Raw genomic sequence first — 56,097 nt, forward strand, 5'->3', positions numbered from 1 at the left:
GGGGCGAGGAGGATGGGGTGGTCCGGGGGGCAGCACCCCGGCTCCAGCAGCCACGTGCTTTGCCGTCCCAGTGGCTGTCCCGGCTGGAATGCTGTCTGTGGGCTCCTGGGGTGCAATGCTGACCAGGGATGACAGGGCCTGAGGGTCTCTGGGACCCGGCAGCCCCTTCACAGCCCCCCACATCCAACTCTGTGTCCTCAGGGGCCCCCAGGAGGCCGAGGACAGCAGCAGCTGCCCAGATGTGTGCAGAGGGGGTGGCGGTCAGCGGCTGCTCCCTCCATCACGGGCCGAGTGGGGCCCTGGGCTCTGCCCTAAGCCAGCTCCTCTCCCTGCGGGCGGGCGGGTGGGTAGGCCCCACACATTACTGGGGGGCGTGGCTCCCCCCGTCTTCCTCCTGGGGCCTGCTCTCCCTACCTGGAGCAGCTGGGACCACAACACCCCCTGGACAAAGGCCCACTGAGCCCCTGTCTGTGCCGGGCCAGCCCCTTGCTTCCCTTGAGCCCTGCAGTCTCCTCCAGGCCAGACTCTAAACCAGGAGGGTGTGGGCGGGAAGCCAGGGCTGGGGGCTCACCACCCACACGGGACGGCAGGTGAGGGCCCTGGGCCTCCAAAGGCAGGTTGACGAGGACAGTCCTCATGGGAGAACTCCTGTTCCTCCTTCAGGACCCACTCGACCTTCCGCCTTCTCTGAACAGGCCTTCCTGACTCCCCAGGTGCAGGCCTTGTGGGATCCGACCTCCTGTGCCCTGGGGCCTGGACCGTGAGAACTGGACTTCCAGCTCGGCCTGCCTGGCTCCCCCGGAGCATCCCCATTAGGTCACTTCTCCAAGGAGGGGAGGGGTGGCTGCCCCTGGGGGAGGCCTCAAGTCACAGCTTCCCCTGCCAAGACACCTGAAATGACCCACCCCCGCCTGGCCTGGCTGAACTGGGTCAAAGCTTTCAGTTGCTCTGAGGAAGGAGACGGGGGAGGGGGAGGGTCCTGGCCCAGGACCCTGAGCAGCCCCGCCCTGCGTGGCCCTGGGCATCTGTCCAGCCCTCGCAGATGAAGGTGGAGGAATGTGCTCTGGGGAGCCCTCGTGGGGAGAGACGCAGGGCCCCAGGGCCCCAGGCTGCCCTCTGCCCGGCCCCGCTGGCTGGCTGGCCTGTTGGAAGGTCAGGGCCCACCCCTCCCCAGAACTGAGAAGGAAACCAGGAGGTGTTAGGAGGCCACGAGGAAGCAGGTGAGCTCATCACCAGGGCAACGCCTCGCCTGGCCCCACCCTCCACACCTGCAGGAGAAGGCCCGTGGCCTGGCTGCCCTTCCCGCCTGCCTGGACTCTGCTCCACGCCCTCCCCTACGGCACCCCTCTCTCCAGAGTCCAGGAGACTGCAGGGCCCGGGGCCGTACTCCCAGAGCAGATGAGCAGGGACCGGTCCTTGCGGTCCTGTTGAGTGTCCCCTCCCTGCAGCCAGTCCTCAAGGCCCCTTGGCCCGGCGGCTCTGTGGGGGGCGGCCGTGGGGGAGGAGCTTGGGGGATCAGGGGGATCCCGGCTGGACTGTGGGGGCCGCTGGTCCTCCCCCACGCTGTCCACCGTCACTGGGGCCACGCTGTCACCTGCCCTGCACATCTTTGCTCTCGGTTCCTCCCTGCCATGCGCCCCACCCCCTCACAGATTCCAAATCTCCAGTCCCCCGTCTGTGTGCCGGGACTCAGCCAAATCTTCCGAGTCTTTGGCCGCATGGCCCCCTGGGAGACAGCACAGCAGATCCAGGCCGAAGTCCCAGCTTGGCCATGCAACGGGCGCCAGACCCCACACCACATCTGTGGCTGGTGCCATCCCCCACGGGCCGGGTGTATGTGAGCATCGGCACTGCCTGCCCCAAGGGCACCCCAACCAGGAGGCACCAAGGGCCTGGCCAGGCATGCCCAGAGCGCCACCCACCGCTCGGCAGACGCAGCCCGGCCACCTACCCGCCCAGCCAGGCAGCGCACATGGGACGCCTTGGCCCAGTCCCCTTTCCTGGTCTGCGAAGTGAGTGCAGCCACTCCTAATGAGAGGGACACAGGCCCAGAGAGGGGAGCTTGGCTGCCCGAGGTCACCCCCAGGCCTGGAGCCCGAATGGGCTTCCACCCCGACCTCCCCCATACTCAAGGATCTCCTTCCCAAACACGGGCCATGACCCGGTCAGCCTCCCGCGACTAGGCCTCTGAGCCCGCCGTGGGAGCCCCCGTGAGCCTGGCTCTGAGGGCTGAATGAGAGGCTTTGTCACGGTGCCCCCTGCCCCCCAGCTCCACCCCATGTCCGGAGCTTTGGGCTCTTGGAGACTGGGCCTCATTCCCTCCCTCACCTTCTCAGCACACCCCAGGCCGGGCAGACCCTGGCTAGGATGATGACTCCGACCACACAGCCAGACCCCCGCCTCCCACACTGGCATGGAGTGACAAGCAGCGAGCACACGCAGAGCCCTGTGGGGAGAAGGCACCTGACCATGGGAGCAGGAAGCCTTCCTGGAGGAGGCACAGGAGCTGAGAGCTGAGGATGGAGTGGGAGCAGCAAAGCGGGTACTGAGAGGGAAGAGCAGCTCGTGCAAAGGCCCTGTGGCAGAGGAATTGTGGAGAGCCTGGGCTTCAGAGGTGACCCTGCTGGGGCGCTGAGCTGGGGGTGAAAAGTGAGGATCTGGAAGGTTCTGGCTTGGCCTCCCCCGTCTTGGCAGCCAAACCCCACTGTAGTCTGCAGGGGCAAAGGCCCCATGTTCAGGCCTGGGAGGCAGCGGCCGCCTGGGGTCTGGTGCGGGGTGGAGTAGGACCCTGGGCCAAGTCCTGCTGGCTCCTGCTCACACTGTGTCGGGCGGGTGCAGGTCAGGCACCCCCGCTATCTGTCCTCTGAGACCCGGTGAGATATGGGACGCTGGAGGGGTGCTCCCGCAGCCCCTCTGTGCGCTCACCAGCCTCCACACAACCCACGCTCATCTGCGCTCCTCACCCACACCCCAGCCCGCATCTGCTGGGCCTCTGGGGGCCCTTCCCCTTGCACAGGCCACGAGATCCTGGGCTGGGGCCTCCACCTCCCCACGCGAGGAGTAGCATGGTCAGTGCTCAGGGGCCCCCAGCCCAACTCTGCTGAGCACCAGCAAGTGGGTGGAGCCTCTGCTTCCCCATGCCTCAGTTTCCCCGTATGTAACCAAGGGCTGGCACACAGCCCCGCCAGCTGCTGTTCACAGGAAGTGACTGTATCAGGAGCGCCTCCCAGTGGTGAGATGAGCAAGCGCAGCCCGCGCACCCACCTTGACCTCCTCGCGGAATGCGGCGCCCTGCTGGCCCGGCCCCTGAGGGTCACGCTGGCTGCCACCGCGTCCAATGCCCTCACTGTTGTAGCTACCGGCTGGCAAGCGTGGGCTTTGTGGGTGCTGCCCGCTCACCCTACGTGGGGCCGTCCGCCCAGTCCAGCCGCCTCCTGCCCACACCCATGCCAGGACGGCGCAGCCTGTCACCCCCAGGGGAAGGCCGTGTCTCGGATGCAGGAACCCCCTTCCCACTATGCACCTGCCCGCCTCCGCCCCTTCAACCTGCCATGTTGGTGAAGATGGTGCTGACGCTGCTGTCCTGCCTCGAGGGAGGCCAGGCTCCATCTGGCCTCGGCCCTGGGGTGGAACCGGGCAGGAAGAGGGCCAAGGGGTCCCCCGAGCCTACCTCTGCCTCTGCACACCGGGGCCCCACACACCCTGCTGTCCGGGGGTGAAACGCTCCGCCCATCCTCCCTGACCCTGCGCTCCCACCCCTGACACAGGAATGCACCACCCACCTGCCGGTGGCTCTGGGGCCCTGGGGGAAGCAGGGGCATTCCAGGACACCAGAACACGCGAGTGTCCCAATGGCTGTCACTCGAGCCCAGGAGGGTGGTGCGTGGCATTGTGAAAATGACATGATGCAAAGAGGGCTTCCTGGATGCGGCAGCTCCTGGCAGCCAGGCCTGGGGCCCCACAGGGCAGGGTGGAGGGGTGCCGTGCACTGGCGCCCAGGGTGCAGCAGGATGGCCCTGGAGCCCACCTTTCTCTGACGCTCAGGACTGCAGTGAGGTCGGGGCTGGGACACTAACCCCAGGAGGAGGCATCACACAATCCACATGCGTCCAAACTAGGCACCAGGAGCCACGCAGCGGGGTCTGAGAAACAAGCCCCAGGGGCTGGGGGTCCTCAGACTCCATGGAGGGGCAGCCCATGAGGGACACACAGAATTTGGACACCAAGCGGCCGTCGCATGGCAGTGGCATGGAGGCCGATGTGCCAGGAGCTCAGGGGACCAGGGAGGCTGGGCGGTGGGAGCAGGAAGGCCCTGGGGGAAGGGAGGGACGGAGCATCAGCCTGCTCCAGCCCCACGGTCAGGTGCGGCCGCGGCCGGGGCAGGGGGACCAGCTCACACCACCAGGTCCTCGGGGCAAGAGGCAGGACAGGGAGCACAGGGCGGCACCTGTTGGCATGGAGGCTCTCTTGCCCTTGTTGAGGACTGGTCCAGCCTCGCAGCAGCCTGCCACCCACACCCGCGAGGCTCTGGGAAGGGCCAGGGTCTGCTTCTAGCCACAGCGCTCCTGGTGGCCCCAGCTGAGGAGGGGACCCTGCTGGGGGTACACCGGACCCAGGGGCCAGCACCCGAATCCTGAGATCACCCGCGGCAGGAGACCAGGGTGTCTGCAGAGTGCTGGGCCAACGGGGACAGTGAGAGGAAAAACGGGAGACAGCTGCGGGTCGGAAAGACCCTCTGGCTGCTGTGACTGTGTGTCGGGGGTACGGCCATGCCCCAAAGGTGAAGACAGAGGCCTGGAGAACCCAGTGCAGTGGAGGACCCCGGCCCTCACTAGAAGCTGACTTCCTGGGCACCCCCACACCAGCACCTGCAGCCTCGCTGGGGGACACTCACTGCCCCCAAGCTCCTTCAGGCATGCTCCCCTTGCCGGGCCCTCACCCCACAGCGAGCAGTCCAAGGCGGGCCCAGGGGCACTGGCTTCCTGGAGTGACACCCACAGCTGAGGGTCTCAGGGCCCTCTGGTCCCTTTTGGGGTGGCAGAGGGACTGGCCTGCCCGAGCCCTGAAGGGCCGCTGCTCCACAGGCTGACCCCCCGGCCACAGGTCCTGCTCCCTTGTGCAGCCTGAGGCCTCGTGGCTCCTACTCAACAGAGGCTGAGCCCATGAGGAGAGAACTTGGGGGCAGGGACGGCCCAGGGACTGTGGCCTCTCTCCCCATTCTGCCAGAGAGGGAGGGATGGGAGGAGGGGCGGAGACTGTGCGCAGGCAGGGCCCCCCTCCAGACGGACAGGCCCATGTCACCTCCACAGGCCTACTCGGGAGGAGGCTGGCCCATGGGCGAGAGGCAGGCGCGCCAGGCCCGGCAGCCGGGGCTCCCGACGCCCACGTCTTGCTCAACTCCCGGCGTCTGGGGGCGAACCACACCACAGCCGGCACTCAGGGAGTTCACAACGTTTCATTTCAAACTCTGACCCGCAGACATCAGGATCTCCTCCCCGCTGGGCTGTGTCCCCTGTCACTTTGCAGGCAGGGTGACGGCCACCCCCATCGCCTTCTGGCTGGGAGCCATGGCCGTGGGCTCTGTGCTGCCCCCACCCGTGCACAGCGCCCCCTCCAGAAGAGACAGCCAGTGGAGCAGAGGCCTCCAGGGCTTGGCCTGGGGGACTCCCGCTGACGAGCTGAGGCCAGGACCGTGCAGCAGGCGGGCTGTGGCACGGGCTCACATCACCGCCTCCATATGCAGGATCCTCAGGGCCTCGGAGATCTGGGCGCTGGTGTCCACCTGGCCGTACATGCCCACCAGGAAGGCCCTGTGCAGCAGCACGGCCGCATGCTCTGCAGGAGAGACGAGGACCCGTGCCAGGCTGCACCGGCCGGACACCCCGGCTGCGGCACCCAGGCCCCGGGGTTCCCAAGAGCTGGGTCATCGGGCGCCTCAGAAGACGAGCCTCTGGGCTTTGCTTGAGAGGAGAGCCTTCCTCGGCCCTTCCCTTCTCAGCCTGGGGACCGAGGGCTCCAGAGGCACCAGGCGCCGTGGGCGGGTGGGAGACGGACAGGACGGGACCCACCTTGGCAGAGGAGGGTGTACTCCGGCAGGTTCCTGAGCGCCGTCTGCACCACTTCAAAGTCCCGGCTGCCCAGGCAGTACATGAACGTGGGCAGGAAGTCGGCTGCGATGCTGGAAAGGCCATGTGCTCGGGTGGGCACCTCCTCCCCGTGCCCCAGACCCTGCCCCAGGGCGCTAGGTGGGCAGCGTGCCGCCCTCAGCCCGGGGCGTCAGGACACAGGCCGGGGAGCCGGGCTCACCTGGGGCTGTTCTGGATGGAGCGCAGGGCCAGGCTGAAGGCCAGGTTGCGGCTGGATTCCTCAGGTGAGCTCATCAGCCGCTGCAGGTTGGTCTGCGGGGGTGGGGGTGGGTTACACGGCGACCCTCCTGTGGAGGGCTCAAGCTGTCAGCTCTCGGTCTCATGGAGGCTGTGATGGCCGATGGCAATGGGAAAGAAGGCCACCAGGGGACCCCATTCCCCAAGCCCCTACTCCCCATCGCTGGACGGCTCTGGGACCTCAGAGCCCGTAGGAGGGAAGCACTCACTCGCTGTCAGCAAGTTCCGGCCCAGGCAGAGGGTGGCCCTGCCTGGGTTCCGTGCAGAACTGTGAGCAAATGGGGCTGCACTGGTTCAGACATGCGGTGTTCCCACCCCTGAAGCCCGGCTGCTAAGGGCTCTGCAGGGTTCATGGAGGAACGAGGCTGGGCGGGTGGCTTCCCTGCCACGGGATGGCATGGGCTTCTCCATCCCGGCCTCTGAAACACCGTCCCGGTCCCTCTAAACACGTGGCACGAGCTTCAGGCGCCCAGCAGCAGAAGGCCAACAGGCCGGGCAGTAGGGTCGGCGCCCCCGGCCCCCAGCCCACTCACCGAGAAAAAGCCCAGGATCTCAGGTCTCCGCCGGGACATCTCGTCTATATCGCTCAGAACCTCCAGCAGATCTAGAAGGGGCAGGGGCCCGTGAGGGCAGAGCACAGCTGCTGGGCTTGGGGCTGAACCGCAGCCCCCAAGGACCCACAGGCAGAAGGGCCGACTGCTGGGCTGTGCTGCCCCTCACACCCGCTGGGGAGGGGCAGAGACCGAGAGCGTCGCAGGGACCCCTGGGTGGGCCCCTGGTCTAGACCTCTGCACGGCTCTGGCAGGGGAACCCCAACCCTCGGGGTGCGGTGGCCCATCAGAGCCCTGGCCCAGTGCCTCCTGGAGCTTTCTGCACCAGCTCAGCACTTGGGAAGGCCAGGGCGCCCAGCACCTCAGGACGGAGCGCCTGGGAGCTGCGTGGCTTCCCCTCCCGCTGGCCAGCGACCCCCGACCATGGGCGCCGGTGGACGAGGCAGCTTTCAGAGGAGCATGCCCCCAGTCCCTGCTCCAAGAGACAGGGGGTCAGCTCAGGGGTCTGTGTTTGTCCCACACTCCCCAGATGCTGTCTTGGTCACCCTAGAGCCAAGCTGAGGACACATGGCCCAGCCCCTTGCACCAGGTGCTGCCCAGACCCGAGGCGTTGGCCTCTGGTGAGGGGCTGACCCCCGGGCACTCCCAGCAGCACGGAGCATGCCCAGCAGCCCAACTCCACCCGGCCCTGGACCCTCGGCCCTCCTGCAGACCACCAGCCACCCACCAGCCCACTGCCAGGCCTCTCTCCAAGTATCCCCTCAACTCCAGGGGCCCCCGACCTTCTGCTTCGTCGGGAGCCTGCTCCCCAGCATGACCAACCAGCGTGACGCCCTCCCTGCCGACCCCGAGCCCCCCGACAAGGAGGAAGCCCAGCTCCTCCCACGGCCCGGCAAGGGCCTATGGCCTTCGGGATGTCCCGTGGTGAAAGCCTGGACAGCCAGGGCCCCCACAGAAGCCAGGGTGCCACGGCGGCAGAATGGAGCCCGGCCCCCACGGCGGGGCCAACCTGGCCCGGGAGAGCTGGTTGCCGACTCACCCTCGACCGTCCGGCCCCGGGAAAGCCGCTTCACGTAGGGCGCCATCTCGGCCGCCGTCAGAGGGGTGAAGAGGGACGCGCTGACCAGCGGCAGGGAGCCCGCCGAGCTCTCGTCTGCAAGACAGGAGGCTAGTGCTGTCGGCGGGAGACTGAGACGGCCCAGCCCGGAGCTCCCATCCAGATGGACTGCGGGAGGTCGGCCTGGAGAGCGCGCCACAGCGGGGCTCCAGAGGCTGTGCGTGCAGGCAAGGCAGTCTTTGCCCAACAGCCCCTGGAATCAGGACTCCTGACGAAAGAGGGCCTGGGCCTGGCGTGGTGCCTGTATATAGCAGGCACTCAGTAAACACAGTGAGACCACACGCTGGCTGGGAGCCGCTCGGGGACCTCAGCGCTCGCCCCTCAAGCCCGTCAACTGCTCTGTTCCCTTCCTGTGCACACCTGCCGCACAGTGCAAGCGCGGATTTTCTCTGCAGCCTAAGCACAGCCTCAAGGCAGGAGCCGTGGCCCTGCGCTGCAGCCCCGGCACACAGCAGGTGCACAACAAAGGTGCCCATGTGCCCGACACGGTGCCGAGCGTTCCCACAGACCACCACGAGCCACAGAGGCACAAACGATTTGGCAAAACCAGGGCAGCAAAAAAGTGTCACGAGGGGCCAGGAACTGACCCAGGCTCTGGCCGCTCAGCTTGCTAATTTGCCAACTGTTGACTGGACTTGTCAGAGCAGTCGACAGCCCTGCCTGGGGGCACAGGTCACCATCGGGGTGGTGAGGACCACAGGGCAGAGACGGGGAACCAGACGGAGAATACAGAGGGACTCAGCCAGCTTCCCACAGAGAGGAGGGGGTGCTGTGCGGCCATGCTGGCCATGGCACCGTCAGGGTGTCATGTGTGTGCCATGGCCCTGGGCCCATGATTCCCCAGGGATACCAGGATGGTCCCGAGGTCTGCCAAACCTGCAGCCCTGCCCAGCAGAACCCCGCGGCCGCACTCACCGTCGCCCTCCTCGTCCAGGCCTCGGTCGGCTCTGCCACCCCCGCTGGGAAGGCTCAGCCCCGCAAGGAGGGACTTGAGCATCACCAGGTCGCTGCTGTCGAAGGACAGGTCGCTGGGGAGGAGCACAGGCTCACCGTGAGGACATCATGGCAGATGGAAGAGCGGGGCAGACAGACTAGGGCGAGGTGGGGGACCCCAGGGTGCTCAGGAGGCAGGGAGCCACAACAGGCAGTGTAGAACGTCGCAGCACAGACCCAGCACCTGCGGCCCTCGCTGCGCCCGGCCGAGCGCTGCAGGCAGCATTGATTCCCAGCTGCCACCCCACCTCGGGAGCTCTCAGGCCTGAGCACCGATGGGGCCTTCGCGGGAACCCTCCCTGCAGCCCGCTGGCTGGAGCCTCGCTGGAGAGGCGGCACACGCACTGTGCGGGCCGGCACACGCGCACACTCACTGGAGCGCGTCGGAGTGCTTCTGCAGGAAGGAGACGGCCGCCGGGGCGTTGTGGGTGATGTACTGGTGGGTGAACTGCACGAACTTGCTGATGAAGGGGGCCAGGTGGCGGGAGGACTTCCTGTAGTTCTGCGAGGCGGAAGCCGAGAATGCAGCGTTCAGAGCCGGGCTGTGCTGAAACAGACACCCTGCACCCCACCTGCCCACGCTGCTTCCCCGGAGGCCTCACAGCAGACCTGGGGACACCACAGTGCCACCACCCTCTGCTGGCTGCTGGGCGGTAGGGTATGTTAAGGGGCCCAAAGGGTCAAAAGTGGCCTTGTCCTTGTGAGCTCCCAGCACAGACAGGCAGATGCCCAGCTGGAGCTCGCGACAAGAGGGATCACAGGCTCAGCAGGCGCACGACGACTACGGAGGAGGCCGCACCGGAGCCCGACCAGTCTCGGCTGGGCTCTGAAGATGGCAGGGTCTCCCAGGCAACATCACGAGCCAGGCCTTCCAGGAGTCGAGCTGGGCCCCTGGGCGGGCAGCAGAAACGGCCCAGCCTGTCCTTGAGGCAGGCCTAGGGCTCTGCCTTCCTGTGGGGCTCCCAGGAGCCCTGAAGAGCCCCCATCCCGGGTCTGCCCTCACCCGATGGCCTCAGGCGGAGAAGGGGACGGACCCACAGTGCTGATTACAAAGATGGGCCTGGCCAGGGCCGTGGGAGCGGGAGGGGGACAAGCTGAACGGGGAGACATGCGTCCCGGGGTCCCGGCTGCTGCGCCCAGAAGAGGCCCAGCACCCAGGCTGCGGCGTCTGGAGGGCAAGGCCAGCAGGACAGGACGGCCTCAGCTGTCCCCCACAGGGCCGGGCGCAGCGCACGCACCAGGAGCAGGCGGACGAAGGAGAGCAGGCAGTCCCACAGCGCCCCCTGGTGCTCGCTCCGGAACACCTGCGGCTGCAGCAGCTCCAGCAGGCCCAGCACGTGCAGGAAGAAGGCCAGGTGGCTCTGCTGGCGGAACTCCTGGAAGTTGAGGTGCGTGCGGCCGTGGAGCAGCGCGGCCACCATGGGCAGGTGCCTGCGGACGCGGAAGAGCATGCTGCTGTCTCCCCCACGCACACGCCCACGCCCACCCAGGCCCCAGGAGAAACGCTCTGCTGTGACACGGCCCACCCCGGGCTTCGCACACACACAGCGGAGCTCACTCAAGTGCCTGTGCCCATCGGAGGGGCGGGTGCACCCGTCACCAGCCCCAGGGGACACGGAGGCTGCCTGAGGGCTGCGGAAGTGGCCTCAACCACCCACCCTGGGTCTGGGCCTGAGGGGGTGCGATTCCCTGACCCACCCTCTCCAGGGGTCAGCCAGCTCCTCCCAGCAGAGGCTCAGCTCAGTCAGGAAGAAGCCAAAGGCCGTCAATGCCCACAAGGGCTGCCACTTTCTTGGCCGGGCTCTGGCTCCCGCGCCTCGGCTTTTAGCCGCAGGACCTGCTCTTGAAGGAGCATCCGGGGCGGAGGCAGGAGCAGAATGCCCAGCAGTGGGCCTGCCCAGCGGCGAGGAGGAAGGGCGCTCTGCCCCTGAGCCTCTCCCCAGGGTGCCGCCCGGCTGCAGGGGGGGCGGCCACGCAGTACCTGAGCAGCAGGAGGGGGTGGGCCACCGCCAGCTTCCGACAGGCCATGTTGGCGTCAGCCACTCGGTTCTCGGAGGACCGGGAGTCGCTGGTGTCCGCGAGGAGGGTGATAAAGCGGTGAATGAGACCGTCCAGCTGAGAGGAAAGGGTGGTCAGAGGCGGGGGGCCGCCCCAGCTTCACGCCCCACCTGCCCGCTCCACACTGAGCCTGCCACCCACCACTGAAGGGGCCATGACAGGGCCCAGAGGGGCAGTGTGCAGGTCTCTGGGGCCAAGGTCCCCGTCCCCCAAGGACCTGGCATGGCCACAGAGCGACCCAGAGAAATCTGTTCCCCCAGTGCTTTCTGGGCACTTCTGCAGGTCAAACAGGCCACAGGCCAAGTGTCCAGGCCACCCCAAACACGCATATTCAAAGTCAACGTGTCCCAGAGGTAGAAAAAAGCTGTCAATGCCAAACGTGGCACTGATGTGCTGAGCAGGGAAAAAAGCCAAGATCATACAGAGAGTATGACTTCAATTGTGCAAGACAATAAAAACCACACAAAAAAGGAAAGAAACATGTTAGAAAAAGCCAACTTCCCTCCACTGTACCAGGGAGCAGGGAAGGCGGCAGATCCTACTCAGGGCCAGGCCGAGAGAAGGTGGGGCAGAAGGCACGCCAGGTCACGCCCGCGACTCATATCCACCCAGAGCAGTGAAGGCGGGGCCACAGGACCTGCGCACGTGGGCTCGCCGCAAGTCGTCTGTCCACGCCCCATGCTGCAAACAACCCCAGTGCGCACCAGCAGGTGGACGACGAGCGAGCTGGTCTGGCTGCGCAGTGGAACACCACGCAGCCAGAAGAGGAACGTGCCCTCCACGTGCGCTGCAGCACATGCAAATCTCGAAACAACTGCACAGAGTGAAGGATGCCCAACACAGTGCATACCATGCAGGTCCACTGATGGAAAACCCCGGAAAGCGCAAACTGATCCGTGGAGACCCAGCAGCCCGTGGCCGCCTGGGATGGGGCAGCAGGGGGACTACCAGGGGCACGGGGCACTTCTAGGGGGCAGAGACGCCATGTCAGGCGTGCGGTGAATTCAGTGTACACAAACGTCAGAACTGATCGCGCTGCGCACCACACAGCTTGCTGTGCCAACAGTCCCTTAAGAAGGGAAACACTGGGGCACGTACGGGACACCCTCTCTGCTCCACGCCCAGAGGGATTTCTCCACGGAGGGAAGATGACTTCCAGACGCTCCAAGAGGTGGGACAGGTGAGGGTGGTGGTGACGAGGAGGACGGAGCGGGCAGCCCAGACGCACCATCGCCCTCCCCAGTTTCCTTCTCGTGTTTAAATTGAGAAGATGCATTTCTCCATTCCTCAGATGTGCTTTCTACCTCACGAGCAAAGGACAGCAGCAGTCCTGCACTCCCTCACTGACGCTGCCCGGGCCAGCAGCCCCTCACCTTGCAGACGCTGCTGCCGGTGGCGCCCGCGCTGTGCAGCAGGACCTCGTGCACAGGGACCCGGAGCTCCGGCCGCTGCAGGTAGAGCTGCACGAGGAGGTCACGGCAGCGCTGGCCCAGCACGCTAGAGGAGAGAGCCAAGAACTGTCTGCGCCAGCTGGCAGAGACGTTGCTCCCCACCTGCCACGGGCCGTGCACTGGCATGGGTGGGGCACCCCTCCAGCCAATGGGAGCCGAGCCCTGACCTGGGCTGACTCCCTTGGTGCTGGCGTGTGAGGGCTGGCCTCCAGGCACGTCAGCAAGAGGACCAGTGGGGCTCCTGCACCCGTGTATCAGCCCCTCACCTGTCGCCCCACTGCTGGATGCAGCCTGTCAGATGCGCCGTCACCTTCCTGACGCTCTCGTCGTCCCCATGACAACAGCTGAGCAGCAGAGGCAGCCGGGCCTGGAGGAGGCTGCAGGCGGCAGCGTCCCCGTCCTGGCTCCGGGCCTCCGCCTCGGCCAGGATCAGTTCCACCAGCCCGGTGAGCTCTGGAGCCTGGACCCGCAGCACCAGCTCCTCCCGCCGCTTCTGGAACAGGCACTCGCCAGTTAGGCCCGGGATGGGGTCGAGCACATGTCTCCCGACCCCGCAGGGCAAGGTGCGCCCCCAAGACGTGCCTGAGGGGTGCGCTGGTCCCTTCCCTGCCAGATCCGAGGAACGTGGATGCAGGCCCAGAGGAAGTCCAGAGAGGCAGACGGGTCGAACCTGGAAGAAGCAAGGGGCTCTGGCTGAGCACGAGAGGCTCGCCTCAGTGTCCAGGCACAGAAGAAACAGCAAAGGCATGCAGATGGAAACAAAACGGGGAGAAGCGCCTAGTGAGGAAGGCTCAGGCCAAGCCCGCCCCTCCCGGGCGCCCTCTGGGCCAGGGCCCAGGTCAGCAGTTAGAGGATGTGGGCCCCCATCCCATCGGCCTGCCCACCCTCTGGGCTTCCTGGCCACAAGGAGGGGCAGCTGGTGTCCCTGCAGCACAGGGTGGGCGACAGCGTTCACATGATCCAAGGAGGAGAGATCGTCCCGTCCCTGACTGTGTGCCCTAGTGGTCACCCAGGGCAGGAACTCGTGGGCCAGGCAGGCTCTGGACCCCTAGGGAGGCCAGGCCACTGCAGGGCCCCTTCCTGGGGCACCAAGAGCCCCCTGTGGGTTGCCCAGTAAGCCCCAGGCACCCGAGGAATGAGGGGAAGGTACCCTCCATGCCACCATCTGATCTCGGCTCCCTGGGGCAGCACTGCAGGGGCGCAGCTGCCAGAAGAGAGCCACACGGCCGCCACACTGCCCGCGGCAAGGCCGCAGGAGCCAGACCTGCCAGGGAGGCGGCGGGCGCTCACCTCTGCTCCCGGTGCTTGCCCAGCAGGATGCGGATGCACTGGTGCAGCGTGGACCAGCTGGACTGATGCGTGAGCAGGGCCAGGAGGTACGGTCGGAAAGACGGCACCTGGGGGCCGGGATGACCTTTGCCCTGGGGTGGAAGGAAACCTGGTATGGCCCCCTGGACTGACTGGCTCTGCTAAACAGTCAGCGGACAACGCCCTGCTCGAGCCGCCAGAAAGCAGAGAGACAGGGCCGTTTCAAGGAAGACCCAGGACCCCTGTGTCCCAGACCAAGGCCCAGCTGGCCGACTGCAAATTAAATGTGCACGGAGCTGAACCCACTGCTCAGTCAGGAACACACACGAGACAAAACGGTCACCCCGGGGCAGAACCACCTCCTGCTCAGAGCCCTGGGGAGGAGTCTTCTCCGTAGGCAGCCAGCGGCTGCGGGAGCGCTGAGGTTTACGGAGGCAGTGGAGCACTGGCTGCTCTCTCGGAAACGCAGAGACACGAGTGCACGGCAGAAACGCGGGCAGGGGTAGCCCCTCCCCAGCAACACGGTCAGTGTTTTCTAGCATTCTCCAGGGACAGACGAGCCAGGGAGCCCCAAGGAGCAGGGCGCCCCAGGCCCTCCCTGCAGGGCGCCAACACGGCCGCCTCGTCAGGGGCACTGGGCTCGGCTCTCCCCCCTGCACACTGCGCCTCCGGGCCCCTCTGCGAGGACCTGGGCTCAGGAAGCGCCGACCCCAGTCCTACCCGCCTGCCCCAGGAACCAGACCTGGCCGGTCACAGTGACTGGCTTAGGGGGGATGTGGGATCACCCCTCCTGGCTGACCACAGTCAGGCCCGGGATTCTGCTTGAACAACAGAAAGAACCAGTCGTCCCCTGGTGGTGCTGGCAGACACGTGGTCTCGGAATGCCCGGGGCTGCTGGAGCCACTGTGAGCATCACGTCAGAGCCCAGCACCAGCCACGCCCCAGGCCGGGCCGCCACCAGGCCTCAGCCGACCACAGCCCACCTTGCTCCGGGAGAACAGGAGCCTCTGCTGCAGGTCCGGGCAGCTGCTGATCACTTCGGGGTCCAGCATCTCCAGCCAGTCGACGAGGAGCCCCGAGCAGGGTCCCAGCCGCACGGCCTCCAGGCTGAAGGGAAGGCGGGGTGGGCTCAGAGACGGCGAGCCAGGGCGGCTCAGCGGGCCGGCCCTGCCCGGCTGCTCACCTGCCCCCGTCGGCATCCTGCTTCCCCGGGGCTGGGGGCTCTTCCTTGTCCTGTAGCAGCAGGGAGCTCACCACCACAATGGGCCTCGAGGCCGCGAACACAGAGGTGGCAGAGAAGAGGGCGGCCAACAGTTCCTCCAGGTGAGGAGACCTCACCTCGATCAGACCCCGGAGGACTGCGGGAAGGACAGCAAGGGTGTTCCGTGTCACCCCAGCTCGGGAGGGAGACGGGCGAGCCCTCGGACTGCCCGACTCAGGGACCCACACGGCCCCACACCCCGTGGCCAACAATGCCCGGGTGTGACCAGTCAGGGGCCAGCCAACAGTGAGCGGTGGCTCTGGGACCCCACCCATGTGAAGGGAGGCCGCGGGGGAAGCCAGTCCACACTGGCTGGGGGCTCAGCAAGTGCACGAAATCCCAACAGCAAGCCCTGAGGAGGGCTCGGGGAGCCGCAGAGCAGGGCCCACTTGGCTGGGGTAGGGGCTGCCCTGGGGACAGCATCTTGTTCCCCACATGCACCTAGGAGAGGGACCCCTGTGCAGGCAGCCACACTAGGGGCCTTCACAGTGCCGGGACGCCGAGATACCTTTGCTGACAAGCTCAGGCTCCACACCACACTTCTCCCCAGACTTGAGGGTGGTGACGAGGGCCCGGACAGTTGAGTTGACCACCTCCAAGTCCCCGCGGAAGGTCAGGGCCTCCGCCAGGTGCAGGAAGCCACTCCGCACTGCAGGGGAGGGGCCGTGTGACCCGCTGGCCTGGTTCTGGCCTCGAGCCCTCCCTCGCTCCCATCAGCCCACCCTGTCCAGGGCGTCCTGAACTGCCTCCTCGCGGGAGACACCACTCGGTTCCCACGCGCACTCTCCTCCCACGCGCACTCTCCTCCCTGAGGAAGTTCTCCCAAGCCCTATCCACTCAACCGCTCAGCCACAGCCTCATGGATGCCAACCCAGGGCCTGCAGACCTCCGAGGGCCAAGAGGCCCCTCTGTGCTAACAAGGCCATCATGGTCCCTGAGGATGGCAGAAAGCCCAGACCACACCCGTGGGCGCTGGCTCCCCTCTCCGGTCCCTCACCGTCGGTGATCCTGCGTCGTGCCGAGTACTGGGCAGCAAACAGCTTGAGCTGGGACTGCAGGGGCCCCCCCTCCACTGCGGGGCTGTCCAGCCACTGCAGGATCTGCATGAGCACTTTGAGGAAGAGCGACGAGAAGCCAGTGTCCTGGGGCACGGAGCGCTGCGGGGACAATCGGCAGCACGTGACTATGCTTGCTCAGTGGGGGCCACACCACTGACCCACGGTCACAACTGATACTCTCAATAGTGCTCCCCTGGGGGTGCCAGGACCTCACAGAGATCCTGTCAAACCCCACAGCGGGCGAGGGGTCCAACCATTTGCAACTCATCTTCACGTCTTCAAGGGAAAAAGATCACAGGAACACAAGCACATAACACACAGAAACAAAAAATAGACACATTCACACATACACCTATGCAGATAAGACAGATACGGCAAAATTACTGAACGTAGGAGGTAGACACACGGTGAAAAGCACACCACTGTCACCTTCTCTGAGCGCTGGGAAATTCCCCTAAGAAAAGGCGGGGGCTCTACCCCCAGCTCCGTAGGGAGGAGTTTTGGGAACCAAGAACCAAGGACAACAGGACAGTGTCAAACGCCAGTCGGCTAGGGCCGGGGGAGGCCCAGCGCAGAAGCCCCAGGCCTCAGGCGGGACTAGGGTGAGGACCCAGGCCTCCGCCGCACAGGGCAGAGCCCCACGTTCCAGAGCACACAGAGCAACCTCTGCCCCGTGTGGCCACCCCCGGACATGGGGCCCTGCTGCAGGATGCACCCCGCTCTCTGGGGTCCGCGGACACACCCACCTGGTACTGGCAGAGCTGGCGCATCAGGGGGCAGGTGAGGAAGTGGTGCCGGTGCATGGACATCACCAGGGCCCCGCTGTGCGGGGAGTTCAGCAGGGTGGCGATGGCCTGCAGGAGGCGCACCGCGATGCCCGTCACCTCGGGGCTCCCCTGGCGGACTCGCGCCAGCTCCTGGCCCAGGGCCTGCTGCAACGCGAGGGCCACGGGGCGGGCGCTGGAGCTCTGCCACCGCGGGCCCGGGCTCAGCGGGAAGACCTGGAGCAGAGCACAGGCAGCAGTCAGGCGGGCGAGCGCGGCAGGAGGGCAGCACCTCCGCCCCACCCCCTCTGCGGGATCCCCCTCAGCCTGCACTCCCGACACAGGCAGGCTCCCCCCGTTAGCCTGAGACCCGTGCTGGGGAGCCACCAGGAGCCAGCACCAGGTGCCCAGTCCCCACGAGACTCCCCACCAGGGAGGAGGAGGGTGGGTGCAAGGATGCTGGACAGGGGCCTGCGTGGGGATCCCAGCTCTGTGATGAGGCCACAGGTGAGCCCCTAACCCTGAAACCCCGGCCTCTCCACTTATAACCCAGGGCCCTAGCTCAGAGGGTGCCAGAGGACTGCAGGGCCGGGCCTGGGGCCCAGAGAAACGGTCAGAAAGAAGGCACAGGTGCTCACACGTGAGAACAGTGTGTACACACTCTGGGAGGTGTGCAACGTGTAATGTGAAAAGACAGCACAAGCACTCTGCAGTGAGTGTTGCCGTGTGTGAGCAGGGGATGAGGACATCCTCTTATCCGCGTGTCCACAGAGAACCACAGACCGTGGGACTCCACGCACACACGTATCCAGAAAAGGCAGAGAACGCCATGGAGCAGGAGCAGGGCGGTGGGTGCCCGGGGCCGAGGAGATGGGGAGCGAATGATCACAGGCCCGGGGCTCCTCAAGGGGGATGCGAACGTTCTAAACCCACAGGGAGGTGATGGCTGCACAACTGTGATCACACTCCTGCGCAAAGCCTACACTGAGGGCCGTGCACTGTACGTGCGCCAAGCCTACACCAAGGACCGCGCACCGCACACTCCAGCGGGTGGACTGCACGGCCTGGGAATCCTCTCGATAAAACATGAACAGCACATGCTAGTCAGCAGTGAGGCCACGTCTGGGAGGGCTGTGTGTGTGAGAACGGAGGCCAGTACGCCTGTTTCCCATAACTGGACACAGGCCAGGGCACGTGCCAACTGCAGCCTGTCCCACAGAGGTCAGGCGACTGCTGCTGAGCCGGCAAGAAGCAAGGATGGTGGTGGGAGTGACGGCCTCTCTGGGCACTGCCCTCCACACAGAACACACCCTACAACCAACTTGAGGTGGGCAAAGGCATGAGCTGATTTTACGGGGAGGAAATAGGGCACGGGGAGGTGAAGTAGCTCGTCCACGGTCCCCTAACCCCGAGGAGAAGCCAGGGTCTGACCCGGGCGGCCGGTTCCAGAGCCCTCTCTCAACTTCGACGTCGAGTTTCAGCGTAAAACCCCTCTCTGGGCGGGAGGAGGGCCTGGATGGCCCTGGACGGGCCGTCCCAGGCGGCAGTGGTGGTACCTGCAGGAGCATTCCGGCCAAGTCGTCCTCGGGGCCGAGTGCCCGCACCTGCGTCCCGGCCCGGACCCTGCCCTGGCCTGGAGGCTGCTCCGGGCTGCTCTTGGGCTTCGGGGCCTCCGCGCTGTCTGCAGGGAGGGGAACAGGCGTCAGGTGAAAGCTATCCCTGGCCGGCTACAGCGGGGAACCCTATGAACCAAGTCCAGCCTCCCCCGGGGCCATCACCTGGAGAGAAGAGCTGCCCCCCGGGGACCCCCAGCCCTGCTCAGGCCTGCTCAGGCCCACGAGGAGCAGGGCCTCTAAACAGGTGCTGGGACTCCAGCCAGTGGCAAACGCTTCCATTGGGTCTGGGGAGACCGAGCGGCCGTGTGCCGTGAGTCGGGGAAAGGAGAGTACCTCATCTGGGGAGGCCGAGCGGCCGTGAGTCAGGGGAAGGAGGGCACCTCGTCTGGGGAGACCGAGCGGCCGTGTGCCGTGACTCGGGGGAAGGAGGATACCTCATCTGGGGAGGCCGAGCAGCCGTGAGCTGTGAGTTGGGGGAAGGAGGGTACCTCGTCTGGGGAGGCCAAGTGGCCGTGTGCCACGAGTCGGGGGAAGGAGAGTACCTCGTCTGGGAGGCAGGGAGGCTGTAAGCAGGGAGTGGAAAGTCTGGCCTCCGGACGCCCCTCTCTCGTGCTGAACCTCGACCAGGTGAGCCATGTAATCTGCGGAACAGCGGCCAGAGACTTAAACGCCTGGGTGACGGGGGGGCCAAAAACCTGCACTGGGGACCCTAGGCCAATGCGCCCACAGAGTTCAAAGCTTCCTGAGACTTCAGCTGAGCCACGAGCTCTCTGAGCAGAGGAGCAGCTGGCGCAGACCCCCAAACCCCAGGCGCTGCTGACTCACACCGGGCCAGGGCCTCTCCCGACCACTCCCTGCCTTGACCTTCCTGCTTGGAGCTGCTACGGAGAGCCATCCAGTCTGAGCCCCCAGCCACACATGGGCTGGAGGCTGGGCCAGGGCCCACCGCCCACGCAAGGCCCCCTGGCTCTCACTCTTGTCCATGATGTTCTGCTCCAGCGTCTGGGGGTCGTGGGCCACTGCCTGGTCCAGGTACTGGAGGAGCTTGCTCATGCTGGACACGGGGATGCCGAAGGACTGCACAAAGAGCAGCAGCTGCTGGGGCTCCAGGTCCTGCAGGGCTGAGGGCCACACTCACTCAGCGACCACCGCTCACCGAGCTGGGCCCGCAGGAAGCTGCCAGGGTCCTGGACCACCTTGAGCCCGGCCCCTCCCAGCCCCAGATGGCAGCATAAGGTGTGCCTGGTGGACCCTCAGGGCCCACAGCACACGGCTTGCTCTGACACCGCGTGCAAGCCCTCGGCTTCTCTTCTTGGCTCCCTCAAAATCGTCAATGGCTCCCTATGGCTGGTAAGGAGTCCTGCCTCTTCACTGTCCTTCGCTGTGCTTCCTGAGCTAAGCCCATGCTCACCAAACGGCCTTCCACGCAGCCCTTGCCCTGCCCAGGCGCTGCCCACTGCATGCTGCCTGGGCCTTGCCACATGCCCTTCCTCTCACTGCAGGCCCCCCAAACCCCTTCCCAGCCTCCAGAGCCAACTCAGCAGCCCCAGCCCTTCCCTTCTCCCCCCAAAGCCTCTTCGGCCCTTCTCCAGCACCGACTGCTCCCTCGGGGCCCTCAGCTGCACCCTGACTGCCAGGGCTGGAGGGCAGGTCGGCACAGGCGCTCATGCTGCCTGCAGAGTCCGGCACGGTGCCTGGCGCACGCCAGGCACTTCACAAACATCCACTGAGTGACAAATGCCTGGGAACCCACAAGAGCCCACCGGTCTGTCCTCTCAGCTGCACCAGCTGGAACAGGCCCAGGCCCACGAGGGAGGCGTGAGGCCTGGTCCACCCTCACTGACAGCTCCCTGTCGCCAGCCCAGCCCGGGCCCGTACCAGCATCCACCAGGCGCGGGACCTCGGAGCGGATCATGCGCAGCTTCAGCCAGTCGGGCAGCAGCAGCGCCTCCTCCGACGTGTCCACCAGGAAGGCCGTGGGCAGGGGCTTCTTCTCCGGGAACCAGATGTCGAGGAGAGCACGGAACTCGCCGTCACCAGCTTCGGGAGAGACGAGGGTGTAACCAGCAGGGACGGCTCACAATGCCTTTCCAAGCCTCACCATGTGCGGAGCCCCCGACCCATGATGCCCCAACGCCAAGGCTGGAGAGCGGTTTTGTAGGTGGGAAGCGAGGCTCTGGAGGGACAGGGGAGAGCCCCGAGAGCCCGGCACAGCCTCCGTGCCAGGGACTGCGCCGAGTTCACTTATCTGACCCTCACGGTCGCCGCGTCACCCGGTTTCACAGCTGAGGACACAGAGGTGCTGAGCAGCTGGCCACTCCCTGAGGGCCAGTCCCCCCGGGCTCCGTGTGCTTGCTGAGCCAGCTCATGCCAGCCCTCAGGCTCCATAAGGTCCCGTGAAGCCCAGCAGGCCTGGGCCAACCTCCCCTCATTGTCCACATGCTTGGGACTCCCGCCCTCCTGAGGGGTGGCCTCGTGTCTGTGGCGTCGTGTCCACCCAGCACAGCCCACATGGCACCAATCCCAGCAAAGAGACCCATCCCTTCCCACCACTCCTAGACGCCATCGGGCAAGTGGTGGAGCAGTCCACAGCGGTCAGCCGGGAAGGAGAGAAGAGAAGGCTGGCAGGCCCAAGAGGGTCCAGCCAGCTGAGGATTACTGGGCTCTGTACATAGCCCACGGCCAGGAAGGCAAGGGCCACACACCCCAGGCCTGGAGCTCACTGTTCCGGGTCTCCAAGTCCCATCAACGGGCAGCCTCATGTTCACACCTCCACCTCCAGAAACCAAAAATTTCAAGGCTGGGCCACGAGAACAAGGACAGCAAGCTCAGGAAGGTGTCCCGGCTGCCTGTGGGCATCTCATGAGGGCACAGCACCACATGGACTGTGCAGTGAGGCGTCCCGGGAACCAGGCTCGCACCACAGCCCTCCACAGGAGCTCGACAGCACGGGGCTCTGCCACGTGGAGGACGAGTGCTGCCCTCGGCGCTCCGCGGAGCACCTTCTATCTCTACCCTGCAGCAGGGGAGCGGGGCGAGTTGGTCCAGAGACCCGCCAGAACCGCAGCAGGCACGGGGCCTCTTCCCACCTCGCACACCTGCCTGGCAGGGCTGGAGCTAATCGGGCATGATGAAGGCAGCCTGCCTGGGACAGACCCCAGGAGCTGCCCCTTCCACGGCCTGCAGGCTGCTTACCACGGGGCGGCCCCAGGGTCAGGAGGATGACCATGGCATGGACCACCAGGATGTGCATGGTGGCCGTCTCCCCACTGGTCCAGCGAAGGAAGACCTGGTCCTGAGACTCTGACTGGAGAGAAATGAAGGGGTGAGGGGTGAACGGGGCCTTGGAGAGGCTCCAGGGCACGGATCCCGGGAGCCCGCACCCGCCTTACCCAGCTGTAGACCTCCTCCCCTTCCTTGCTCTTGCGCATGCGCCTCACGTAGCGGGAGAAGATGGAGAGCAGGGCCACCAGCACGGCATCCGACTCGGCACCATAGGACCGCTTGGAGAAGAGGTGCGACATGATGGTGGAGCGCTCCACGATGAGCCGAGCCACATCCTGGGGGCACGAGCATGGTGTCAGAGGGCTCCTGGGACCACGGGAGCGCCTGCCTCCTCTTTTCACACGAGGCCAGCAGTTGACGAGCTGGCGGCAGCCCACCGTGAGCCTGCCCCCAATGCCACGTCACATCAGCACAGCCACGTGCCCAGCCGGGATGGCCACAGGGCAACGGCACACAACCTGCTGACGATGGAGGCAAGGGGACCCCAGTGCTCGGGACCCCCTCAGATGCACAGGGACGTGACCCAACAAGGGGGCTGGGAAGAACAGGAAAGAGGAACGGCACGAGACTCCTGGAGAGGACACGACCTGGCCCTGACAGTGGACATGGCTGTCCACCGGCCAGCACGGAGGAGAGGAGCATGTGGCCAGCAAGAAGGCAGTGCTGACACCATGCCATGAGCAACAGGAGTACGTGATCCTCAGACCCAAAGGTGAAAGCTGTCTGCAAACAGCCAAACACGAGTTCACTTGAACTCTGCAGAAACAGTGCTGGGCACACAGGCCCTGAGCCGTCCCCAGGCCAGCTGCCAGGCTCGAGACCCGGAAGAGTGAAGCCTTGAGGCCTGGCTGTCATTCCGATCCAGTCCCTCGCTGAGGACACCCAGTGACCTCTGCTTGCCTCCCACTTGCTCATCTCACAGAGATCCAGCCGACACGAAGCGCACTAGGTTGCTGAGACGAAGAACAAGCCGATAGGAAGCAAGGCGAAGAGAGAGCCGACCGGAAGGAGTGGGGGGACGGGGAAAGGGGCACGTGCCCCGGGTCATGGCACCCTCCCCACCACAGCCTAGCCAGCGGGGGCGGCCCTGAGCCTCCCCTCCCCCTCTGAGCTGGCACTCCTGCGCGGGGCCCAACCACCCCTGCTCCTCAAGTGCCATCGCCCCATCCCAGGGGCAGAGTGACAGGAACAAACAGACCTCGGTCACAACAGCTACTTAGGACCCAAGTGGCACCTGGGTCTCGCGCCCTCAATGCCTGCTCTGGGTAGGGTGTCACCGCAAAGTCAGCTGGGCACAGAGAGCCCACCCACCTCAACAGGGCGGGTTCACTGTGTCCCCACCCTCCTCACCAGGCTGGGGTCACTTGTCCCCACCCCCCTCACCAGGGCCAGGTCGCTGTGCTGGCCCTGCTCCTCCACGGGCGTGTGCTGGGACAGGTAGACCAGGTAGGCGCTGATGGTCTGCGGGTCGGTCTCCATGTGGATGGCCTGTGGAGGGGCCGTGTGAGCTCGCCCACGGGCATGTGCCGCTCCCGCCCGCCCGCCTGGCCGCGGCATGCCCACCTGCTGCAGCGCCAGGGCGGTGGTGGTCCTGACGCTGTCGAACAGAGGCAGCCTGGGCAGGTCCCGCAGCAGCCACTGGTAGCCCTGCAGTGTCTCCGAGTCCCCCGAGTCCTCCTCCATGGGGGGCTCCTTCTCCTCCCCGTCCCGCAGGCTGCCCTCCGAGAGCACCAGGGACAGGCCCTGCAAGCAGATGCGCGCGCTGGGCCAGCCTCCACACGCCACGCCTCCGCCAGAGTCCACACCCAACCCGGGGACAGGGCCGTGCCCTCAGAGCCCTGGGAGGCCGCAGGGAGGGGCCCGTCAGACAGGTGCTGCGTCCTGTCAGAGCCGCTGGAGCTCTGAGAAGGCAGCGGCACGAACGGCTTCTTTAGGAGACTGTCGTTCGGTTCCCAATGAAACACGGCAGAACCAACGACCAGCTCCTTACTGGGAGGTCCCATCACCACCCGGGAAGGAGGCTTGCAGTCCCTGCGAGTCCCACTGGGACTGCCCCTCCTGTGCACAGTCAGCTCGATAAGTCTGGGGGTGGAACACCCCTCTGAGCAGGGCGCGCAGCCGGCCTCACCTTCATGGCCAGCACCCGGGAGGCCACCTGGGAGGAGCCAAGGCGCCGCAGGAAGTAGTCCAACACCTCGCACGTGGTCTGCTCGTCGGCCTTCGGGCCCAGCAGCAGGTCCTGCAGGCGGCCCAGCAGCTGCCTCTGCTTCTGCTGCCTCTGTGGGGACAAGGGGACCTCAGGGGGACGAGGGGACTTCAGGGGGACGAAGGGGACAAGGGGACCTCAGGGGGGCGAGGGGGACGAGGGGACAAGGGGACCTCAGGGGGATGAGGGGACTTCAGGGGGACGAAGGGGACAAGGGGACCTCAGGGGGGCGAGGGGGACGAGGGGACAAGGGGACCTCAGGGAGGCGAGGGGACCTCAGGGGGCCCGCAGCGCCGGCAGGGGCTCGGGGCACCCAGGCGCTTGTGGGGCTCAGGGGCACAGACCTGCCGCTTCTTGGCCTTCTGCTCCCTGCTCTCGCCCTCCTCCTCCTCCTCCCCAGAGGCGGAGTCGTCGGCGGCATCATGCAGCAGGAACTCGCACAGGCATTGCACGGGCAGCACGTCCAGGGAGCCCTCGCTGGACTGCACCAGGTCGGCCAGCCAGGGCATGGACTGCGAGGAGGCCTGGGCGGGCAGGGGACACAGCACTCAGCACCTCCTGCCATGAACCTGCCACCCGCAGCCCCTCCCCCGGCCCTCCCTGCACTCCTGGGCCCCACACGCTCATCCCACCCCCCCCGGGGTAAGAGGTCCCAGCTGCCAGCTGATGGGAAGGAGCTACCTGCACACCTAGGAGCTAGGCCCCACGCGGCCCTCAGGTCCCAGCGTGCTCTGGCCTTTTCTAGCTATGGTTCCATTGAATGCTGGAGCCCACCAAAGCCTCTAGAAGGCTCCCAGCCCACCCTGAGCCTCTCCTCCCAAAGCCACAGCAGAGCTCACCTGCCTCTGGATGATGTTGAGGAGGAAGTCTGGGTTTCGGCTCCGACACAGCAAGTGCCCAAGGCGAAGGGACTGGTTGAGGCCTTTGACTTGATCCAGAATGTGAGGGGGAGGCCTCCGGGGCGGCCCCCTGGGAGTCCCAGAGAACAGGAGTGTGTCACAGCCACAGTGCAGCACCCCCAGAGCTACAGCAGCAGGTGTGGGGGGGCAACTGCCTGCCTCCCCAAGGCCAGTGGGCCCCCTCTCTCCCACCCCCGCTGCCCAGCGCTCTCGGCTTGACCCCAGGCCAGGCTCCACGGAGAACTAGGGCGGCAGCCTGCGGCCTGGCCCACCCCACCCACCACCCAGCAGTCCAAGCTCGGGTCCGCGCGAGCCGTCAGGAGGGGCTGGGGCTCGGGGCCACACGTACTGGGGGTCCAGGCTGGTGAGCTGGGACAGGAGAAGGCTGCTGCTCTCGGTGATGGTCTGCTTGGTGGAAGCAGCCGCCAGGTGCCCCTCGAACGCCAGGATCTCCTGCTTCTCCCGCTGAGCGATCTGCAGCTCCCGATTAATCATCTCTGTCCGGGTCTCCTCGTCCGTCAGGGTGCATGGCGGGTAGGAGTAGTTACTGGGGGTCACACGGGGAGCAAATGGTTACTGCCCCCGTCACAGCCTCATGGGCCAGGCAGGTTCACAACTCGTGGGATGTCCCCCGCCCGGCACACAGCTTGAGCCGTCAGGCCGCGTCACGGAGCCCCAGCGGGGCCATCAGCAATGCTATCACAGTCAGACCGCTGCGAGGGAGCCCTGCCTCCTTCACAGCCCGTGCCCAGCCACCCACACAACGGCCTGCTAGCCACCTCCAGAGCAGGCCTGACAGGTGTCAGAAGCCTGGACCTGGAACTGTGTCCATCCAGGACATTCCACACTGGAAGCCCCTCCAACAGGCCAGATGGCTCCAGTGCACTGAGGGTGCCCCAAGCTGACTCCTGCTTCCTGAGGCCTGGGCAGCCACTGGGAGGCACGGCGGCCAAGCACACGTCCTGAAACCTCACCGATCTTCCTGCAATGGCCACTCCTCTCAGGCCTGTTCCTAAGGCCCCAAGGTCCCTCCACCGCATTAGCTACAAAACAGCCCTTCGGAGGTGTGAAGGGAGCTGGGCCACACACGCCATGGCCTCACACACTCGTGCATATGTATGCGCCACAGCCTCACACACTCATGCACACAGACGCCACAGCCTCACACATTCACACACACACACACGCCATGGCCTCACACACACCACAGCCTCAGACATTCATGCACACACACACACATCACAGCCTTACACACTCGTGCACACACCCACCCACCACGGCCTCACACATTCGTGCACACATACACACGCGCCATGGCTTCACACATTCATGTACACACACACACGACAGCCTCACACATTCATGCACACACATGCCACGGCCTCTCACATTTGCACATACGCACCTGCTACAACCTCACACATTCACGCAAACATACACATGCCATGGCCTCAAGCTCTGCTCCATTCGGCTACTGCCCTCTGCAGGGTGACCCTCGCTGTCCCTCTCAGAGTGCAGCGGCTGACTGAACCCATCTCCTGTGACAATGACAGGCACTGGAGCACGTCACACACACACCATCCTGTCTGGCGCCAACACTGCTTTTTCAGTTCAGCCTCAAGAGCAAGCACACAGCTTGCAGCGAGGCGTAGCCCCAGCAGCCCCGGCATTGGGTGCTCAGACTATGCTTGAGTCCCACGCCCACCGTGGACACAGGCGGTCCCCCTGGTGCTGATCCCAGGCAGCTTTCACATGTGCCCCGGCTAAAACCGCCTGTCCACCTGCTGAGTCTGGCTCCTGATTCTTCCGCTCCATCCCTCCTAGCGTCACGCCACCGTCAGCCTCAACCGTCCCCACTCCTGTCACGGCACGAGTGCAGCCAGGATAACCGGGGGCCTGCAGCCTTCACGGCGCCGCCTCGACCTCACTCCCTTCCTACCCAGAAGGGGAAGAGACTAAAGCTCGGAAGACTCACTTTCAGCAACTCAAGCCCACGACAAAGGAACCTAGGAGGCAGCAGCAAAGAGACTCAGGGCAGCCAGGGGACGGGCGTGTGCGCCCTGCCTCCCGCTGCAGCACGGCCGGGCTGCCCCTCACTGTCCTGGTCCCAGCAGCATGAGTCAACTTACTTGGTCATCACCATCTCCATGAGCATCTTCAGCGTGGGGTACTCCTCCCAGGCGGCCAGGCCTAGGGAGCAAGGAGACATGAGTTGGCAGCTGGGACACAGCACTCCCCTTGGCCACTTACCGGCAGCCAGGGTCCCAGGCCCAAGTCCCACTCTCTTCCCGGCTCATCATCCAGTCCCACGCCAGGCTCTATTCCAGGTCCCAACAAGCAAGGGTCCCAAAAAGTAAGAACCTTCAACACCAAGATGGCCATAAGCTGGCTGACAGCTCACCAATGTTCTCTGGGTTGAAGGCGGCAACAACCAGCAAGAGGGGCCACGCCTTCCAGTAGAGGGTGGAGATGGCGAGGTTCGGAGGCTGATACCTGAAACGCAAACCGTCGAGAGCTCAGCCTCAGCAGCACTAAGGCCAATGATGAGAGCCGGGCCAGGCCAGGCCAGGGCGGCACAGAGGCGACGCGGAGACTGTCCGACTCGGAACGTGGGTGTCTGCACCTCAGTAACTCCCTTCCTGTGAACCGGTCCTCCGCAGCCCCCATGCCCCCTGGCAGTGCACACGTGTAAGCCTGACACTGCACACAGCCCAGCCGCAGGGCTCACCACCAGCCCAGACCCCAGCTCTGCGCTCTGGGGGAGGCCCCGGCCTCTGGAAGTGGCGGTCTCCCACCTACAAAGTGGGGGCAACGGGCAAGCAACACATGCTCACTAAGCGTTAGTCATCATTCTCGTTCTCACATCAGGAACCAGAAACACCCCCAGGTCCACTGAGAGGTAGCTGTGTAATACCTAAAAGTCACCGAATGCAACTAGAATTAAAGTTTAGTCCTTCCCGGTGATGACACGGAACGCAGCTGTTAGAAAGAACCAAGCGAATCTGAGACGCTGACTTGGAAGGGGGTGCCAACAGGCTGCCGAGGAGAAAGATCAAGTTGGGGAGCAGAACACATACCCATGATGCAAAACAGAAATGAGGAAGTCATGGCCTCTTACGACAGAGTCAGAAAGAAAAAAACACTTAGCCATAGATTTAACAGAAAAAGTGCAAAACTGACTTACCCAATAAAAACTACAAAACATTGTTGAAAGAAATGGAAAGGGTTAAGACCGTTTTCAGGACAACACTCCCCAAACCGAGGCACGTCTTCAATGCAACCCCCATCAAAATCCCAGGTGGCTTTCTGGAAATTGGCAAATTGACTCTAAAACTCATATGGAAATACAAGGACATGAAATAGCCAAAACAACCTTGAAAAAGGAACACAGTTGGGGGCTGGCCCCACGGTGCAGTGGTTAAGTTCGCACGTTCCGCTTTGGCGGCCCAGGGTTCATCGGTTCAGATCCTGGGTATGGACCTAGCACCGCTCATCAAGCCATGTTGCGGCGAGTGTCCCAGATATAATGTAAAGGAAGACGGGCACAGATGTTAGCTCAGCGCCAGTCTTCCTCAGCAAAAAGAGGAGGATTGGTGGCAGATGTTAGCTCAGGGCTAATCTTCCTCCAAAAAAAAACAAACAGGAAAAAAACCCAAAAAGAACAAAGTTGGAGGACTCACACTTCCCAATTTCAAAACTCAGCACAAAATACAGCAATGAAGGCAGTGTGAGATGGGCGTTAGGACAGACATACAGAAAAGAGAACGGAATTCAGAATCCAGAAAGAAACCCAAACGTTTCTGGTCAATTGATTACTGACAAGGCAGCCACGACCGTCAGTGGGAGAAGGAACAGTCTTTTCAACAAATGGTGCTGGGACAACGGGACGTTCACATGAAAAAGCATCAAGTCGGACCCGCGCCTCACACAATAGACAAAAAGAAACTCAAAATGGACAACAGACCCAACTGTTAAGAGCAAAAGCGATACAAACTCGTAGGAGAAAACCAGGAGCAGGTCTTCGTGAGCTCGGACGAAGCAACGGCCTCTCAGGGGGGACGCCAGAGCACAAGCAGCAGCAGAGAGGGGGGTCGGACCTCACCGGACGTGAGGTTCTGGTGCTGCCCGTAGACCCACAGAGCGGAGCTCAGAGTCCACAAACCCACACACGCACGGCTAACTGAGCCTCGACAAGGCGCCAAGGAAGTCAACGGAGAAGAAAAGTCTCTCCACTAACGGTGCCGGGACCACTGACTCCCACACGCAGAAGCCTGGACCGGGACAGCCTCCTCACCCCACACGTGGAACGAGCTCAAGATGGATCAAAGACCCAAAACCACACAACTCTTGGAAGAAAACAGAGAAGTCAATCTTCATGGCCCTGGACTAGGCAATGGCTTCTCAGATTACCACAAAAGCACAAGACACGGAAGAAAAACAGATAAACTGGACTTCGTCAAAATCAAAACCGTCTGTGTCTCACAGGGCACTATTAACGAAAAGACAAGCACAGAATGGAAGAAATCATCCGCAAATCCTAAACGAGGGTCTAGAATCCAGAACACACAAAGAACTCTTACAACCCAACACAAAAATTCAACAACAAAACCTAGAAATGGGCAAAGGACTCAAATAGACGTTTCTCCAAAGAAGATAATACACACGGCCGATAAAGACACGAAAAGACGCTCAGTGTCAGAAGCGATTAGAGAAACGCAAACAAAAACCAAAATGAGATGCCACCTCACACCCACCAAGACGCTAAAGCAGGACAGACGGATGGCGAGGGCTGGAGAGGGCGTGGACAGACTGGACCTCGGACACTGCTGTTGGGACCGTGAAACAGGGCAGCCACCGGGAGAAAGCCTGGAAGTTCCTCACAAAGCTAAACGTGTGCCCCAGCGATCTCACTCCTCAGCATCCACTCAAGAGAACTGAAGACGCGTCCACACGAAACCCGTACAGCCACGTTCACAGCGGCGTTCACGACAGTGGAGAGTGGAAAGAACCCAAACGCCCGTCAACAGCGAATGACGAACAAAACAGTGTGTTCGTGCAACACAAGGCTACTCAGCCACAAAAAGGAGCGAGGCACAGACACGCCAGGTTGTGGACGGACCTTGAAAATGGGATGCTCAGTGAGAAAAGCCACACGCAAGAGACCACACACTGTATGATTCTCTTTACACGAAATGTCCGCAAAAGTCACATCCACAGGGACAGAGAGCAGGTCAGTGTTGCTAAGGGCTGGGGGGGGGGGTCGGGAAGTGACAGCAAATGGTACGGGCTTTTTAGGCAGACAAAAACGTTCTAAAATCAGACTGTGGTGATGACTACACAACTCTGTCAATAGACTGAAAAACACGGAACCACAAATTTTCAATGGGTGAAGCACACGTGAATCATATCTCAACAAAGCAGCGAAGAAAACTGAGCGTAAACTCACTGTTACCTACCAAATAAAGCGTGCGTGTTAACAAACAGGCAAAAAGCAGCTATGAGACAGAGACATCAAAAAGGAGAGAACGGAGGAGCAAATCACGAAAACCCAGACAATGGCAGGAAAACAGGCGTCGGGCCAGTCACTGAGCACAGGCTGGTCTCCCAGGGGTCTGCGGAAGGCCACCGGGAGCTGCCCTGCGGGGAGCCGGGACAGGGCAGTCAGCTCCAGCCCGGGTGCGGGAGCAGGCGCTGTGGATGGTGAGCCCGAGGCGGGGAGGAGGGCTGTTGTGGGGAGGCTGCGGGCCGCGCTCGTCTTACCCTGCCGGGAGCTGGATGTTCTCCGGGTGGTGGTAGGTGCACAGGTTCAGGACGGCATCGATCAGCTGGATCCTCTCCACCTTCAGCACTTCCACATCTAAGACACAGGTTTCCAGACGCCCGGTCAGACTCACCCAGTGGACACCAAGGCAGACTCAGGCCACGGGGTATCAGGGCAAGAGAAACAGGGTGGGAGACTGACACGGGCACCGACAAGATGCAGGTGAAATGCAACCAGTGTGCCCGAGCAAGGGAGGTGCAAGAAGCCGGCGAGCAGGCCTCCAGAAACTGAGGCAAGTCCTCACTTCATGGCACTTGAATGGGGTTTCAGAACAAGCAAGACCCAGGGAGAGCAGCACAGCGGGGCCCAGGGAAGAGCAGCAATGGGAGGACGCACAGCGTGTCTGGAGCAGAGGCCCTGGCATGGCCAGGGTGGGAGGAGCGTGGGAGACAGCAAGCGCTGACCATGGGGGCCTCGCCCACCACACTGAGGGGTCAGACGCTGGCCCACTGGCAGCAGGAGACGTGCAAGTTCAAAAGCACGGCCGCTCTGTGCAGCATCACTGCAGTGGCCCTTGAAGAGGAGGCAGACAGGAACGCCTGACATGGTTCAGCCCCTGAGAACGTACACACATCCCAGGGTGAAGTCCAGAGCAGGGCAAGGACTAAACCACAGCCAAAGCCACACGCTGCCCAGCTCCCAATGCCCCAGACCAGTCAGGCACAGCAAGGAGGGGCCGCAAGGTGAGCTGAAACCAGCTGGAACACGAGAGGCAGGCCCACCCAAGCAGAGGCAGGCTGGAGGGCATGTGCCAGTACCCAGACGGCTTCTGCAAGGGGGGAGGGGGGCAAAGCCCAGCAGGGGCAGGCTGACCCCTACAGGGGGCCAGGACCCAGCCCCAAGGGACCCTTACCATCCGCCTGCACAGCCGCAGCTCGCTTCACCAGGTGGTCAGCAAGTTCCATGGCGTCTGCGGGGCCGAGCGGGAGCTCCCGGGACAGCCCAATGACCAGGATGCGCATCAGCGTGTCCTCCAGGATGGGCACCTCCGAGCACAGGCGGAGGAAGAAGCTGTGAGCAGAGCAGAGAGAGGCTGGGCTCAGGGGGGCCAACCCCAAGCCAGCAGGTGACTTGCTGCACCAAGGGCCACAGGCTGGAGGTGGGGACCATCCAACTCCCGAGTACAGGGAAAGCCCCGGGTCCAAGTCTCATCTGGACAGGAGGATGCCAGCTGCCCCCTCCCACAGCCACTTGCTCCTGATGCCTCTGTGGACAAGGCTCAGCCATCCCAAGGAGGAACGTGAGAAGGCACCTGGGCCTCAGGGGCCTCAGAGCCAGGGGGCAGACAAGCCAGTCCCAGCCCACCCAACTGTGACGTGAAAGGGCAAAGAGCTCAGGTGGGTACAAGATGAGCAAGCTGGACCGGGAGCAGGCACCCAAAGGTGGGTCAGTGGGAGCAAGCCTTCAGAATGCATGGGGCAGGGCGACCCTGGGCTCGGGGAGACAGGGCACGACACAGGCCGAGGAGGGAAGGACGTGTGTACACCACAGCCTGGAAGCACGAGTGGGCAGACAGCTAGTGAACCCTGGGTGTGGAGGTGACGTGGCAAAGACACTGCACACACGCAAAGAAGGCACCCAGGGTTCACGGGTGGATGGGGACGGTGACCATGGAGACCAGACAGAGGTGCTGGGCGGGCTCCAGCAGGCCCCAGACTTGACCGGTCCCTGCAGGAGCAGACGACCCCTGCCCCAGGCACAGGAGCCAGGCCCTACGGGAGCAGACGACCCCTGGACGCCAGGTGTGCTCACTTGCGGTCACTCTCGGGTGGCCAGTTGTCCCACTTGTAGTAGGTCTCCGGCTGCTCCGTGAAGAGCACCTTGTGGAGGCTGCGGGAGGCAGAGAGGACGTCAGGGCGTGGGGTCCCGGGGGCCCTCTCTACTCCGTTAGCTCCAAGACAGAGCATGTCCCCCCCAGGCTGCAAGCCGTGTGCTTGGAGGGACTGCCTCGTGCCTAAGCTCCGAGGCTCCCCGGGGCACCTTCTGGAGAGCCTCCGGCAAGCCCTCAATGAGAGCTGGGGGCTGGCAGTGACGGAGCAGTGTTTACAAAGCCCGGCCCAGCCCGACGAGACCCCATCTGCCCCCAGAGGGGAGGCTCTGTCTGAAACGCTGATGTCACGCAAGCTGACCCTCTGTCACGCAGGATGGGGAACCGCTGCCCACTGCACCTCTGGGTCCTAAGATGCTGGCGTCAGCCGGTGACCCCCTCTAGGGGGACAGGCTGCTGTCAGGCAAGCCCTGCCACTTGTCCCAAGTCACCCCAGGGAAGTAGAGAGCCATGTGAGCAGCAGGACAGCAGGGCCCGTACCAGTGCACGTAGTCCTTGGGGGCGAGCTTGCTGATGGAGGGCACAACGGTGTGGAGCCACCACACGGCGTCCCGCTGGATGGCAGCGATCTGGTTCTGGAAAGAGCGGAGCACCTCCAGGTCTGCAAGGGACAAGCAGGGTCACCGGCAGGCCGCACGGGAGCCTGAGGGGCCCTCGGGGTGGAGCTCAAGGCTGGCACAGGGAGGGAAGCCCTCAGAGCACCCCCACTCCTGCCCACCTATAATGACAGAGGGACACGCACAGGACACGGGGCACGCCTATGTAGCTGGAACGACACGCTGCTCACCCTCACGCAGGCCCAGGAGAGCCAGGGTGCCGACACCCTCAAAGCCCAAGTGACTTTACTCCAGCCAGTTGCTTAAAGTGTCTCTGCGGCCTGACCTTCCAGCAGGATTCGAAATGACCCGAAACAGGCTGGTCTAAACACACCCGTCCCTTGGCTGAAAGGCCACAGCCTGAAACGCCCCATGATGGGCACCAGAACGCAAAGGAGCAAATGACTCAAGCAGAGAACGGGCCCTGGGCCTGGAGCTGGCGTTCTCAGCCCAAACGGGCAGAAGAGGCAACGGCAGCCCCCAGAAGCTCCCGGCGCCTCTGGCCGTGCTGAAGGACCACCCTTGCCCGCCCTCTGCTGGGGCCAGGGGAGCGCCCACTGCCGCTAGGCCTGGACCCGCGCAGACTCCAGGCTGCTCCGCTTCTTACTCTTCTTCTCTCCTTTGTCCCAGGCGATGCCGGCCTCCTTCACCTGGGCCGTGATGCCCAGCATCATGGACACGGCCAGCACGTCCGTGATGTGCACCACGAAGCGCTCCTGCAAGCACAGCCAGCACAGCAGGGTTTGTGCTCTGGAGGGGCCTGCACCCGAGGGGCCTCGCTCAGGCCTCTCAGCACACAAGCAGCTGGGACAGGAGGACGCCCCGGGACCACCGAGCCAGGAGAGGGCCGGGCAGGAGGAGATCTTGACCCCAAGAGGCAGCTGGCAGCAAGGCTGGGTCGAGCCACAGGAAGGAGGGTCAGCCAAGAGAGCTGGACAAGGCCCACCCTCCTGAGAAGTGGACCACCACCCTGGGCTGTCTGCCAACTCAGCTGCGTGGCACTCGAGATCTTCCTCAACCCGCCCCACCCTCCTTCTCGGCCTCATCTCCTTCTGCACCCTCACAAACCCTGAATTTCCCAGAGCAGACCGCCTGCCCGCCCCTCCACGCACACGCTGGGTGGCCCTGCCTCCCCGGAACCCTCAGTCCCCGGCACCACAGACTCCACACCCTGGGGGCACTCGGGCACCCCTCCTCGGTCCTCGTGCAGGATAGGGCCTACGCCGCCCCTGGGATGGCCGTCACACACACGGGGCGCCAACCACTCAGGCCCACGCACTCAGGGAGGGGCGGTGAGGCACCTTGAACTCCATGTCCAGGTACTGGGGCTCCTTGCGCTCCTGCATGAGCCCGAGGCAGAAGGCCTGAAAGTTGATCTCGTGCTTGGTCTGTTTGATGATCTCCCGGAGCAGGGCCCGTGAGGCCCGCAGGTAGTCGTCCTTGTTGGTCAGCAGGTCCTGGAACACCATGGCCAGGAACTGGGCGGAGAGACCACACGGGGAGCTGCTGGGACCAGGCCGCTCTCCACCGGCTTCCGTCCCGTCACACGCCCACCGTCAGGGCCTCGCTCGGCCCCAGAGGCAGCTTTCCCTGGGCCACCCAGGAAGAGGTCCCACCGCCTGCTCTCCTGAAGCACGGCAGGCACGTTAGCACACGAGCGTCCTGCAGCACGACTCACAGACTGACCCGCTCCCAGGTGGTGGGGGAGCCTGCCCTCTCCACGGCCGGGCTCTGACAGCGGGGGACGGGCCTTGTTTAACTCTGCTGGCAGCTGGCTCGTGGGGCACCAGTCCTCGATAAACGAGGGGACAGGGTAATGAACAGAGGCTGGCTGCGGGTGAGGGCGTGCACGCTGCTAAACTCCAGGCAGCCGAGCCCCGGGGGATGAAGGTGCGGGCTCGCCCACCCCACCCCAAACCAGACCGCCAACCCGCAACCCCCTTCCTCAAACGCCAGGGGGCTGACCGCGGGAACCGCATCGCGTCTCCCTGGGGTTTCATGTGCAACTAACGGCTTCAGAGCCCAGCTCGTGTTAACGACAACAGGAGTGCTGCTCTCAGCTCCCTCTTCAGAAGGGACCCTGAATCCGGGGGCCCAGAGCTGGGCCCACACCGGGGGCCACGGGCACGCCCGCTTGTCTGAGAAGGCCCACAGCTCAGAACGGCCAGAGCAGCCTCAGCCTGGAAGCCAGAGCCTGTCTCAAGGCTCAGCACTTCAACTCCTGACAATTCTGGGTTGCGTTTCCAAGAAAATGGTCACGAGTCGTGACTGCGCCCACTATGCACTGACCGGAAAACAAACTCAAGTGCTACAACAGCTCACGGGCACAGTCCCTACTGGCCGCTTCCAGAGCCTTCTCCACACAGCTCAGCACCACACTACCCACTTCACCTCAACACGGGCACCACGGACGACACCACGCACCCCTCCCCGCCCTGAGCCCAGGGCCTGCCCTCCAGCCCAGAGAGCGGCTGCAGCAGGCGCCAGTGAGCCCCGCCCCGCCCCGCCGCAGGCCCACCTTTGGCGCCAGCTCCGGGCTGTGCTGCAGCACGGTGTAGAGCGTCTGCATGTTGTTTGGGTTCCGCGCGTTGGAGAGCTCGTTGAAAATCACGAACTTGATGGTGGTGCCCAGGTTGTCCTTGTGCGCATTCAGCAGTTCCCTGGACACGAGCCGAGCAGACGGGGCGCCTGTGTGGGCCAGGGCCGCCCACCGAGGCTGCGCTCCCACCCGCCTCCCTCCCCGCCCGGCCGGACCTGACGCAGAGCATGTAGTGGTTGAGGAGAACTTTGGGCTTGAGGCGGATTTTGATCAGGTGGGAAATGACATCCATGTCCTCGGAGGCGTGCGTGTTGCAGTTCATGCACACGGACATCAGCAGGTCCTGGGCTGGCCGGGTCAGCTGGGCGGAAGGCCAAGGAAGGTGCCATCAACCTCAGCCTCGGGCCGACGGGGCGTGGGCACCACAGGACCCAGCAGGGTGACCGACCCTGCGTGCAGTGCAGGGTGCAGCACCTCCCTGTGCTCACCTTGGGGTTCTGCAGCCACATCTCTAGCTTCTGCACCGTCATCAGTCGCACCTCTTTATACCCAGAGGTGGAGGTGAGCAGCCGCAAGAGGTTCCGAGAGACGTTATCGATGGGCTGGCGCCGGTTGAGCTGGTCCCGGAGCATGTCGAGAACGTACTCCTCCACGCTCTCTGTGAGGTCATCATACCTAGGCCAGAGGGGGGAGGAGGGGAGGAGGAAGGCAGGCTCTCCCCGTGGGGCCCACCTGCCGCCTCCGCCACACGCAGGGGCCCGCGCATCCGGGAGGCCTGGGTTCACTGGGGCGGCGCGGCACGCCTACCTGGGCATGAGCTGGCCCTCCTGCTCGGGGCTGAGCTTCTCCTCGGCGATCAGGAGCTCTGTCTGGCTGTCCTCCTCCTCAGTGAGGGCAGGGTGAGGGCTGTTCCCTGCAAATCAAGTGCCTCACAGTCACAAGCACCCGCTCCCCCTCTGCTGGGCCCCACGGAGGGAGCAATGACCGCAGCCCTCCCCGCATGTGGAAACCCCGTCCTCTCCCCAGTCCGGCTGCCTGGCATCCTTACCAGCACTGAGATCCCCTCCACTGCGCCCCGCCTCCCCCTGCAAGAGCATGCTCTTGGGGGGCATCTTGGTGTTAAAGGCTGTCTGGACGTTGTCCACGAATGTCTTGCAGTGTGGGCTGTCCACCCAGATCCGCTCCCCCAGGGAGTCCTCGATGTACACCTGCATGTGACAGAAGCTGGCCCCTTCTGCCTGTTCTCTGTGGGCCTGCTCCCCGGCCGGGTCACGGCAGGACCAAGACAGGGCTTCCCCAGACCTCCCCAGGGCCACCAGATGCACAGAGAACACACCGTTTGCCTCTTTTTCCTTCTGGGGGTCCAGGAGATCCCCCCTCCTGCATTCAACCCAAAGCAGTAACCTCACTGAGCCTCCCAGGAGAGGTGGACTCACCTTGACGAAGATCTCGGGCCAGTTCTCATCCTCCTCGTATGCGGCCATCAGCAGGTTACAAGCCAGAACGGACACGAGGCTGTTCCCCTTGGCCTTGAAGTTGATGGAGGCGTCCCGCCGCAGGAGGCTGCACAGAGCCTACAGGACAGCGCACATGGCCAGGGGAAGCCCAACCCCATGCATAGGGCAGATGTGCTTCCAGGGAGGCCACCAGGGAAGGAGAAGAGACACAGCGACGAAGGCCACCCCCCTCTGCCCACCCCTTCCCGGGATGAAGGAAGGGGACGCCCAGGCCTCACCTCGATGACACCCTCCGTGGCGAAGATGTTTGGCTTGATTTTGGCCAAGTACATGAGGCTCAGGTACAGGATGCTGTCCGGCTTGGCCCGGGTGACCTTCAGCTGCTTTGCAGCCCCGCACAGCACGCCCTCGATCCTGTCGTCATTGCCCTCCAGCTCCGCAGCCTCGATCTCGTCCAGCAGCACTGTGGGGGGAACTGTGGGTGGAGGTAGCACCCCGTCAGAGTGGGCAGCCACAAGACCGCCTATTGGGGTCCCCCTCAAAGCCAGGGGACAAGCTAGCAAGCTGTCAGAAAGCCAGCAAGCAAGGCTGAGGGCTGCGCCACATGCAGCTAACCAGGCTCCGAGGAGGACAGCAAAACAGGGAGCAGAAGCAGCACGTATTGCCGGCCGCACACGGGAGCCAGTCACCCCAGACCTCTCTGCTGAACCCACACAGCTACCCTGAGGAGTGCGGTCCCACAGCAGCACGTTTATCTTCCTACAGGCTGGTGAGTTTCCCTAAATTTTCAAACGAGCCGGCACGACGCCGCCCTGCCTCACACTTCTCCCTTCAACAGCACCGCCTCTCCGGCCGTCTCTTCCCCACTCCGCGGCCGGGCCTTCGCTCCTTTTCCCATCTACCGCCCAGGAGCTTTGGCTTTAATGGTCTTTGCAAACGACCAAGCGTGGGTGCTGGCCCTCCCGCTAGTGTCCACGTCTGCCCGTCAGCACCTCTCCCTCCACTCCGTGGGTTTCTCCCATCCGCTGTCCCTCCCTCAGCGGGACCTCAGCTTGCCCACCCGCTGGCACTGGCTCCCCCGAACGTTCCTCTCAAGCGCTCGGCCACGTCACTTGTCTCCACGTCACATGCTCAGGTCTACGTCTCCAGTTTTCATCTTGATCTCTTCTTTCACCAAAGGATTTTCAGGATCGCATTTTTAAACTTCCAAACGTACAGAGAGAGGTGTTGTTACTGACCTAACTGCATCAAGGATACGGGACTCAATGAGATGCTCTGAATGCTTTCTGGGCGCCAGGAACCAAAGACAAACTGGCAGGATGGAGGGACTGGAATGACCCAAGGTCCACTTTAAAGAGAGTCCAGATGCCAGACACCAGAAAGAGCTGAACTCAGCCTTTTCTGTTTCGCTAAAAATACTTGTACTTTATCGTCCAGACTGTGCTTTTCACAGTGGTACCTTGTTTAGTTCTCAGCCACTTTTTACAGGAAATGATACTAAACAAATAAAGCACAGCTCGTAACTGAGAAGGTCGAGCCCGAGCCGGGACCTCAGCCCCGGAAGCACTCCAGTCGTCAGCACACTGGCCGCCAGGTGAGGGCCCCCAAACTGCAGGTCTGAGGCAGCTGCCACCCGACTCATCTCCCGCAGCTCGGCTCCAGCTGCGTCCTTGCTCCGTACGCCCCCAGGCTCGCCACTGCCTATGAGGCACGAGCATCTTCCCCACCGCCAGCCCGTCTCACGCTGTGGGCTGCACAGACCTCGCCTGTTCCCTGAGCACAGCGCCATGCTCAGGACATGGGCTCCAGCTTAGCGCTTTCTAATCCAACACCCTCGCCTGTCTGTCACAGTCGCAACCATCCTCCAAAGCCTGACTTCATATCACAGTTCCCTGACGAGCCTTCTCGCTCCCGGCCGCCACGTGGGTACCTAAGTGCTCCACATCCGGACGCTTGGATGTTAACAGATTTGCTCTACGGGACATCGTGCAGCCACGAGAAACAACGAACGGGAAGGTGATGCAGCACAGCGGGGGCAACCTCACACGCACGCGGAATCGAACGCTTTGACACACACAATGGGATTATGAAAACATCATATGTTTAAGGTTATTATGTTATCTTTCCGGCTGAAAAAAAACGAGGCAGGTAAACTCTTCGTCTTCAGTAACTGGAGAGAAAGGATGAACGAGTGCCGAGCTCCTCGTCCCAGGCAGAGAGAGGAACTCGCCAGAGCACACGGCCCGTGGGAACGAGGATCTGGGCTTCACGGTTGCTGTTCCTCCCCAGCGCTCAGAACAGAGCCCATCACAACGGAGGCGATCCACAAAGACGTCACCCGAGCAACGGAACGAAGGAGCAGACCCAGACTAGGGAGCGCGGGCACAAGCTTTGTCTGCGGGACTGATGAGAAGCCCACGCGCCGGCTCATTCCACCCTCAAAGTGAAGGCCACCAGGGCGCCCTGGAGGAACTCGCCCAGCGTCAACACTTCCTCCTGCTGCAGACGTGGCACTAGCACACGTGGGCCCAGACCCACCCTTGCCATCTTCCCTGGGTCACATTAGTACCCCCCGCCCCTGCCCCCATCACGGAACTCGGAAGCACCTCGGGGTAAAGGTACCTGGGTGCCAGGCCCCCGGAGAAGAGACTCTCAGAACACTCCGCTCGCCCCTCTGCAAAGAACCTACGCTGCACCCCCGGTGCTGACCGCAAGGGGCCCTGACCCAAGCCCTAGTGGACTGACAAAGTGTCAGAGGGTGATGTCCTCCGGGAAGTCCAGGGACCGACTTTACCTTCAATCGGGACCACAGACGGTTCTTTAATTGAGGGAGAGATAGCGCGCTTTTCTGCCACTGCGGCCTCAGCCAGGCGCCCCAGGGCACTCAGAGGGGGCGTGGAGGAGAGTTTGGGACGCTTGGTGAGGCCTGTCAGGGCAGAGGCACCGGCCAAAGCGGCCGCAGCATCCCGCTTGCGCTCCGAAGGCAGGCCGGAGGGGGCCGGCTTCAGCAGGGTGGAGCCCGTCTTCGACTCACTGGCCTGACCCTTTGAGCCCAGAGCAATGAAGTCTCCTGGCGGAGGATGCCCTGCAGACAAGGGAGGTGGAGAGACGTGCACGGTCACACAGCGTCCACCGAGACGGAAAGGATGTCGGAGACTCACTTCAATCTCCGTCTGTTTCAGAGGCCGTGGGGAAGCAAGAAACGAGCCTCCCGGCGGGGCCGCAGCAGAGCTCACTGCACACCAGCCCCCTCGGACATCCATGCGCCGGCTCCCCCAATCCGAGTAGATCTAACACAGGCAGCGCTACTCCCGCTTTACAGACGAGATTAAGTCACGAACCCCAGGCCACCAGCCGGCCAGCGGCAGAGCCCGGCTCCGAGGCCGGTCCACGTCCCCCGCCGCCCCCCGGGAACGCCTTCGCTACCGTCCACTGCCTGCCGGCCCGGCCTGGGCCGAGATGCCGCGTCCCGGAGGCAGGCGCGCGGTCCCGCCTCCCCTGGGGCCGCCCAGGACCGAGGGCAGCTGGTCCAGACCCGACTCCCGGAGCAGCGCTGGCCTGGCCGGGAGGCCCGCGAAGCCGCCCCGCTGCCCGTGCGCACCTGAGGGCTTGGCCGCCGCGCTGGGCCGGCGCACGGCGGTGGGCTTGGCCCGGTTCATGCTCGTCCCGGGCCCGCGCCGCTCCTCGCCGCCGACGCGTCACCCGTGGGAAGGCCGGCGCCGGGGCGCTCGCTCATTCATTCGCCCTCGGCTGCTCGGGGCAGGGGGCTCGAGGCAGAACGGCCCCGCAGGGCGGAGCGACTGCGGGGGGCCGCGGGGGCCCCGTCTCGGATGCGCCGCGGAGGGTCGGTGTCGCCCGCAGCCGCAGCCCAGACGCCTCCCGCCCACCGCACCTGGAGCCCAGCAGTAGCCACGGGCGCCCCGGAACCGGAAGCCCACCGCACCGCCCTCGGCGCCGCGACTTCCGGAAGAACCGGAAGCAAAATAGCGTGGGTGGGAGGAGGACGGGCGGCGAGGCGAGAGGGCCCCGCAGCGCCTGCGCCGTGCCTGCAGCGCTCTCTGGCGGCGGGAGGCCGCGGGGCCTCGTTGTATTTTGATACAACGATGGCGGGAGAGGCGGGCTGTGTCACCCTCTCTGTCTGGGGGTGAAGCTGAGGTTCTCTGGTGACGCGCCAGCTAGGAGGGGTAGCATCGGGATTCCCATCCCATAGTGCTGGACTTTCAGAGTCCCGCTCTCCATCTACGGGTCAGAGGGCAGGTTCTGGGGTCCCCAGGAGCAGGGGATGGAAATTAATAAAAGAAACCTCAACTAAACTGGAGTCGGGAAGGCCTGTAGGGGAGCTCTCCCCCCCCATCACACATGGTCACTTAGACCAACAGGAAGAGGCAGGGATTGCATCTCCACAGGAAGTGCAGCTACTTTACTAGGAAGGGAGATTTCTCTCCCACACGGCAACGGCCCAGCCAATGAGAAATGCCAATGCTACAGCTCAGCCAATGAGAAATGCCAGAGCCCAGCCAATGAGAAACACCGATGCTACAGCTCAGCCAATGACAAATACCAAAGCCCAGCCAATGAGAAACGCTGCAGCCCAGCCAATGAGAAACCCCACACCTCAGCCAATGAGAAATGCCAGAGCCCATCCAATGAGAAACACTGCAGCTCAGTCAATGAGAAGCCCCACAGTTCAGCCAATGAGAAATGCCGCAGCTCAGCCAATGAGAAATGCCACAGCTCAGCCAATGAGAAATGCCGCAGCTCAGCCAATGAGAAATGCCGCAGCTCAGCCAATGAGAAGCCATTGCCGCCCTGAACTGCTACTTTCCTCCAATGGGCTTTCCTTTAGCACAGCCCCGCCCTCTCCCCCTTTTTCTATAAAAGCGGCTCCTCCTGTGTTCCCCACAGTTGCCTATGGTTCGCAATAGCACTCGTGGTCTGAATTCCAATCATCTTGTCTATTCCCGGATAAACGCATTTTGAGGCTTTTCAGCAGGGGCTGGAAGGGACCCCAGGAGGTGGTGGTGGGCAGGGCCAGCATTGGAGCAGGAGGGACCGGCCTGACTCCAGCCGGTCCCCAGGGGTGGAGGCCGCCCACCCCCTCAGAGCAGAGGGAAGCAGCCGTCTGCTGATGGCACCTGGGTGGCTCTGTCCAGCAGCCAGGCTCAGACCCTGCCCGGAGCCTGTAGATGCTGCCCTGCCGTCCTGCCCCAACCAGCAGGGGCGCCCGTCTTTTGTGGGCTGGGAAAGGGGAACTGAGGGCCCCGTTCCTGGTGCCGGGCCCAGCAGGTGGGCATGACACTCGAAGGGCAAGTGGCTGCACTGTCTTCCAGCCACTGAGGTCCAAGAGCTCAGGGCACAAAAGGGCCTGGCTCTTAGGGTGTGTTCCTGTCCCCTGGCCCACTAGGGAACGCAGGACCCTGGGGCTGGGCTGTCCATGGCGAGCTCTTCGAGGACAAACAGGGTCTCCAGGTGGGCACGGAGTGGGACTCAGAGAGGATTTGCTGACTGAGCACCTGAGGTGGTTGGGGGACCAATTCTCCCCACTCAGACAGACAATAACAAGTGCTGGCAACGATGTGGGGCTGGGGGGGAGCTGCAGCCGCTATGGAAAACACTGTGGCTGTTCATCATATGTTTAAACACAGTTACCCCAGGACCCTGCAATCCCACCCCTAGGTGTAGACCCAAGAGAGTTAAAAGGTGGTGCTCAAATCAATAACCTATATGCAAATATTCACACTTACCCAAAGGTGGAGACAAGTGTCGGTCAACAGATGCATGGATGAACAAATAGGATATTTCCTCCACACAGTGGAATATGGTTCAGCCACAAAAAAGAGTGGAGCACTGACACACGGCACAACATGGGTGGGCTCTGAAATCATGATGGTCAGTGAAATAAGGCAGTCACAAAAGACTAGATTTTGTAGGTTCCATTTATGTGAAAAACCCAGAATAGGCAAACCCATAGAGACAGAAAGCAGATGAATGGTGGCCAGGGGACAAGCAGGGAGGGAGAAGTGGGGAGGTGACTGCTTGACAGGTACGGGGTTTCTTTTGGGGTGATGAAAATGTTCTGGAAATTGAGGCTGGTGATGGACGCACAGCTCTGTGAATATATGAAAAGCCACTGAATCGTACACTTTAAAAGTATGAAATTTATGGTTTGTGAGTTTCAGCTCTGTAAAGCTGTTATTGAAAAAAGAGTGGATGCATGGATGATATATGCAGTGGGGTTTTTTTAGGTGGAAAAAATTATTTTATTTTTTTCCAGTTTTACTGACATATACTTGACAAATAAAAATTGTACGTATTTAATGGGGTGTTTTGATATACATTGTGAAATGATTACAAACCAGCTGGTTAACGTTTCCTTCACATCACATAGCTACCATTTGGATGGTGTGTGGTTTTGAAACACGGCTGAAAAAATTCTCTGAGACCCCTCAAGTCCAGAGGTGGGGTCTCGCCACCTCCATTTGAATCTGGTGCCTCTGAGCGATTGGCCACCAGGACACATCGGACATGACGCTGTGCCCATTTCTGGGCTCAGGCCTTCAAGAACTGGCAGCTTCCACTTCCTGTCTCTTGGAACGGTGGCTCTTGGAACCTGGCTGCCATGCTCTGTGGAAGCCCAAGCCGTCCCAGGGAGAGGCCCACGAGGAGAGGAGCCCAGGCCCCCGCTCCTGCTGAGCTCCCAGCCCACTCGGCTGCCATGTGAGTGCGGCATCTTGGATGCCATTCCGCCTGACGCAGCCGGAGCAGAGACACCTGGCCCTGCCCACCAGGCCCAAGCTGTAGACTCAGGAGCCAAATGATGAGTGTTATTTGTTTTTCTTTTTTTTAGATTGACCCTGAGCTAACATCTGTTGCCAATCTTCCTCTTGATTTTCTTCTTCTTCTCCCCAAAGCCCCCCAGTACACAGTTGTAGGCCCTTCTGGTTGTAACATGTGGGACGCCGCCTCAGCATGGCCTGATGAGCAGTGCCATGTCTGCGCCTAGGATCCAAACCGGAGAAACCCTGGGCCGCCAAAGCAGAGCGCGTGAACTTAACCACCGGCCACGGGGCTGGCCCGGAGGGTTGTTACTTTAAGTCACTAAGATTTAAAAAAAATTCCTTTGACATAATTTCAAATTTATGAAAAATTTGCAAGAATAGTACAAAGAATTCCCAGATAGCCTTTATCCTACTATTTTTGTTTTATCCTTTTCTCTCTCCATTCAGATTTTTTCCTGAAACATTTAAGAAAAAGTCGTAGAAGGTTCCCCTTTATATCTAAATACTTGAGAGTGTATTTCCTAAAAACGAGGAATTCTCTTACATAACAACAGTACAGTGATCAACATCAACAAATTAACATTAAAACAATACACTTCCTTAATTGAAGGCTTTATTAAGACTTTATCAATTGTTCCAACCATATCCTTTGATCCACGAGCCTTCGGCGCATTCTGTTGCCACGTCTCCTGGGTCCCCTTTCATCTGGAACGGTCCCTGAGGCCTCCTTGGTAGTTCACAACACTGACATTTTTGAAATGTTCAGGCCTGTCCTTGAGCAGAATTCCCTTCAATTCGGGTTTGTCCGATGCCACCTCCTGGTTAGGTTCAGGTTACGCGCTTTTGGCAGGAAGAGCGCAGTCATGCTGAATTCTTCTCAGTGCCTCTTATTAGAAGGCACGTGATTTTAATTAAACTTTAATTTATCCCATTACTGGTAAGGTTAATTTGATTACTTGGTTAGAGTGGTGTCTGCCAATTTCTCCTTTCTTTCTTCTTCTTCTTCTTCTTTTTTTTTTTTTGCTGAAGAAGATCAGCCCTGAGCTAACATCTGTGCCCATCTTCCTCTACATTATATGTGGGTCACCACCACAGCATGGCTGACGAGTGGTGTAGGTCCACGCCCAGGATCCAAACCTGTGAACGTGGGGCGCCAAAGTGGAGCGCACCAAACTTAACCACTACACCGTGGGGGCCGGCCCCTGTCCTTTCTAAAGTTACCCTTTACCTTTGTGGTGAAGAAGCGTACAAGAAATAAGGAGAATGTTCTCTGAGACTAGGAAGTGTCCTGTCACCTCTTAACTTTGACCGCTCAGTTCAGCTCCTGACAGCTCGAGCTGGAATCTGTTCTGATGATGATGGCAGCAGGGGCTTTTTTTCTCCTCCCTTCCCCTCTTCCCTTCAGCTTTCTGAGCTGGCATTCTAACATCAGAGGGGCTGTCCCTTCTCCCCGATTTATTCATTTATGGTTTTCCATGGCTATGGACCCCTGGATTCTTACTTTATTTGGTACACTGCAATCCTTTACTATGTTTGTTTATTTGATGAGCAAATTGTCCTAAATTTGGTCAGCGAGGACCCTGCCAAGCTGGCTGCTGTCTTCTTCTTGTGACATGAGTCCATCATTCTTTAAACATGTCCCGGCTTGGTTTTTTTTTTTCCCCCTTTCCTTACATTTTAAGCCACTAAGGGTTGAGGTTGTTTGTTACACAAGAATAAATAAGTGATACAGATGGCTGGGCGGGAGGATGGAAAGAGTGACGGATGGAGGAATGGGTGGGGCCGGGGAGGGGTGAGTCAGTGAATGGAGGGTGGTACTGAGCCACCTGGGAGGGGAAGATGGGTGGCCGGAGGACAGATGGGTGGAGGGACGCAGGGACGGGTGGACGGCCTGCAGGATGAGTTTGGGTGGAAGCACAAAGTAACACCCTCCCTGCATCCGACTCCTGCCTGTGTCCCCACCCTGCCCCATCGAGGCTGCCCCTGGAAGCGCTGGAGGGCACCCTCTTTTCAAACCTTCCTGCAGGGTGCACGGAGCTGGCTGCTGGCCGTTGCAGACGGCAGGCTTCTAGGAAGACAGTGGGCTGGCAGCCATCAAACCGGGCCCAGATCCCAGCAGAGACTGCCCAGTGCTAGGCCTGCCCCGGGCCCGCCAGCAGCCCACAGTCTGTGTAAGCTCCCCAGCATGGGGGGCAGCAGGGCACGGCTGGCCTGACCTCTGACCTCCGACCCAGTCACCCTCCTAGGATTTGATCCCAAATGTGCAGAAATGCAGGCACCTCCTGGAGGCCCGGTGTCCAGCAACTTGGCCTGGTTCAGTGCGGCCATGGGGCATCCAGACGACACACCTCTCAGAAGCTGCTGCCGAAGGACCGACACGAGCCTTCCGTGCCGAAACCACACGACCGGTGGTTCACAGAGCAGGATGTCGGAAGTGACCGCATCCATCTAAAAGTGGAAAAAGTCTGGAAAGAAATCCACCCAAGTGGTTCCCCGTGGTTCCAGGGAGGGCGGCAACACAAGCCACCGCTCCGTGTGTTTCCTTTTTGCAATTATGTGAGTGTCCCAGAAAAAAAGAGTTTCCATTAGGAAATGAAGAAGCGTGCATGTGCCCGTGGGGCTGTCACAGGACCCTCCCTGCAGAGGCCGCCGGGGTCCCAGCCTCCCCGTCTGCTCAGGCTCCAGTCCCTCCCCGAGCCCAGGACAGGAGGGCAGGTCCAGGCCAGCGCTGGCCCCTCCTCTGAATGCTTCCTCCCTTCTCTTCCACTCCGGACCACCTCCTCTTCTTCCTGCAAAACCCAGCCTCCCAGCTCCACCGCTTCCTCCACGAAGCCATCCGGGGTTCCCTCCCTGGGGCAGACAGTGGCTGCTCTTCTGCTGGCGCCTCCATCAGGGCAGTTCCTCGAGTGCCTCCCTGGGACAATTGCCAGGCCCTCGCAGACCAAAGACTACCTGCCGCCAGAACATTCTGGAAAAGCCCAAGATGCTGGGGTCGGGGTCGCAGAGGTCAGAGATCGTGGGGTCAGAAGTACATATCTTTCCCCCGTGGGATTCTGGGACAGCCATGCTGGCGCCCAAGAAGGAGGAAGAGGCTGCAGAGGGCAGCGGGGTGCCTCCTTGGCTGCCGTTTGTGGGGACATCGAGGCAGCCCCATCCTGGAACTTGGAGCCCAGGAGCTGGGCAGGCCCAGGAACCTGCATTCCACAGGCTCCCACAGTGGCTGACCTTGAGACCCTGCTGTCACCCGTGCTGGCTTTCTGGGGCTGCTGTGGCAAACAGCGCTGGCCGGGCAGCCTAATCACAGATGCTTCTTCCCTCCCAGCCCCAGAGGCCGGGAGGCCGAGATGGAGGGTCGTAGGGCCCGCTCCCTCCAGAGGCTCGAGGGGAGGCTCCCTCCTTCCTCTTCCAGCCACCGGGCCCCGGGCGTTCCTTGGCTGATGGCCGCATCCTCCCTCTCTGCAGCCTCTTCTCACAGCCTCCTCTCTGGGTCTGTGTCCCCTCCTTTGTTGTCAGTGGATATAGGGCCCACCCTAATCCAGGATGAGCTCATCTCGAGATCCGGACCTGAATTATAGCAACAAAGACCCAGTTTCCAGATAAGTTCCATCCTGAGGGTCCGGGTGGACCCGCGCCTTCCCTGCGCTGCCCACCCAGCCGCTCAGCCTGCCTGCTGGTTCTGGAAGAGCCTCCCTCCGGTCCCAGGGCTTCTGTTCCCTGGTGGTTCCCTCCCCGATCGGGTCATCTCTCAACACGGCCTTCCTCGCTTGCCCCCATGACCACGGCCGCAGCCCGGTGGCCTGGCCAGCCCCTCACGCCCCCCTTTAGAACACTGTCAGCCCGACATCCTGTCGCCGACCTGTGCGTCTCTTCCTTTATGGCTGCCGCCCTGCCCGCCCTAAGCCCAGAGGCACTTGGTGGGTCTGTCGGCGCCTGCGGGATGCAGGAGGGGCGGCCATGCATGGACAGGAGAGTCCTGCCCAGAGATGCGACAACCGTGGGGAGCTGGGGGCAGCCCAGAGGGATGAGTCAGGCCTCCGAGCCCCACAGTCCTGGGTCCTCTTTGCTGTGACCCCGGAGCCACCAGGAGAATGCTCACCCTCCAGGCCCTGACCTGGCGACTGTGTGGTGGGCACGTGTCTCCTCCGGGCCGCCCCCACTGAGGGGAGACGGGCAAGGGGGCAGGTCTGCAGCTGCCTGTGGTCTAACCGCCTCTGGGCCAGGAAGCAGCTGCTCCCGTCCGCGTGGCCTGTGCCCCTGAGCTGAGCCCCACCTGGGCCAAATCTCCCCGGGGTCCAGGTCTCCCTGCCTGGGTCAGGTGTCCCCAGCCCAGGCCTGGTGCTTCCCGGCACTCACAGGGGACCTCGTGAGATGAGGTGCTCCATGCAGCGACCCCAGGGCGCCCTCGGGGGCTGGTCCTTTCCCAACTACCTTGTCCACTAAATTTAGAAACTGCTTCACCACGCTGGAAGCCCCTTCAGCCTGGTGACTGAGTTTCAAAGCTGTGAGTCAGCGGTCATTAGGACTCAGATGCCCGTGTCCTGGGCGGGGGCAGCTGGGAGCCCATCTACGCTCAAGTGGCGGTTTCGAGAATTTCCTCTGCTAATGAACGTTCCTATGCAGAGCGTTTAACGCTGGAACCTGCCAATAAGAGGCTTCTGGGGAGAGGCTCACTGGCAGCACAGGAGAGGAAAATGATGCCTCTGGCCAACCGGTGCCCAGGAAGGCCGGTGCCCCGGCAGCCCAGGGCCTGAGGCTGTCCCTGGGGGCTGATATCTGAGACTCTGCTGGGCAGCCCCTGGCCAGGGAACGGAAGCCCCAGGGAGGCAGCCTCTTGCTGGAGGCGGGGAGACGCTTTCCAACAATTGTCTGAAAATAGAACCGGCTGGCTCATGAGGAAGTGAGTCCCCTGTCACGGGAAGGGAGCAAGTGCGAGCCGGAAGACTGCTTAGCAGGGAGTGAGGTCTAAGGTCTCTGACCGCGAGACACCCTGGGTCCTCCATTTTCTCATCCGCTGCCATCCCACGTGTTTGGGGAAATGGAGCTGAGAAAGCAGGCCTAGGGGCCAGACACCTCTCTCCCAGAAATGCTGCCAGGAGGAAAAGCTGGTCCTCGGAGACAGCATTTCCTCCCAGGCCCTGGGTGTGCAGAGCAGAGAACTGACCAGGGGTGGGAGACTCTGGTTCCATCTGACAACAGTGCCCACCTGGGCTTGGTCACGCCCTGGGAGCCTCAGTTTCCCTTTCTGTCCAGTTAGGGTCAGGCTAGCAGCTCTCAAAGGCCTGTCACACTCTGACGTCAGCAGCCCCCTCTCTGAAGACCCCCACACGGGGCGACCGTGCCTCCAGGACCTGAGCTGGGCCGAGCTCAGGGCCCAGCGCTGGGCTCCAGGGAGACACAGGAGGGCAGAAGGAAGTGCATTCCACCTTGTTCTGATGCAGCTGTGGTTTCCACACCTTTGAAAGACTGCGGGTGGAGGCGGGGGCAGGATGCTCATGTCAACTGCAAAGAACAGGGCAGATAAGACCCCTCAGCTCAGCCCAGCTCCTTGGAACCCTCAGGTCCCGGGGAACACTGTTTGAGAACCAGCACGAGGAGGTCATAGGTCAGGAGCAGAGAATCCTACAGCCCAGGTCCGCATTCCCAGCCAGCCCCTCACCAAATTCCAAAAGTCTCCCCAGAGTGGCTGAGGCTGAGGAGGAGGTATAGGTTGACGGAAGCCCCCAGGAGTATCTTACGACCCGTCAGCTACGGTGGGAAGAGGAGGGCAGAGGTCAAGGGCACGAGATGGGTGGGCTGGAGGTCACAGCCAACATCAGATTGGACTGACACGGGGCAACAGACCGAGCCCCTCGACCTGCGCCCCCTCCTTCTTTCTCCTGTCCTAAGGCTGGGTGGGGGATGGGACGGAAGGACACTGGACCAGTGATCACATCACTCCTGCCCTGTCCAGAGTTGTCCTGACCTCACCCCTCTGTCTCTCTGCCCCTATGCATCATCAAAACGTCCCCGACGCAGTTGGGGGGCTACACGGGATTTTGTTTCCTCGTTTCAGCTCGTTCAAGTTTTCTGCAAAGAGCGTATACTGTGTTTGAAATTAGAAAAATGCCCTCATGCACTTTTCTTAAAAATAAATAAATACATTCATGAATAAATGTCCTGGAAATTCCAACCTGCGTCCTGATCGCAGTTCCCAGTGGATGCCACAGGCTCACGCTACATCGTGTGTCCTGACTTTCGGCTCAGAGATTACGGTCAGGGACATTTCCCCCAGGTTGCGTTCGTCGGTCCAGCGTGACATTCTCAGGCCGGGGAAAGGCCAGTGGAGGGAGAGGAGGGTGGAATTTCCAGGTATTTTGACATCAAGTGCAAATCTGCGGTTGTCACGGTGTGGATTGTTCATAGCTGGCTGTGGGCTGGGACGTCGACAGGAGCACCCGCACGCAGCTGGGCCTTTCTCACAACGTGGCGCCGGGTCCCCAGAGCAGGAGGCTGGAGAGACAGAGCCCGGCACAAGCTGTCTTGCTCAGGAAATACAATAGAACAAGAAAGATATATTTGGTCTTCGTCCCAGGCTCCTGGCACAGAGCTCCTAAAACCCTTGAAATTTCTCGAGTGAGAGGAGTGGCTTTCCTTACTCATAATAAGCCCCTTTGGGCCACACCTGAGTTCATGTAACAAGGCAACTTGATGGGGGGGGGGGGCCCTAGACGGCTCCAGGATGGGGGCTGGCTGCCAGGGGAACAAGCACGTGATTCGAGGGCTGGCACTTCCAGCCCCTCCCTCCAACCTCCGGGGAGGGAAAAGGGCCGCAATGAGTCAATCAGTCATGCGTGTGTAATGAAACCCCACATAAAACCCTAAACATCAGGGCTGGGGAGCCTCCAGGTTGGTGAACACACTGATGTACTGGGCAGGTGGCGCCCCTGGGGAGCGCAAGGAAGCTCTGCGCCCCCCACTCTCTGTGTTTCGCCCCGGGCATCGCCTCCATCTGGCTGTTGTGTCCTTTGTGATACAACCATAATCCTAAGTACAGTGAGTTCTGTGAGTCATTCCAGTGAACTGGAATGAACCAGAGAGGGAGGTCGTGGGACCCTCTGAATGTGTGGCCGAGTCAGACAGAGGTGCGGGTGGCCTGGGGACCCGGGACTTGCAACTGGGGTCTAAAGTGGGGTCAGTCTTGGGGGACACAGCCCTTTCCCCCGTGGGGTCTGCACAGACGCCAGGCGTTAATGTCAGAACGGAATCGACTTGTAGGACACCCCATGGGTGTCGGAGAATCGGAGAATTGGGTTGATGCTCAGGAAAACCTTTCACGACCTGACCTTGACGTCAGCTGGCACCTGACATCACTTCCTCTGTCCTCCTTGGCCAAGACTTTCATGTTCCCAGGAGCGGACACACGCTCCAGCTCTGCATGGGAAGGTATTGTCACAGCCCATCTCTAGAAAATACAGCGTGCCACCGTCCTGAAATGGTGACTCGGCTATTGGCCTGCAGCCAACCACAAACATCCAGGGACGAGGCGCGCCTGCCAGCTGGTGGACATGCCGGGTGTCACAGTTTGGGGACGTCACCAGTAAGGCCAGAAGAAGTGCCCATGCCGGCCTCTCTCTTCACCCTGATTTCACCCGTGCACAAATATCCAGGCTGTCGTCCTGGTTCTCTGACCCTCCTTAACTCGGAGACGACGAGGCTGTCATGCTGGATTCTTTGGAGGAGCCTAATGCACACATGCTAGGGACCTAACCCAGTGTCTGGCACAGAAAAGCGACTCAAAATGAGCAGCTGTAACTATCATTCTTGTGGTTTGGGGGCCTGGCTTGCATCATGGCTTGCATCTCCCCAGAGCCGACTTTCTCAACCACAGCACCATTCACGGTTTGCGTCGGACAATTCCTTGTTGCCCAGGGTCCATCGTGCGCGTAGACGTTTGGCAGTGTCCCCGGCCTCTATCCACTAGAGGCCAGTAGCAACCCCCTTCCCTCAATTGTGACGACCAGGAACGCAAGAATGTCTCCAGACTTGGCCACTTGTCCCCCCGGGGGGCCCAGGAGAGTGGCTGCCCTCAAGCATCCCCAAGTTCTGCAGGCAGGAATGGAGTGTCCACGCACAGAGTAAACACCACGGTTCCTGGGGTGGAGGAGAGAAGGCAGCACAGAGCTACCTGGCCCAGAGGTACCCGGGGAGATGCCCAGGTGCAGGGAGGTGGCCTTGGGCCGTTGTCACTGCAGGCCATCTCCTTTGTAATTCACAGGGCTTTGGCTGCAGGCCCTTAGAGAAAGGAATGAGAGGGCTCAGCGAGGCACGGCGGCCTCGAGCAATGACTTTGCCATTACCTGGGTCTGAGATGTCCCACTGGAAGGGCCAGGCTCTCCTGTTGCATGCAGGGTCAGCGCCAGGGTGGGACGGTGGCCGCGGACACGGATTGCCCCAGGGGGCAGCCAGGTGGGCCCTCTCCAATGGGCCTGCCGGCAGCTGACGGGCTGGAAACGCTAACAGGAGGCGGCAGGAACCCGTCTGGGGAGGCACATTGCATTGCCGGGTTTAGGAAGTTGTTTTCTCCAGGAATCTTGACCGAATCGCTCTCAGACTGTGAACCAACTTTGTTATATAAGAAATAAATATATCATCATCATAACAATGACAGTCTTTTTATTTATTTGCAGTTTACAAACAGCTTCCACCATCTGATCCCCAAGTCAACCCTATTCCCAGGTTAGGGACACAGAAACAGGCTCAGAGATGGCGACTGACCCGCCCCAGGCCACACAGCTGGCCAATAGCAGGGGCTGTTTGGAAGCCAAATTCTGCTTCCTCCCTCCCCAGGGCCGCCCTCCTTGATTTGGAATTTGGCCGGGCCCCTTTCCCCTCTGCTGGAGGGGAAAAGGCTGTTTCAGGACTGACGGTTTCCAGGCTGGCGCCTTCGCGAGCCAACTGACCACCTCCTTCTCCCCAGGAGACAGGTGGGGACAGGCAGTTGGAGGTCCCACAGCCACCATCACCCCGCTGCTTCCTGGCAGAAGACCCAGCCTGCACGGCCTGCCGCAGACAAGGGGGCTGGACACTCACATCTTGAGAGGGGCCTTGGGCTGCGGAAACTTTCCCCTGGGACCCCGGCATGGTGGGAAGCAGAGGCGAGGGCCTGCCATGGGCAGCGGCTCCGTCTCTCCGAGCCTCCCGTCTCCTAAGCTCGGAGGGCGGTCGTGCACAGTGCTGGGCCGGCCGCCTAGAGGCACCAGTCAGTCCTCTCCAGTCAGCACACACCCACCTGCAAAGGCTGCCCCTTGAGTGAGGGGTTAAAAACCCTGACTCAGTTCCAGAGAGCCATACCTGCCCGCCCACGGGGGAGCACACGGCAGGCTGGCCCCACTCCGGCCAATAAGGGTTCCAACCCCCGCCTCCTTCCTTAGGGTCAGGGACCCTGGTGGTGTTTATGGGGACTCTGAGGGTAGTAACTGCTGAGGACCCCTTCGGGGAGACCAGCTGCCCCTCAGGGCCCCTGGCCCTGCCTCTCCTCTTCCCTGCAGAGTAATCGACCGTGGGGCCCTCATTGTCCCTCCCTTTCCCTGGACCTTGGCCAGGGCCACCTGAGTTCGCCCCATGGCGCTCCCTTCCTCCAGCGCTCCGGAAGGAGGGCAGGGCAGCCTGGACCCCGCCCCTCCCAGCAATGCCCCAGGCTCCTCCTCAAACACAGCGCCACACAGCTGGGCGATGGGGCAGGGCCCGGGCCACCCCAGTCCTGGGCCCCTGACGGTCACAGGACTCTTCCCAGGGTGAAGAGGGCAGTTTATTTGACGTAACCGACGCTGCCTCTGCCACAGAGCCACAATAAAAGGGAGCATCTATCAAGGCCAGCCAGGCACTAGGCGCTGAGCAAAGGTCGTCACGGCTGTTTAGAAACTGAACTCTCACGACAGCCCTGCGTGGTTCCCTCTGTTTTATTTCCTTTTAACTTACTCTGATAGTTTTGAACAGGTAATACGCTTCCACGGTCCGACAGTCGAGACGAAATGACACGAAGGGGTTTCGTTTCTGTCTCTGCCCCATCTACCCGTGACCTCTGACGGCTGCCCCTTTCTATTCGCTTCTACTTTATCCTCCCGGCCTTCCTTCTGCAGGTTCAGACATGCACGGATCCGTGTTTTTGTCTCCCTTTCTTCCTTCCCAAAGGCAGCACGCTACATACCCAGTGTTGCTCTTTGCTTGCACACTGACAACATACCCCGCCAGGGGTCTTTCGTGTCTTCTGCGTAGTACTCCATCATGTGACGCCCCCCAGTTTAGTTAGCTGATCCATTAACAATGACAACTTCTTGGTGCCTGACCTTTTGCTCTCACAGCCGATGCCACAGCAATGAGCCTGCACATCCCCAATTTCACAAGAGAACAGGTGCATCTTGTGGCACCGATTTCCAGAAGTGGGATGGCTGGGTCCGAGGACAGGTAGGTTCCAAGACGAGTGTGGAAGAAGCTGCCCCATGGCCCTCCTGCGCCCCCACCAGCAGTGCTGGGGGCCCATTTCCACATCCCCACCAGAGGATGCGGGCTGATTTGGGGAAGAGAAATGGAATTGCACTGTCATTTTAATGTGCTCTTATTATGAACATCTTTTCCTCCGTTTGTCCTTTAGATTTCTTTTTCTGTGAACGATCTGTTCATACCCTTCGCTCCTTTTTCTTTGTTTTTTCCTTCTATATTTCTAGGAGCCCTTTGCATGTTAGGGAGATAGTCCTTTGTGACGTGGGTTGCAACTGCTTATGGCGATTTTTGCCTTAACTCTTTTTCATGCTGCCTGGAATTTTTTTAAAGATTTTATTTTACCTTCTTCTCCCCAAAGCCCCCCAGTACGTAGTTGTGCATTTTTAGTTGTAGGTCCTTCTAGTTGTGGCATGTGGGACACCACCTCAGCATGGCTGGATGAGCAGTGTCACGTCCGTGCCCAGGATTCGAACTGGCGAAACCCTGGGCCGCCGAAGCGGAGCACGCAAACTTAACCACTCGTCCATGGGGCCGGCCCCTGGATTTTTAATCATGATTAGAAAAACCTTTTCCCGCTCCCAAGTTTTAAAGGAAGTCACCCACATTTTCTTCAAATATTTTAATATTTTTTGAATTTATTTTTTTATTGTAAAATATACACGACATGAAACTTACTACTTTGACTATTTTAAGTGTACCATTCAGTGGCATCAAGTACTTTCATTTTCTTGTGCAGCCATCACCCCAGCTGTCTCCACAACCTTCTCTTCATCTAATGGCTTCTTTTAAAAAATGTTAAGTCTTCGATCCATTTGAAACATATAACGCTGGTGTACGGTGTGGTTAGATTATGGACCCAACTTTATCTTTTTCTAAACGGTTATCACGTTGTCCCAATGTCATTTATCAAAAAATCCATTTTCATTCTATTTTATGAAGCCCATTTTAAAGTTGAGGAAACTAAGACTCAGAGGGGTGAAATGAAGAGAATGCCCCCCCCCCAAGGTCACATCATAAGTGTGACCTGTCTCTCACTTCTGCCTGGTTCCAACTGTCAACGTCCTTCTCTCAAGAAGTTAACGAGAATAATTAGACAGTGCTCTTCGCAACTGAATGCTAATGTGAAACGACTGCCATCAAGTCTGGGGAACGGGGACACTCACAAGAAACTAGATTAGCCCTGACCACCTCGGAGTCCTGCAGAGAGGGGCTGCAGAGCGGGCAGCTGCAGCTTTGCACTGGAGGCCAGAGGGTGTTGGCCAGGAGAAAGGGGAAACACCTTTCAAATCCCAGGGGGAAATCCCTCTGAAAACATCCCAGAGAGATGGGACAGCTTGCTACAGCTGCTGCCGATTTGTGTACTGGCAGCTGCTCCTGTGGCGGCCGTCAGCAAACATCAGTGCGCCTGGCTGTCCCCACAAGGCGAGTGCGCCCAGCAGAGCGAGATGGCTCAGAAGGAAGCCCATATTCTCCGCAGCAAGAAGCCACAGCCACTTCCTAAACACTGAACCATGCTGTGCTGCTAACTGCAAACGGAAGACCCACAAGCTTCCTGGCACTTTCTCCTGTTTGTTTCCCAGGATACACCCGAAGGCGCCTGAGACCCGTGAACACCCCTCAGCGGACGCCGCGTGTGCCCGTGGGAGGC

The 56,097-nt window shown here is 61.8% G+C and overlaps 1 protein-coding gene across 2 annotated transcripts; it reads right to left on the minus strand.

Moving 5' to 3' along the window:
* Positions 1-5,436: 5,436 nt before the first annotated feature.
* On the minus strand, positions 5,437-41,165 carry INTS1 (integrator complex subunit 1). 2 transcript variants are annotated; one of them, XM_023655103.2, is made up of 47 exons: positions 40,793-41,165; positions 39,986-40,276; positions 37,470-37,666; positions 37,171-37,308; positions 36,783-36,942; positions 36,542-36,647; positions 36,223-36,409; positions 35,950-36,095; positions 35,714-35,855; positions 34,497-34,673; positions 33,803-33,911; positions 33,080-33,200; positions 32,524-32,601; positions 31,625-31,782; positions 30,711-30,807; positions 27,352-27,443; positions 27,080-27,140; positions 25,300-25,497; positions 24,891-25,020; positions 24,396-24,575; positions 23,974-24,123; positions 23,409-23,588; positions 23,229-23,333; positions 21,953-22,120; positions 21,756-21,867; positions 20,439-20,600; positions 19,535-19,681; positions 19,103-19,201; positions 18,501-18,625; positions 16,927-17,181; positions 16,120-16,279; positions 15,631-15,771; positions 15,045-15,219; positions 14,845-14,968; positions 13,844-13,974; positions 13,136-13,223; positions 12,820-13,046; positions 12,476-12,599; positions 11,026-11,159; positions 10,283-10,475; positions 9,419-9,546; positions 8,967-9,079; positions 7,974-8,087; positions 6,917-6,987; positions 6,307-6,398; positions 6,069-6,178; positions 5,437-5,835 (listed from the first exon to the last, which is right to left on the minus strand). In XM_023655103.2, exons 1-47 carry the CDS (start codon positions 40,848-40,850, stop codon positions 5,720-5,722), a joined length of 6,570 nt encoding a protein of 2,189 aa, XP_023510871.2. In that variant the 5' UTR covers positions 40,851-41,165; the 3' UTR covers positions 5,437-5,719. The 2 variants fall into 2 exon arrangements, with proteins under 2 accessions (XP_023510871.2, XP_070087468.1); XM_070231367.1 differs by having other exon boundaries at positions 36,223-36,414; positions 36,541-36,647.
* Positions 41,166-56,097: the final 14,932 nt, after the last annotated feature.

This window comes from Equus caballus, chromosome 13, assembly GCF_041296265.1.
Source record: "Equus caballus isolate H_3958 breed thoroughbred chromosome 13, TB-T2T, whole genome shotgun sequence".
NCBI lineage: Eukaryota > Metazoa > Chordata > Mammalia > Perissodactyla > Equidae > Equus > Equus caballus.

Coding starts and splice junctions, on each gene's coding strand:
- INTS1 (XM_070231367.1), bottom strand. CDS start 40,850: ATGAACCGGGCCAAGCCCACCGCCGTGCGCCGGCCCAGCGCGGCGGCC. Junction 37,667..39,985: donor GTCTGTGGTCCCGATTGAAG/GTAAAGTCGGTC, acceptor CTCCACCCACAG/TTCCCCCCACAGTGCTGCTG. Junction 15,220..15,630: donor GCCTGAGCTTGTCAGCAAAG/GTATCTCGGCGT, acceptor TCCTTCCCGCAG/TCCTCCGGGGTCTGATCGAG.